A 60,948-nucleotide genomic window follows, 5' to 3' on the forward strand; every position below is an offset into this window, starting at 1 on the left:
GGCTTCCCCACACATACTTAGTATGTATGTTATGCATTCAAGTCATGAAATTGCTATTAACTTAAAAACAAATTCAAAGTAATAAGTACAACATGGATATGTTTTCTGCACATCATGTTTTCCTTTCTCCCACACTTCTGCAGCACCTGCATTGTCATTCCATCCAACACATGCTAGAAAGTACAGCTGCAAAAACAAAACCTAAGATATACACGATAAAAGATGATTGTGACCTCAAAAATTTCTTACATTGTGAACAGAACTGTAGTGGTATTTATAATCAATCTCTCTCCTTCTTGTAAAACCTTCAGCTGACTGAAGATTAATGCCGCTTTGGACTACGTTTATTCATATCAAAGCTGCAATCTCTGATGTGGGCGTGCACTTAATGTATTTCACAGCATGACTCATAAGAGGAAAAGAAGGAGAGTTCAAGCTGCCGGAATTCACTCTCAAGGTGAAACAAAAACACACTTCAGATGATTAATGGGTACAAACCTGTTGTACTAGGGTGTATGTGGGCCCCAGTACAGTGAGTAAACAGTAGGTGATTAGTGTTATGCTGGGAAATACACCTGTTGTTTTTTTTCCCATTTTGAACCAGCGCTTTACAGTGAAAAACCCCAATTACAAGTTCTGATAATCCTCTGGTAAGACTCATATTCTAGCTACTTAGGAAAGCTTAAAGAGTTCAGGAGGTTGTTTGTTTTACCTCGAGGCATGAAAAGCAGACAGACGGGATGCGGTTCAGTTGCTGTGACATTTTATGGGCGTCAAATTGTGACCTTTCAAGGTTACACATCCCCCCGGCTGAGAGGTGGGCTGTCATAAAGCCACTGTAACCAAAATAGTTCAAACAGCTTCTTGAAGCTGTTCATTTTGTTTTTAGGAACCTTTTATATTCCCTTTTAATCAGTTGAACGTTGACAAATCTTTTGCATAGCAACGTTTGTTCTAAGTTTGTTCTTTTCAAAGATGGGTACAGTGATAAGAATTGACCTCAAACCTCACATCTCCCCCAGAGGAGTGTGCTATGAATCACAAAGTGCTGTAAAACAGACAGTCTGCACTGCTACCAGTATGCTGAAATTATAGGCTATGCTACTGTAGCGGTTGTTAGTCATACATGGAACATAAGGTACGGTGATTGACTTGATACTTATTCTTCATGTGTAATATAAACACACACACACAAAAATCACAGGAAAATATGAGACCAGAATCAATTTAAGAAAATGTTTAAATGAAATTATTCTCTTATTATTCTCAGAAAAATAAGAGAATAATTTACAGTGCCAAAAGAATGATCCCGTTACGCATCATTGCTAATAATTGAGACCTGGCTTAATCTTAACAAATGGCCTTTAGAAAGGGTAACAAGAAAAGAACCTTAAAACCTTCATAACCGTACTGTTGCAAAAATTACTGATAACGTACTTAACAAAATAACATAAATAAATCATAAACCAACCATATTCAGAAGTTTGTTGCAATGAGAGACTTCTCTTTTAGAGACATTGTGAGGAACATCTGATTTTCAAGAAGAAAATAAAAAACATGTTTTAAAAAAATAAAAAATAAACAACCAGTCCACCTAACTGCAATGGCCTTTAAGTGTGCTCGGTGCAAATAAATGCACCGTTGAAGAAAATGCATTGTTGAAGCATTAATGCAGAACATTTGTAAGAATCTGTGAAATGCTTGGTAAATAAAATTAGGTTTGATGAGATCCAAGTTTTTTTTGTTGGGTTCTTTTTATGTTCTAAGGAGGAATATCACTGAACATCATCTCAAAACAGTCTCCAGAGCCTTTAAAATTTGAAAAATTTGTGTGGAGAAAAAAAAATGGGTCAACATCGCTTCCACTACATGCAAGTACAATAAAAACTATTTACTTTCTCAAAGATTTATTTTGATTTTACTTTTTAACACTTGCACGCGACTGATCATCATATCATTTTAAAAATCACACAACATAAGTAGCAGGTAAAATGCAGCTCTAAATTAAACTAAGGTAATGTCTGAATTAATTCAGGACAAAGAAACTATAAGCCATATGTGAAACATGATTTCTGCCTGAACTTAATAACTAGCCACGCTACCTTTAGCGCAACATCAAAAGTGTTTGCCATAACTGCTAATGAGTACGTAACATCATTGTGGGGAATTCGGACCCACTTTTCTGTACAGAATTGTTCTACTGCAGCCACCCTAGAAGACATTAAAACAACGGCCTGTTTAAGGTCATACCACAACCTCCAAATTGGGTTTAAGTTCAGACTTTGACTAGCCCACTCCACGTCAATACCTCCATTAGAAATATAGTTGCCGAGAAAATTACTGACCTGTCTAATACTTATTTTCCCTACGAAGGGAGTAAACATGCTGGAGTTACGTTGCCATTGTAGAGGGGAATCTGAAATCGTGTCTTATTTGTTCTCCATGACACAGAGTATTTCTGCCTTTTGGCTCTCCCCCACTGGGACTTCCTACCATGCTTTACAGAGCCAAACCCAAATGATTCATGACAACAGTCTGAGCCATGGGGGGAATGAGTTGTGCTTTTTTTATGAGAACCTCAAAAGCAGACCCGGGGAAATGTCTCATCTTTTCAGAAGCTTATTAAACCCCATTGAAAACATATCAAACCTTCCCAAATATTTCCATCCCTCCGTCTGTTTAGGTCCTTCCTTACAAACTTGATCTGAATTCACAGCACCTCCCCTAAAAACACACACAGAAAAACACACTGACGCATCTTCTCATCCGTCACTACGGTAATCAGACGCTCCATGGGTAAAACATCTCCCCCCTTTCAAACCAATGCATACGTTTGCTCACAAACCACTGTTTCTCTACACGTTGCTTTCCGTTTCTCTTCAGGAAGCGTTTGCTTTGTTCAACAACCCTCAGCTCTCTTTGTTATGCAAATGACTGTCGTGCCGTTGCCGAGTACCTCTGCTTTCCAGACCAGTGGAAAAATATGTGTAATTGTAAATGTCATCTGTCTATATCTCTCAGTGTGGGGTCACAATCAAACCATTTTCAGTTGGAGATTACAGAGGTTCAGAAGCTGAGAGGAGAATTTTAATGTTTGCTGCAATGACAAGGGGTTCAAATCTCACACTGGTAACCACAAGGACAGGTATGTACCCCACTCATCGAGAACTATTTTACTGGAACACAATGTGAGCTTTACAGTGAAATTTGATTCATTTTCTTCAGGGATTGAGAGGAGCTGCTGCGCACTGTGTCGACAACAGAAAGCCAAATCTGAAAATATTTGCTACTTTTCGCATTCAAGACAGAAGGAGGAATATCAGACGAAGACTCCCTGCATTAAGACACGTGTGAAGTTTTGTTTCAAGGTAAGAAATAAACCCGTCACTCGCAGCTTAAAGTTCATTTATGATTTAGCTATTTTAACCCGCCTGCAAAGTATATATTACATCAGTTGTTGTGAAAGGGTGACATAGGTCAGGCCTTTTCTATTTTTTGGATATTTAACTACGGGTTTGTTAATGCTAATAAATTCTATATATAAACAGTAAACAAATTGTGTACTATAATAGACAGGATGGGTTTATTTTTTCCCCCTGTGCCGTAATCATAAAAAAATAACATACAACAAGAACATTGTGCTGCCTTCAGGCTTTGAGTGACGCCTCCTGGAAAATAAGCAAATTAGATTGTTAAAATACCGACCTGTTCTGGGCAGTGGGGAATAAATCCTGCTTGTGCTCACTGGACTCGCCTGTGTTACTTTGAACAGGACAAAGTGAGGATGGAGCAAAGGGAGCCGACTGTGGATCCTGCTGCTGAAGTTGCGGAGGGGAGGTTTAGAGAGTTGGCCACCAAGTGGTTCATAGATTCTCAACTGCCTTTTATTGTCAACAACGGCCTCTTCCCCAGCTGGTTCCTGGGCTTCATTAGCAGAAAGTAAGTACTCACAGAAGATGTCCTGTTATTTTGCACATTTAACACTCATGTGTAATGTAAACTTATTTTTAACACAAAAAAAAAATCCTTGATACTGCTATTAGTTTTCTGTTTGCATGCATGTTTAATTCTTTGATAGATTTTAAATTGTAAAAAAAAAAAAAAAAAAAAAATCAGAAACCTCGAGAAGCAGTTATGTCCATACAAGCCACAGACATGTTATCTGTGATGGAAAGTGTCCACTCTACAGAGTACGCCCACATCCACTTTTTGCCCTTTCCTCTGGCAGACACCACACTCCTACATAAAAAAGTATGTGGGACAGTTACTTAAGTACAATCAATGTCAGCTATTTCGAAAGGGCATGTTGTGAAATGGGTTTTTCCTTTAAGACAATGATACTTCCAAAGTGGAAATTTTTTTTTTAAAAGTGCTTTACTCTCCCACAAAAAAAAATAGATTTTTTAAAATGAGTTACAAATAGGCTTAAAATTTATATTTGAAGATGGTCTGATTTTCACACTGTTGTTGGTCTGTCTACAGAGATGCCGAGGACATGCTTAGAGAAAAAGAGCTTGGCAGTTTCCTGATTCGTCTCAGTGATAAAGCTATTGGATATATTCTGTCGTACAAGTGAGTACTGGTTTACTTCTATAAACCTGGTTTATTTATTTTTAATTGCTATTTTAAGCAGATTTTTCATATGAACAGATTTTTCATATGAACAGATTGTTCATAACTTCCTCATTAATTAACTCTGCTTCTTGGAATATTAAATAATAAAAATAAGCAGCACCATCAAATATGCCTTTATTTTTAGCACTCTATCCAAACTTTAGACTTTTGGAGCTTTGGAGACTCAAAAATGTCCAATGTAATTTTTTTTTTTTTGGCCAATTTTACCATTAATTTAAAAGTTTGAGTTTTACATATAAAATAATTGCAACAGCTTTCTAAAAATATCCTGTTTTTCTTTTGCAGAGGCAGAGATCGATGTCGCCACTTTGTGATAAGCCAGAGCGAGACGGGACGGTTTATAGTGTGCGGAGACACAGAGGGACACAACACTTTGTTCGACCTAATAGAACACTATAAAACAAACCCAGTTGAGCCCTTTGGAGAATATCTGACATTTCCATGCTATGGGGTGAGTTTTCACTCATTTTACTTTTCTTTGTTTTGTTTTTTAACAGGTTTTGAGCAGTCTCCTAACTGTTGTTTTTGTTCTTATAGGATGTCAATGAGGACCTCTATGATATCATCCAGGTCAACCCCAGAGAAAAACCGGCTGCTCCTCTCAGAGCAGCAAAGAAAGTACATAAGCAGCAGATGAACTCAGCCACAGAGCAGCAACCAGTGCGGGCACCAAGGATTAACAGGACTCAAGAGGTGAGTCCAAAAATAAAAAAATAATAGAAACATAAATATATATTTTCTACACTGTTATACTCTACCAATATTTTCTGTACGAAACATAAGACACGTAAATATATAATTTTGACTTCTATTTATTTACATACTTGTTCAACTTTATTGTGTTTTGGCATTGTCTTTAATTGTGAATTTATGTCATAGTAGACACAACAATTTCATTGTTGTGTCTACTATGACAAGTCTATCTTGATCTAATTATTTACTAACTTGTTTATCTGGAAATACAACAAAATTTTACATGATGGCCGGGTTTTCAAATAAATGTTTTTGTTTTCTTAAAAATAGGAAGTACCACCTTTGCCACGGAGGACCAGGCACGTTGAGAGCGCCCCAGTCAGTGACAACGATGGGGTTCTGTATGCTCAGCTTAGGAAGCAAACGCCTAGAACCCATCACACCTCCAGGGACAAGTCCCCTGGATCAAATCAAGGCAAAGCCGAGAGGCTGAACACTAAGGAGCAAAAGAACGGCAGGTGTAGTCCTTCATCTGACCCTGAATCTCTCTACTCTGAGCTCAACACGCTTGACAGCAAGAGCATGTCCCTGCCTCTGCTGGACAACATCTCTGATGGCGAACAATGCTACAGACTGACCGTACCTCCGGACACGCCACCGCGACTTTCCCCGAGGCCAGTCCGGCAGGCCTCCGGCGGCATCTCACAGTCAAACAGCAGTCACAGCCTGGACGCCCTGAGTGACCACTCGGTCTATCACCTGGCTGGCAGCCACAGCCCAACAGCATCTGAAACGGCATCATCCACAGAGCAGCTCGAAGACTCCCTGTACGCCGAGGTCTCCATCGAAGCCCCCGTCGTTGATAACGACAACACTTATGAGATCCTCCCCAACCACAAGGAACCCGTCAAGCCCAAAGCCAACAGCAACACTCAAGAGCCTGGGGAGGAGACCAAACGCAAGTGTAGCCCCGGGTCCTGGGGGATAAAGGTGAGTTGCAAGCTTTTCTTACAGTGCTGCTTCATTTATTATTTATTTTTGCGTTATTTTCTAATATTGACAGGTTATATATTTACTTTTTGCAGAATGATAAATGGAAATGGCTTTTCCCTGAGACCAAGAGGAAGTGACAAACCAACTAACGAAGAAAAGGCTCACCTAATTTCACTTATCTAACACTATTTTGCTACTTCTGTTGTATATTTGCTTTCAATGTACATATTTATTTAAAACCGATCAAAGTTACCCTTGTACATCTGATTGAATTTATTAAAGTTGTTGAAAATGTCTAAAATTGCTTCATTAAGCCCATTTCAGTACATTAGACATATTCAAATCACTTTTTTTTTTTAGAACTACAACTAAACTACTGTGAGAGATAATAAGCACTAAATGCGTGTTCATATATGGGCATGTAACCATGGAGGAAAAACAAACATTTAACGGAAACTTTTATGTAAATTATTGTCATCTGGAAGGGAAGAACAAGCTGTAGGGGAGAATGTCAAATGTATTGCCTCACATGAGTTGCTGAAGATGTTTTACTTTTAGTCCAGATTAATGAGCCTGTTTGGCCACTTGGAAATAAGAAAATAAGCAAGGTTAATGATAGATGACCTCTGCTTCCTAATAAGGAAACACTAATGCAAAATGCTGGGCTGTTGTGGAACGGCAGAGGCATTTCTATGTGCAGATATCAAAATGCAAATAACTGCTGAATTAAAACGTAGGAGAAATACCTCCCAGTGTTATCAAAATTCTTGCTGTGTACGGGTCGCTCTTACTGCTTTAGCTCTCCATAGCTGCCTGGAGAAGCATTCCTGTAATGCAGGGCCTCGTGTGGGCACGTTCAGAGAAATACAGTGCGCTCACTGGGGAAAATTTGCTGAAAGGCGTGCAGCTGATATTTAAAAATGTTTTTTTGCTGCCATCAGAGCTTCACTTATTTTCACAGAAAGCTAATTTGCATAAAGATTTTCAAAAGTCCGCATTCAACAGCAATGGGGAAATAAGCAGAAGGTTCTAAAATCCCTTTTAGTATCTTTTATCATGTGCCTTTCTTTTTTCTTTACTTTTCTGGTTACTGCTTTACTGGGGCCTATAAACGATGATAAAGCTCATATTCATGCTCGTGTGCCTACATGAATTTGTGCAGACACACGACGCAGTGTATCTGTACTAAAACAGAAATACATCAGTTGCAGCATTGCGTGTGAAACAGAAATTTTAGAAATTAGACTATAAGGTGTTTCCCCCTATAAGTCCTCTAAGGGAAAAAAGGGTATGTTAAACTGCCGAAATGTTAATCATCCAGTTTTTGTGACCTTTCTGCTACCAACTCTTTCACAACCAAGAACTGCATAATAAAATGTCGCTATTAAGAAAATTAATAACAGTGTAAAGTTGTAGCAGATCATTATGTAATAAGTGTGTGGTTGTGCAACAGTGGAAAACAAACTACAAGTGGTGTAAAGCTACAATGGATAATTATTGCATAAGTTCCTCATTGAGCAATACTATCTCTGTATGTTATGAAATACACTTCATCTACATCAAATTCACATAACATGAAACACTTCACATAGAAATGCTTATTGACTTATTCTTAGTCATTGCAGCACATAAATACACTCAGACTCATGTTATCCCACTGGAGCTGCGGCTTCATGTTTAAGGAGTGAATCTCCCCTCCATCAGCTCTAACTGTGTCCCCTATGGCTTATGTGTAAAATGTCTTATGGCTTCAGTGGGTTAGCGATCTTCCTAGTCTTCTATGCAGTGTGTGAGTGTTTTCACTTTTGGTGTTAGAAACGTTTACTCATCGTCCCATTATCACGTTGCATTGTAGCTTTTTTGCTGATGATCCCAGTAATTATCGAGGCTCCTGAATATTTTATTAAAAAAATAAAGAAAAAATTGGGAGAGAAGAGTAATCTATTTACTGCCCTCTCAAAAGAGTTTAAGTCAGTCAGACGAATACAGCCGTTTGGACAAAAGATTTATAGAACTACCTAAATATCCAGAAACAAAGTGGGCTTGGTACAGAGTGCAGAGAATCAACACAGAACACTGTGCTCAATACATGCATAATGCAAATCCTTAGCACCAAAACCAACACCTGGTAATCATCAACCATCCTGGGCAAGACCATTTCCTCTTGTTTTCCAATGAGATCGCCTCTGTGTGCAGGATTCAAGAATGTGTTTGAATACGGGGACAGATTATTCCTGACTACATCTTCCTGAAGTAAAATGATTATGTTAATTCCTAACGGAAAGCAGCTGTCCAAACCAACTTGGCACAAGATGAAAATATTCATTTGAGTTCAAATTCAAATGGATAACTTGATGTCACTGATGGAATCATGACCACTGCTTTCTAGCAGAAAAGGAAAATGTCCAGGGATAAGTTTGTGAACATATGACTTTGGAGATGGTGCTTAACTTAGCGTCAATTTAAAAAAAAAAAAAAGCACCAAATACATTTGGATAGTCAGCAATAGAGTAACGCAACACAACGTTCCATTAGAAGCAAAGGAAAAACCACACGCATATCTACACAAATTGCTCAAGTGAATCTTGCATTTGTAAGCCACGCCCTTTGGTTCCCCAGCTGCATGTTCAGAAAGCACACAAGGCCTGTGACCTTTCCAGATTGACTAGTATGAAGTGAAAGGCAAAAGGGATTGATGACCATCTATGGGGAGCTAACATTCTGTATTAAAATTTATTTTAATTGGTGACATGTAATGTTGAAAATTTCAGATAGCCAGAATTTTTTTTATAATCAGCTATAAGTCATAATCATCAAAATCATTAGAAAATACTTGAAATACATTGTTTATTTCAGCAACTCAATTTACTAAGTGAAACACATTATTTAGATTCATTACACACAGACTGACATTTTCAAGCCTTTATTTCTGTTAATTTCCACATACAGCTAATGAAAACATTTTCAATTAGACTACACCATCAGACCAATAAAAAATAATTTTAATACATAAATATATCCATCCATCCATCCACCCATTTTTCTGTACACCCTTGTCCCTTAGTGGGGTCAGGAGGGTTGCTGGTGCCTATCTCCAGCTAACATTCCAGGTGAGAGGCGGGGTACACCCTGGACAGGTCGCCAGTTCGTCGCAGGGCACATACATATATGCTTTATGAAAAATAACTTTAATCTGAATAAAGTTTTTATTTTCAAAAGTTTTGTTTAACATCGCTTCTGTCAGACTGTCAGATGTAGCTCCACTCCAGCAGCTTGCCATCATCAGCATACGAATGTGTGAGTGAAGAGAAATGGCTCATTTTATTGTAAAACATCTTTACGTGTCCAATTTAAGCCCTATTTAAGGCACATGTCATTTCATTTAATTCTATTTTTAATCTGACAAAAGAGACTCATGAGAACACAGATTCTTATTTACTAAACATGACTAGATTGGATTTTGAGGCAACTGTACACTTTTACCCTAAATTTGGGCTTGCAGGTTTTCTTTAGATAAGATCACATTCAGAAGAGTTTACTGTCTAACTGAAGGTCAGAGTGGTGATGTGGCAGGGATAGCTCTGGTTCAGTCCCCAGGTTTATGAAACTGCTGACATCCGAACGGTCAAACCATCCATCTCAGATACGGATATGAAAGGTGCTGGAAGAGTATAGAAAACAGCAGTGTTGATTTCAATTAATAGGAATGTTTTTTTGAGAAACAACTCTACAACATAGGGTAAAAACATTATTTAAGTTAGCATTACCTTAGAAAATCTGGAGCCCTGGATATCATGTTTTCAAAGTCAGCGTAGGAGAGTTTATTGTCTCCATCCAAATCTGCCTCCTCGATGGCTTTCTCACACACCAATTCAACCTCCTCTGGAGTCAACTCCTCCTTTGTCAGCTTATTTAAAGTCTTCTCAAGATCCTCCTTGCACAGGTAATTATCCACATTGTAATCTAAGATGGAAATAAATCTGAGCGAATTACTTTGAAACATAATTTCATAAAATTAAATGTTATAAAAAGGCATAAATGCCTTTTTACATGTTATTACCATATATCTTAAAGGCATAAATGGCCTTAAGTTCTCTTGGAGCCATTTCACTGAGGACTGAGAACATGTCTACAAATTCATTGAAACTGAGGTTCCCCATCCCATCCTCGGAGAATGACTCCACAATCCGATTGCGGAATGGGTTTTCCTGCACATCAGGCAAAAATATTCAGAGTGATACAAATGACGTTAAGCAAAGATATTCTGAAAATTTTCTCATTTCACATGAGAATCACTTATGGTTTTAGTGGCTGAGTAGTTTGGCAAGACATTAACTTAATTAAAAAGAGTTTTAGAAATAGGCATATGATTTTGCATACTGCATTTATTGGCCAAAAACTTCAGAAGATGCTATTCAAACCAATCTGGCCCAAAATGAAAAGGTAATTTAATTCAAATGTTTGACTTAGGGCTGGTTTCTTTAAGCTTTATACAATAAGATTAGGCTGATAAATGTGTGTGTGTATATATATATATATTTGTGGCTAAAAATAAATGATGACCTCTAATCAAGAAATAGATGTAGGTTAACAGTTCAGAATGCAGGTGAAATTTTAAGAAAGACCAAAATGACAAATTATCAGATGTTTTGAAAAAGCTTTGAAAAATGATTATCTTTGTTATACCTTTAATTCTGGCATGTCAACAATCAGCGCTAAAGGCAGTTTGCAATCCGGTTCATTGGTGTAGTCCATTGGTACAAGATGTGGAGCCAACTCATGATATCTGCTGTGCAACCTAAGGTTAAATACAAAGCAGATGGGAACAAATACAATTTATAATTTGCAAAATATACCATCCATGTAGCGTTAAAAGTGACATCAGCCAAACCACTAAAACTACAACAGCTTTGACCTTCCTTGCAAGACTGCCTCTTGAGTTTAGGAGTGTGAGTAGGTATTTTTTATCCTTCATTCAGAAGCATATTTGGTAGACAAGAAGGCATGGCTCTCTGCATACGAAGGAGGTAATTCGGCAATTAGTTTCAGGTCTGTTAGACCAGGGACACGTCTAAAAGCTGCAGGACACGGGTCTTTGAGGAATGGATTTGAATATCCCTGCTAGCATGTTTTCTGCTAGCTGTGAATTTCTGGAAATGTATGCCACACCTTTTAACCACTGCAATTGATGGAACATTCTTTTTAAGGGAAAGTTGGCTATGCAAATTTAGTCTGTGTTGCCTCTGTGCTAAAAAGAAACTTGCAGAAACCCGCTGAGTAATATTTACACAAGTTACCATGTGGATGTTAAACAGATATCTGAAAAGCTCACATTTAACTAAAACTTTTGCTTTACCCAACTTATTGTTTCCCCTTAGGACAAAATATACCTTCAAATTCATTTCGTAGAAAGTCATAAAGAGCCAGTCTAAACACTATTTACTGTCACCTTTACTTTTCACAATCTTCTTTGTGAACCTTTTTTTTATTTTTAAGATTTTTTTATGGCTCAGGCAGCCTTTATTTGAGAGTGGTTAGACAGGAAAGTAGGTAAAAGTGGGGGGGGACATGTGGCAAAAGTCACCAGGTTTGGAACTTGAACCTGTAACCTCTACACTGATGACAAGGGCCTCCATATGAGGGTTGTGCTTTACCCCTGTGCCACCACAGTATCCCCTTCTTTGTGAATCTTAACATAATAGCTTAATTTTTCAACTTCTATTAACTAAACACTGAAACATGAGCAACACTACTCAGCTCCATGAAGAAAAATATAGGTCGTTTTTGCATGTCAGTCTCCTGGTGAGTGATATGAAAGGAGAGGTGATGTTACCCATCAATTTATAATTTTTCAAGATTTTGAAGTGTCCTCATACTCCAGTGCAGCAAACTTCTCTTGAGCTCCATGAACAACAACCTCTAGCCTTCATATTTTAGTCAAGAGCAAGTTCTGAGATACTGAATGAGCCTTATTCAGTGTCATTCTTGACCCCAGTTTTCTGTTTGTTTTCCTGACTGCATAATGCTTACTGGTGCTGATCAGCTCATTTGCCTGTAATCACTTAGGAAACACTTTATGCAAAGCAGATTACAAGTGAGAGACAACATTCAACCTTCATATGGTTAACAAACCTTTACATGAGTTTTGGGTGATAAATCTGGTTAAATTGCAGACTAAAAGGCAACAGAAGAAGAGGGCAAAGTAAATCCGGCTTAAGTTTGTCAATGTTTTGGGCAACAGGAAAGGAGGAGTACTTGGAAGACATCAATGAATCAACTTAAGAGGAACCTTATCTCAGAACTACTCAAAATGTATCTGTTTCAACACAAATAAGACTATTCAACAAACTCATATTTCATAAGGCACCTTAATCAAAAAGGTACCAAGATTCTCACACTATTCTGCTAACGCCATTATTTTCCATCTGGAAACTATCATCTTAGACTTTGAAATGTATTTCTCATAAATCTGTAGAACATCGGTAGAACATCTAAGATAACAGGAAGTCTGGAGAGGTTATTGTTTATTGTAGAACCTTGTTTAACGAGGAAACTTTAACATGCATTTAACATGCAGGCTAACAAAATCACTGATTTCATGGTCAAAACATGTGGTCAAATGTTTAGTCTGGTGATCATCAGAACAAGCACATTGTCAATTAATCCAAATCAAACAATACAAAGAAAAATATCTTACCGCAAAATTTCTTTGCGAGTGAAAAATGTGCAGTCCTGCAATAAGAGTAGACAGAAGATCAAAGCTCTAGTTCAAAAGAAATACAGCATATATGTCAATCAGACACAACACGACTACTAACAGGTGAAAATAATTAAATGCTCATCTCCTTGTCACGTCACCTGTTAGATTGCCTGCAGTAGAGGAACAAACTGTCCTCAGAGTTAACATGTTAGAAGCAGAAAAAATGGGACAAATTGTGATAGGTAGACAAATGGTCAGAGCATTTCCAAAAATGCAGCTCTTGTGTTGCATTGATGTTGCAGCGTTTAGTGTCTATAAAAAGTGCTCCAAGAAAGAAACAGTGATAAACTGAGTCACTGCTGCGCACAGGAGGCAAAGAGGCGTGCTCATGCTGGTTATATTATTATGCCTCATTAAATGATATGTATTTTTTTAATGACTTATTGTTTGAAGTATAGCATCAGTCACTCAGTGACCCATCTATCAAATCATATTAAATAATGCTACAGATTTTCTAAATGTAGCACTGGTCTCACACTCGGTGCTACATGGTTCTGCAACTTTTAAATGACTCTCTGCTTCAGGACACCTGGTTCGAATATTAGCTCATTAGCAGAGCTCTGTAGACATTGACTGCATGTTAGTGAGGCATTTAGTTCAAGTGTATAGGACAAGGAACACATCTTAAAGTTACAGAACTCGGATCCTTGAGAGCTGCAGTTTGAGACCGCCGATAAAAAGCTTGACCGGGTGTCTGGTTTCTCTAAAGCGCTGATGGCTGTGAGAGTACACACAGCAACATGATCTGCTGTTGCCTAACATGCATGTGTTGGCACATGTAATATCCAATAGCCCAACAGAAGAACGCCTTGGTTTACGTCAGCCTTTTGTACTGTCTGACCGGTGTTCGTAGGTGTAAGAAACAGTATACAGCTGTGGATTTCTAGAACAGAGTGTACTGTAAATGTCTGGAGTATAACAGCGATTGTGTCTTACACCATATGCTTTAGTTTAGTACGTATCCTATGTTTGTGTAAATGCCTCTGAAGCTCAGAAAGACGCTCGAGCTGTAGGGGTCAGAGCCTGAGAATCTGAATAGCGAAAAATACCAACAGGACAAAACAAAGAGCAATGGGATTCTAAGAGGAACTTTTAAAGAGCCACTATAGTAACCAGAGCGACTCTTGAGCAGCATATCACTGGCTTGGCATCAATTATTAATCCCACAGCAAATCACAAGGTGAACTGTTGCACACGGAGTGGTGCATTATCAGACTGATACTTGGATTACCAGTTAAACTGGACAAATTTGTTTTTTTCATACAATGAGTTTGTGTCCATTCTTCAATGTCAAGTCTAATGTGATTGTTAAGTCAATCAGATCATTTTAAATCATTCCTTCATTGAACAAGGAGCTTAGAATACAATGCAATTAATTGTAGATACCAACTTCCTATTCTAAGTTTTCAATATGAAAAACAAAAGAACAATAATGCAAACAAGTATAGATAATGCCTAACATTAAAATAAATTACAACAAATAAAATGGAGTACAAAACTTCACTTTTGCAACATTATTTTTCTCTCATTGTCATCTTGTTCTGAAAAGACTAGAGCAGGGACAATTGCATTGATAAACCTTAAAAGTCCTACATGCTCTGTTAAGTAACCTAACAGAAACTGAACAGAAACTTGATACACTTTTTTACTCTTCTATAGTCCTTAGAGTAATAATAATAATTAAAAAAAAAACTCAGTCAGACCTCGAAGGAAAAAAGCCTGAATGGTTCATCTCTAACTTTATCTAAATATCTTTCAATTCAAAATGCTTATAATATGTTTTGTATAAAAAATATGTTTTTCTTGTAAGGAAGCTATGCATCACTTTCCTCCATCCTCCATCATAATACAAACAAAGCATGCATTCATCTTACCTGATAAGCATCAAGTTGCTCGTCTGTGAATATTGTTTGCTTATTACCCATCTTTATCAAGTAATTTGTTGCTTGTACACATTCAAAGCAAAGAACGTCCACCACCTTTTCTCAGAGAAAGGCATTTAGGGGGTCGGTGGAGTCAAAGTCTCCACACAAGTTGAGCCGAGTATTGTTGCAAGAACTTAAAAAAGATTGTTGTTGATGTCCATTCAGGAGATTCCTGCCATGAGAGCAAACATTCGCTGGAAAATAAAATTAAAGACCGTGGAGCTGGTGTCTTGTCACAGTTGAGCCAGAGAAGTGGATTTTTCTGTAAGCCCTGTTCAGCGCAAACTGATCTGCTTCTCCTTAAGAACCCAGGTGGTGTTTCCAACAGGGTGCAGACAAACCAATCAGACAACCCACAGGTAGATAAATAAGTAAACTTGAACTAGAACCTGCTGGCAACAAGGTTGATATAACAGCAAAGAAGCTCCTAGAACTTCTATTGTGAACTATCACTTTATTTGATAAATATTGAAAAAAAAAATATTCTAAGGAGATCGTTTAATGAGAGGCCTAATTTATATTAAATCCTGTTAATTATAAAGACCTATATAGTACCTTACTTCTAGTATTGAGAGCCTACATTGATTATAAAAGTCCAGGTAGTAATTTGATTAACTAACTAAAGTTAGACGTTTAATAATAATAATAATAATAATAATAATAATTATTATTATTATTATTATTATTATTATTATTATTATTATTATTATTATTATTATTATTATTATTATTTAGTTTTTATCAAATAACCTGTTGCACCTGAAGTAAAATAAACTAGTTTATCTTCAGCTCCAGAGATGATCGCTTCCCTGCAAACTCTGCCCCCCTTTGAGCTGCAGAGGCTGGTGTGATGTCCGTCTCTAATCCACCTGCCTGTTATTACAGCACCAATGAGCGTGTCCTTATCCCACCTCTGGACAAATGATAATTTCACGCTCCGTAAATAATTCCTGTCTTGATTTGCGCTGGTTTAATTGTCACCCTTTGTGACATTTGTTTGATTTCTAACTGTCAAAGTTGCCCAGCATGGACTGTAAGCGAGAAAAGGAGCAGGGTAAGTTTCACTGATAGCTTGTTGCTACGTTACTGTGTTAGCCTCTAGCAGCCTGTGCTAACTGTAGCTAACTGTGTCCAGAGAGAAAATGAAGCTAACAACGCGTCTGTGCTTGTAATTCTTCCTGCTGCTTCGTCATCTCTACAGAAAAAAAATAAATAAACATGAGCTCTACTACTATTTTATTTTACACACCCGCTCTCTTTTTAAATGTTAAATGATTATCATAATTTCTTCTAGCTGCTGCCATAGGAACGACGCTCACTGTTAGCACAAATTTAGCTAACATTATTTAACGCTATTGCTAGCTGACCGTAAAGAAAGTTCACATTTCTCATGTATTTCTTCTCAAAGATAAGACACAATTGGTGCTCCTATTTTTTCATCAATAATGTTTTTCTACTTTGATTTCCTCTTGTTTACAATTCAGTAAGCTAAATAAAAAAAAAAAAAAACATTAAATAAAATAACGGACTGGTATTTTCATATAAAAAGACACCATCCTCATTATCTATGGTTCAGTGAGTGAGGAGAATTCATGTGTAGGACTCATAGTGCCTTAAGCACAGTAAAGCAAACATACCTCCCTCTGCTGTTACTCATGCATGCTAGTGGGATTATAACATTACACAACAGTGAGCACATCAGCACATCTGTCTGTTGTGACCCTCTCCTTTGTAAAAATGCTCTGTGTGCTGTCAGGAAGAAAATAAATAATAATATGCTGCTTCTATTTAAAGTTTCTTTTCCCTTCGCTGTTAACAGAACAAACAGTGCTTCCAGCGTTATCTTTTGCATCGCTGAGTCACAAATTATAGGATCTGTAGTTGTACTGCATATTTAAGAATAGAAAGTGAATGTGCTTTGTTTTGTGCGGTCTTATCATTCTGGTTCCCTCAGATGCAGAGTGTGAGAAGGTAACTGCTTTGCTGCTGAAGTCACGGACTGGAGAATTTGATTTGGAATCCATTCTGTTTCTGAAACTCAGAGTCCTTGGTAAGGATTAGTGCACATTTTTAATGTTCATGTTCATTAAGTTACTATTTATAAGAAAAATAACTTTTTGTCTTTAAGGTATACATGACCTTGGATGTATTGGGGAATGTGTAAATTTGGAGAGGCTGGACCTATTTGGGAACAATGTCACAAATCTAGGACCTCTATCATCTCTTCGTCTTCTTTCTGTGCTTAATTTGTCTTCTAACAGAATCTCTAATATAGGTAAGGTAAACGGGCTTTATTTCATTTTTTTTTTCAGAATGACATTGTGCAATATTTATTTGTGTTCTCTGTTTTTGGTTGTTTTCCCAGAGCCACTTCGTAGTTGTGAAAATTTACAAACTTTAAATTTAGCTGGTAATGTCATATCCAGGTATGTTACAAGTTTACATGCTAACACCATTGCAAAACAATATTTTAAACATCTATGAAAATGAATCAGAACTGATCATTTTGAATTGCTGGTTAATGTCACTGATTATGAATTTGATAAAGTTTTTCTGCCATTATTCTAGTTTTACAATGTATACAAATGCACTAGATTTTACTTCAACTCATTCGATGAATGCTGAAATGCATCATAATATTTAGATTTTGTCACTTATTAACTAAGGTCTATGCTGAATGAGATATATATTTTTTAAAAAAAACTTACGTCTAATGTGCTGTTTTTCAACAGCACTGAGAGCCTACATTGCCTTGTTTCTCTGAAAAAGCTAGAAAACATACGTCTGAGAGACAACACCTACAATTACAGTAACCCAGGTAATTTATGAGAAATTTATCTCTAATTCCAGTAAATGGAAGATGGTGATTAATGTTCGTTATGTTGCTGCTTTGGTTTTGTCAGTGTGCAGGAGCGCATCATACAGAGCTGTTGTACTCGAGATGTTCCCGAACATCAAGGTTCTGGATGGTAAGATTTATTTTTCTGTGATTCTTTATCTTGGCAATATTATTAGTCCTGAAGACATTGCTCTGTTTTGGCTGAATATGCTTATATTATCTGTTTTAAATTACAGGAGAGAGAGTTGTTGGACGAGGAAGTGAATTGTACCAGTTATGCAAAGACATTGATGATACCATAAAAGGTATTATTTTTTCTTTGCTGCAAATATATGTCTATTCAATAATGAACAACAGTCTTACATGGATGTGTGTTTAATGTTTTTTATTTTGTAAAATATCGTTGAACTGTTCATTTTTCTCTACATGATCAGCTGGTTCATACAAGAATGGGCAGCTCATTGAACATCCCGATTGCAAGCCATGGGTAGAAGACGGTTACTGGGAGATAAAGCGATCAAACAATGCCATTATTGAAGAAGCCTACAAACAGTTCAATGGTGAGGTTCGCTGTGTTGTTTTTTTTTTTGTTTTTTTTTACCATTTGTCAACTCTTTTGATATTATGTATACTGATATTACAAGTGCGCCTCAATACATTAGATGAGCATCAAAAGTTTATCCAAAAAGATTTGCAATTGTGTATATAATGATTCTCCTTCTGAGTTTCACTTTTAAAAATAAATAACAGTATTGAACTAACTTCACAGTGTCATTCTAATGAATTAATGTCACCTGTTCATGTAATTCTTTTTTTTTTTCTCCAGATGTTCTTCACGAATGCAGACTCTTGAACAACAGAGCCACTCATGTGATTTCCCAGACTGAGAGATCAATGAGCTTGAAGAAGCAGCCAAAGCAATACGCCATCTGAATTGGGCTATTTTGTACAAACCTTTTATGTAACTTTCAGCCGCCTTTTTTTGCTTTGTAATGATGTACTATGACAGATGTACTGTAGCTTTTTTCAAACAACCATGCTATATCCAAATGCTTTTTAAATATCATTGCCTGACACACGTGCTCCGTGCCGCAGTGTGTGAACTTCGCTGTTACTGTATTCATCCTATGCATTGGTTGACAGAATAAATACGGAGGCGGTTTGAAAACCTTGACCCATACTGATGCCCCTCAGTTTGGCTCATCGATGTCTTAACTTGCACAATGTGCATTTTGTACAATGCTGTAGCCTGAAATAATGCTGATAGCTATGCTGCTCATTAGAATTTGTATTGGTCTTTGCTTACAGGGTGTCCTTAATTTTACGTTGCTGGTTAATTTAAAGAGCAAATGTGTCCTCTGTTGTATGTTCTTGTTGTGCTTATGCAAAGATTGACTGATTGATTGTTGGCTCTTTCTACTTTTTTTTTTTTTTTTTTTTTAATCAGGGTTTCTCTGTGTAACCAACTTGCTGAAAATACATTATTTGTAAGCCTGTAAATGTGTATTTAATTCTGACTTTGATTATTTAGAATAAATTCAGATAAGATGCATACCTATATCACCCACTTTACGATCAGAGCAAAATATGTATATTGTGATGAATTTGTTAAAACAAATGTGATCCTTATAAGTTATAAGGCAGTCCAACAAATAATGCCATGCTGCCACCTGCTGGTGATTGTCCAATACACTTATAAATAACCTAACGCAGACATTAGACACGCATTGGAAATGTTTGATATTTATCTGTAATAGAAACGTTGACATTTAGTTTACTGCGTTTCCTTGTTGAAGAAAGTAATTATTTAACCACTATAAACAGGTACAGTCATCGGTTTGTATTTTAGCTGATTTTGTTTATTTTGAAAGCCGGAAGTTTGCGTTACGTCTTTTCGAGCTTGACAAGTGCCGCCGCCGCCGCTCCTCTGAGCTCGAGCTCGTCTACCTCAAGATCGCAGGAAACATGTGGAGGTCAACGGTATGCATCCATAAAATTTACCTCACTTTGTTTTATGCAATTCACTAAATCTTTTATTCTTTGTGTCAGATTTTTGTAAATTGCTTTCAAGCTGAAAAAGGAAGATGAAGCTATTTATCTTCCTTATTATGCTTATTAAAAATGAGCTACAGCTTTATGGTTACTATAGTAACTAGAATCTTGCTAATTTAGTAGCTCACTGGCTAAACTGCAAGGTTTATCCGCTCTTCTGCAGATCATTTTGGGAGCTGTTTCTGTTGAAGATAATTTTCTTGTTAGACCTAACAAATAGCAACACATGTCTACTGTCTACAGATTATTCATCTGCTAACAAAGTTTGGTTTCTATATCAATGGCAAGGACAAAATCAAACCACAGCAAGTTTAGTCTGCTTGACTATGCTAACAGTCCTTGCTGTTGCAGCTACATCACAACAATCGGAGGTTTTTGCAGTTGTCACATGTCACTTATAGTGTGGTCTGGGGTCTAAAGCCCATTTTTATCGTGGCCAAAACAAATTGCTAAATGTTATCTCTTCCTCAACAGAACTGTAAACATGCAATATTTCAAGCCAAAACAAAGAGTGCAGTGTTTCATTGTGATGTTGAAAATGAGTCGATACCAACAAATTGCCAGCAATATGGACAGCAATTAAATCATAACATAGTCATAATGTCATGAACCCTACTGTCAAGTAAATTCTCTTCTTGTTGGCCAGAAGACTAAAAATAAGCACTTAAACTCACATTGAATTGGAAGTAATTTACACTCACTGGGGAACTCATTAGATACACCTGTTTGATTGTGTGTGAATACAAATTTCAAATAAACCAGTTATGTGTCAGCATTTGCAACAAACAAAACCTTGAAGAAGCCTGGGCTACAGGCTCAGGGTTCCGCTCAGAGGCTCCACTTATCACAGGCTCACCAGAATGGGAAATTAATGTCTCAAAGCTCAATTTATCTCAAATTGCCTTCTGAACATGTCGATAAGATCACTGTTCTCCAACGGCGTTCACAGTAACCACATCCCACTTAAATAACACCGTTACGGATGGGATGAAACTTGAAATTTTCAGCCAATATTTGATGCTATCAGGTCAATATGGACTAAAAAACCAGAGGAATGTTCCTGTCCACTTGTATTTTTACCGTGAAGGATTGAAGGAGTTCTGATGGCAAATATAACCCAACGGAGTTTGAAAAAAGTTGTCTAATAAAGAGGACAGTGAGTTTCTACGCCAATAAACAAATGAGGAGCATGGCACACTTAAATTGGAGGGTGGTTTGATTAACATCCTTGTCTTGCACAAGTCTTTGGTGGAGTTTGATCCTCGAGTTGTTTAACCATAGTCTGTCATCACAGCAAAAGAGATGCACCGATTCTGCAGTACTGTGGAAGTCTTTTGGGGGATGTTAATGGTATTCTTTCCCATAATACTTCTGCTTGTCTGCTTGATTCGACTTCTGTTTTTGTTTTTTCTTTTGATGATGCTGATGAGGGTTGCTTTTTTTGGTGGTGCAAAGGCCATTCCTGAAGATTAACCATGAATTGTTGAAGGGGGTTGCTTGTTAAGTGTTTGGAATTTTTTTGCTTAAAGTCCTCTTTGCAGAACTTCAAGGAAAAAGTTTTGCAAATTGAACTTTTGAGTGTCATCTATTGAGCTTCACAATGGATGAAGCTCAATACTAAAGTGGTGTTTCTGAAATTGCAGGCATCGCGTGTAGTTGCTTCTTTGAAAAATGAGCTTCTACAATCCAGGAGTTTCATCCGTGGGGTATGTACATTTTATTTATTTTTTTCAAATTTACTTTAGATTACTACAATATTTTTTTAAAATCTGTTTTAATGTTTAAGACATATGGGTGAACACAATCTTTATTTGGGTCTTTGTCTCTCTTTTTCCACACAGATGCAAACTGTTACATTAATCCCCGGTGACGGCATCGGTCCAGAGATCTCCGCGGCTGTCGTGAAGATATTTGTAGCAGCTGAAGTCGGTTATTTATTTATTTATTTATATACTGTCAGTTTTTTCTACTGATTTTTGACAGACAGGATAATTGAGAAATATAGCTTTTTTTAAAATGCTTCTCAATCTATAAGATATGCATCATCTGAGAAGATAGTGTTGCGCTTGTTGTTTGCGTATGTTTTAAACTAGGTTCCCATTGAGTGGGAAGAAAGAAACGTCACAGCTATACAGGGACCAGGTGGAAAGTGGATGATCCCTCATGACGCTAAAGAATCAATGGATAAAACAAAAATCGGCCTGAAAGGTAACCTAAACCCTTTATTCTGCAAAGCCGAGTTTTCTACATATTTTCCCACATAAAAAAGATTGCTCTACTTTATTCAATTTCACACTTTTGTTGAAAGTGAATTTTAAATAAGTTTATTTTGGCGGATATTTTTCCACTATTTCTCTCTGCAGGCCCTTTGAAAACACCAGTAGGAGCAGGTCATCCCTCCATGAACCTGCTTCTGAGAAAGACGTTTGACCTCTACGCTAATGTGCGCCCCTGCATGTCCATTGAGGGTTATGACACACCTTATACTGATGTGAACCTGGTTACCATCAGGGAAAACACTGAGGGAGAGTACAGTGGGATTGAGCACGTGGTAAAACTCTTTATCCACTCTTTTGATTAGAGCTACTTTATTTTATTGCTTTTAATGTTAAAACATCCCAACTCACTATTATCTTCACTTACAATAATTTACTATTGAGTTTCATTGGGCTTTAGTCATGTTCATTTTTAATGATGCACCTCTACTTTCAGATTGTTGACGGAGTTGTGCAGAGTATCAAGCTCATCACGGAACAAGCCAGCCAGCGCATTGCAGAGTATGCTTTTGAATACGCAAAAAACAATCAGAGGTCCAGTGTTATTGCTGTTCACAAGGCTAATATCATGTATGTTACATTCCTCTACAGATGCCATCAAAGCTTGTCCTGCTAAAGATGCTAAATGACTGTCCGATGTTTGCTCGTCTTTTCAGGCGAATGTCGGATGGACTTTTCCTGCGAAAGTGCAGAGAGGCCGCAGAGAAGCACAAAGATATCAAATTCACAGAGATGTACTTGGATACTGTGTGCCTTAATGTAAGTTCCAGCAACTTCTATTAGGAATCAAATTAGTTTTCTTGTTTTATTTAGGCCTTAGCTGGTATGAGATACTCAGTGTGTAGAGTGTTACAGTATTGTGACATTTACATTATCTAATTGATTTTATTTAAAACATAGAAGCAATAGATATTTTTAACATTGATGACATTAAAAGTGTTAAATGAATACCAGTAGCTATCCTTTAAATATGCTTATTGTGGAGAATATTAGTCTTTTTACTGTAGTTTTAAAAGGTACAACGACAGGTGGCATTCTTTAATTCCTTTTAAATAAATTATAAAGTAGTAGTCTTTCAACCAGCTGACCTGCAGTGCCTAGCAGCATGATGAGGGGAGGATGTTCCATCCAGACTGCAAAAATCCCAGTCACTCCAGCAGTGTCTCTTGTATCTTACTAAAAGTTCTTAAAACTGTAGAAACAGCATGATGAAGACATTTTTGTGGTTCTGAAATTATAACTTTTTAGGATGTTGATACTGGTAACCAGCCTATGTAGGCCATACATATTGCAACTTATTACCACAAGAGGGAGTAGTAACTCTATGTGTCACATAAATATAATGGAATACAAACTTCAAATAGAGACAAAGACTGCATGGACTTTGTTGAAATAAGATAAATAAGTGATACATTGTTTTACTATGAGGAAATGGTAATAGGATACTTACTTTGCATGTGTCAGAACAGCTGCCAACTCATCACCGGTCTTGGATGAGCTTCGATTGGCAACATTTGATTCCCATACAATCCATTTGTATTTCTGTGGCATTCTTGACATTTGCAATTAAAGGCAACATTGTCAAAATACTCCTACAGATGGTCCAGGATCCCTCGCAGTTTGATGTCCTGGTGATGCCAAATTTGTATGGAGACATCTTGAGGTAATTACATAGTAAATACATAATAAGTTCTTCCTTTTAAAGTTTTCCAAATCAGGAAAAATTTAAACTTAAAAATCCGGTCAGAAAATGTGGTGATATTTGTCGACTGAACCAGAAATAATAAGTAGAAAATAATTACAAGTGGCAAAAAGTAAACCTTATTAGAATATAACAGAAACAAATCTACATTTGTTTTTTTATTATTCATTGCAGTGATCTCTGTGCTGGATTAATTGGAGGTTTGGGAGTGACGCCAAGTGGAAACATTGGTGCCCATGGGGTGGCCATATTTGAGTCGGTATGTTGTTTTATATTTTACCACACATATTTTTAATTAACATAATTAAAATCAGATAATTATGGGGGGGGGAAAAATCCAACTGTTGAACTAAATTTAGCTCTAGACAGAAAGATTTGCTTCAATTTTTTCTGGGAAAAATAACATCAACCATGGTGGTTGACTGTTGTTTTTTCTTTCCTCCTGCCAGGTTCATGGGACTGCTCCAGATATCGCAGGGAAAGATCTTGCGAACCCCACTGCCCTGCTGCTCAGTGCCATCATGATGCTGCGCCACATGGGCTTACGTAGCCACGCCCAGAAAATTGAAACTGCCTGCTTTGACACCATTCAGGACAAAAAGGTAATTCCCTTTTAAAGACAACTCGCTGTGGGTGTATTGGCAATGTGATGCTCCTTCTAAAGTTTTTCATAATTTTCTTCAAGGTTCTAACCAAAGACTTGGGAGGAAACGCCAAGTGCTCAGAGTTCACAGAAGCAATTTGTCAAAGAGTTCGGGACATGAAGTAAAAGGAGCGTGTGAGGCTTCTCATAATCTGTCAGTATAGTATCACGTGGCACTGTGTGACTCCGTGTTAAAACTTTTACCCAGAGCATGTATTTAAAATTCTGGTGCTTATGAACTTGATTGTTTAGATTGGAGCACCTTTAACAAAGAATTGTCTTAACCACATCATCAAGAACATCTGTATATATGACATGCTAAATAAGATTTTTGAAGACGGTTGTACATTAATCTTTAATGTGTTTAAAACTCACTTTAAAATAAGTGAGACAGTCCTCATAAACATGCCATAAGTCTTCCATTATGGTGCCCAGAGATTGTGCACTTGATACTGGTGGGGGAAAAAAAACATGCTTCTTTATGCACAAAACCTTATCATTTTGCACTTGGCATGTTTTAAACCACCAGGTGTTGTTCTTCCAAATTGTATGAATGTATGCAGAACAATTCCAATAGAAATATGAAACTATAATCTGATTTTTTTTTTTTTTCAATCTAGCTTGCTATTAAAGTTCATGACAAAATGTTCATATATCCAATCTTGGTCTGAGACTATTTTTTAAAGACAGTTTCTTATGTTTAGAGGTATTCATTGTGACAGGTAAACTTTTCTAATGTTTAAAGGCATTATAAAGTGTATGTACAAAAAAGGGGAAAAAATTAAAAGTTCTACTTTTAGGGTAATATTCTTTGAGATTGAGAGTTTGATTAAATTCAGATTTCACTGAAATCACACAATTTGTAATCGCTTTAGAAACATAACACGATGTAAAAGTGGAATAGTTGTGTAATAGCTTGCTGTCTAAATTTCATTACAAATATTGACAAATTATACAGACTAGTCATATTCTACAAACATTTTTCACATTGTCAATTTTTATCTTTTGTGTCCCTTGCTTTGTTCAGCTCTTTTAGTTATGTTCTTGTTTGAAAAATGAAATTGAAATAAAGTTGAATTAGTTATATGTTGAACTACAACATTAGTTCTTGAATGTTACAGGTCTTAAACAAACGGTTCAAAATTACACCTGTTTGAAAACGTCTTATGAAAGTACAAAGGTCGGAAGTTCAAGACCATTTTGACAGACTTGAAGAAAATTTGTCTCTTTAGAATAAAAAAAATAAAACATATTTGAATGATTAAGGCCTCAAATACTAACTAGCAGAAGAGTGGATTTTTTTTTTTATCAGATTTTCTAAGACATTCCGAATACTGGGTTCTAAGTTCTTATATTGTCTTACAATGTTAAGAAACAAGATTTGTATTAAGATAGACTTCTTTGATTATAGCTGTCTCCAAAATTTGCTTTCTATTCGCCCTAAACTATTTTGCACGTTGCTCTTTACCCACTGCCCTTTTGATGCAGACGGGAATCATGTGAAGACATTTGAGAAGCTAACTTAAAATAACCCCCAAGGAGTGCTAACAGCTAAAGTTCGCGTTATGTTCAGAGTCATGAAGAGCTCCATGCATAAGCTTGATGCAAACAAGACTATTTCAGTGAAATCTGGACCTCTACTTTGTCATAATGCATCCAATTGAGAAGAAACTCTCTGTGGCTGCATTGAAAAGCTTTTGCACTTCTGCAAAAACACATTTCCACTTTCCCCATTCATTTTTGCCAGCAGTGCATGCTGGTTCCTATACTTCTGCAACGTTGATATAAATTATTACATGCTTGAAGCACTGCTAGTTTTATGTCCTATATAGAGAACACAGGTTAAATCTGATAAATGCAGTCCTTTCCACATCAGGAAAATTATGCAGACGTCTACAAAAAGCGTAGTCTGGTCTTGTTTGTAATTTCAGCACTGGTCCTAGCATCCTAGTTAACCTTTGCTTCAGCTGATTTGTAGCAAGGTTTGCCAACATACAGTCAACTCATGAGCTGCAAGGATCAAGCTGATTCTTTAAGGTTTGCACATCAAACAGAAAATAGTTTTTATTGTTTTCATTTAAACAGTCAAGAGTTGAAAATAATCTTGCAGTAGCTCCAACAGCTGTCTTTGCTCTTTGCAGTTTTTCCAAGGACATCAGTACTTCGCGCAACTGTAAGCTAACCAGCCAAGTCACTTTAGTTACACACGCATATCTCAGATACTATCTGTCTGAGTGGCAGCAGTCATTAGTTAACAGTATTCGGAGGACATCTTGTACCTTGTGGTGTTCCAGCAGGACTCCCAATGTAACAGAGCAAATAAACATATCCTCACAATTGCATTACTATTTTGAAGCAGTGACTATCCCACTTGTTCAGTTGTTTGTTTTAATGACAAAGCATTTTTAACCGAAGCGTAATTTTTATTGGTTTTCCATCTATTGTGTATATCCATTTACTCTTGCAGGGCTACAGATGCCTATCTCCAGAAATCACTGGGCAATAGACAGAGTACATTCTGGAAAGGTCACCAGTCCATCACAGGGCAACTCAAAAGACATTGGACAAACAGCCATGCTCACACACTCATACCTGGGAGCTATTTAGAGAGACCAGTTAACCTAACAGTGATATTTTTAGACTGTAGGTGGAAGCCAGAGTGTCTGAAGAGAACCCACACATACTCAGAGAGAACATGCAAACTCCATGCAAAAAGACCCCAGACCAGGATTCAAACCCAGGACCTTTTAGCTGCAAGGCAAAAATGTGTTATCAACTGTGCCACTGACTGTACAGCCTTTATTTTGTAAAAATAAATGGGTGCTAGTAAAATTCCTTCTTTTAATACACCGATGCCCTGTCTCCATCCAATCTGCATACTTTTTGGAATTTTAGTGTCCATCTAATCTTTGCTATCATTTCAGCATATCCATCTAATTTTCAATGTTTCCACTGAGTGCAGATAATCAGAGAGGTAGTAAAGCCTCCTTGCCATCATAATCTTTAGCTCCTTCCACATATTCTCTGTCAGCCAGATTTAAGTAAAGACTGGGCCTCTCCAAAACATAATAATTCCAGCAATAAAAACATGTGGGTATATCTAACAGATTTCTTGGAATCTTAATCTGGCAGATTTTGGGAAACATTTCCAATGCACTCAGTGAAATAAATTCAGGGATTTTTTTTCTTCAGCTTTTGATTATATACAGCGTGAGGCAAATACTTTTAAAATACCCTTGAAGTTTTTGTACTTTTCCTAAGAAAAGAATGACAGAAGGTTCCAGAAAGAAAAAAAAAGTATAAAAGAAAACTTGAATACTTTTACACTGATGTGAAAAGAAATGTTTCCTCTTAAGAAGCAAGAAATATTTTTGGAGTAAATGACAGCAGGAATATGTCTGACTATTTTGATTAGATTACTGAGAAAATCAATATTGTCTGTGTTACAATGATGAGTTTGCAAGATCGGTTCGAAACATGAACCGCACAGACTTTTCTAAAACAGTTGTGTTTAACTGTTGTTTCTGAATTTGCTCTTTATGCAACAGCAACACTATCCCCCTATTCCCCTCTCTCCGAGCGGTGTTGCATAATATTCTTTGAAAGACCTTCACCTATTGCCCCATATATGAAGACAGGAATTAGGTCAAGTCATTCAAGAAGCAGGTTTGGGAGCGCCACCTCCACCCCTCTCCCTCGCGCCATTTTTTTCCGCTCTGGTATTTTCTAGACTCTCTGCGTCAGTCTACGACACATCCGGGTGGCGCTGCTCCGAGCTCTCCAGAAACTTCTGCACAGCGGTACGGCTATAAGAAGGAGCCGTGTCCTCCTCGTCCAGTGTCAGTTAACAGCTCTTCGACAGGGTGAGACAGAGGAAATACAACAAGTAAGTGGGATATTTTTAATTGTTATACTGATCTTTATAAAGCTATGTAGCGGCTGCATTGGTAAGAGTAAGCTGCTGCTGTTTTTAATATCATTCAACCACCCTTTAACGTCAAGTTTAATATGCAGTCTGCTTAGTTAATTTTTGTGTATTAAAACTGAAAGAGGAATTCCATTATTATCTTTATAAGAGTACGTTCACAATTTGTTCTAATTTCTTTTGACATTTTTTATTCCAAGCCTGCAATTCGGGTAATACAACGGGATTAAATAGAATATATTTTTATTTATTTATCTATTTTTTTTTTTTTTACAGTAGAGTCACCATGGTGCACGAAACTGGTTACTACGATCTCTTGGGGGTCAGCCCAAAAGCCTCGACGGACGAAATTAAAAAAGCCTACAGAAAACTAGCACTGAAATATCACCCGGACAAGAACCCAAATGAAGGCGAGAAGGTAAGAGAGAAATGCAGAGATTACTCTAATGTGTGAAAATGTTCAGTTAGTGGGCCGTTGCTTTCCGTTTTTAAATCTCCTTGTTGAGAGACGAGACAGGAGGAACTTTCTGGAAACATCCACCGCGCTGCTTCTGAGTTAACACTGGGGGAGATTAGACCGGAGTGGAAGAGCTAACCGTTTCTGAAATGTATTATTATTTAAGGTCACACATTGTAGCACATGACCTTTTAATCCATTTATTGGTTTGTGTGTTTATTATTATTATTATTATGTATTTTAATTAGGTCTCAAGAATTTGCATTTTAAACAGCTGCAGTTTTTTTTAAAAGCTAAAATCCTGGGGCAATTTATGTTCCCCAGTCTAAACAGAAATCTTAAAAAAAAACAAAAAAACCTTGTGACCTGAAATCACAAATTACTTAATTTAAAGAAGTTAAGGGTGGATTTCCCTCAATCTCCAGATGATATTTAATAATTGGTGAAGGTTAAAATTGATGCATGTCAGTGGGACAGGCTATAAGTGCTAGAAGATTTAAAATAACAGAACACTGTGGTGGATCTAGAGAAACCTCTTGTATAAGGCAAATCAAGCACAATGTTGTCATATCAAAACTACTTTGTTCAACTACTGATATTTTAAGTATAAATAAAGAGCTGTTTTTGAGGGGAAGGCTGATCAGGTAGCACACTAATCTATCAAAACCATCTACATAGTTTAGCTGATAGAAATATAAATGCCGTTTTAAAATCTGGTATGAAAGAAGAATCAGCCATTTTCCTCTAGTAGAGAATAAAGTGTGTCTAACATGTATAACTGCAAGTTTAAAGCCACTTAAAACTTTCTCTCTGTTTTTAACAGTTCAAGCTCATCTCTCATGCCTACGAGGTGCTGTCTGATCCAAAGAAGAGGGACCTATATGACCAAGGAGGGGAACAAGCTATTAAAGAAGGAGGCATGAACTCTGGGGCTTCGCCAATGGATGTGTTTGACATGTTCTTTGGAGGTGGAGGTCGAATGCAGAGAGAGAGAAGAGGTGGGATATAATTACAAAGTCTACGAACTCCAGCTTGGATGTGATGCGCTTTGAATATTTAGGTTTTAGATTGCATTTTTTTTTTCCTGAAGGAAAAAATGTTGTTCACCAGCTTGGTGTCACACTAGAAGAAATGTACAACGGTTCTACTAGGAAGCTTGGACTTCAGAAGAATGTCATTTGTGAAAAGTGTGACGGTAAGTGCTATACCTTTCGTAGGACACTTTTTAAAAAGTCCCTAAAACTGTTTCTCAAGACAGAAAATAAATGTATCTTGGTTTCATTTTAAAGGTTACGGTGGTAAAAAAGGGGCTTTGGAGAAGTGTTCGACTTGCAAAGGCAGAGGAGTACAAATCAGAGTGCAACAGATCGGGCCGGGCATGATTCAGCAGACCCAGAGCATGTGTCACGACTGCCAGGGGCAGGGGGAGAAGTTTAACGCAAAGGACCGCTGTAAAAACTGCAACGGACACAAACTGGAGCGCAAGAAGAAAATTCTTGAAGTTCACATTGACAAAGGTAAGACTTGAAATATGCAAAAGTAAAGTAATCCGATATAATTTTGATGAGGACCTTGGATAAAATGTTTTTTAATTGTTTCAGGTATGAAAGATGGCCAGAAGATTACATTTCACGGAGAGGGTGACCAGGAACCGGGACTAGAACCTGGAGACGTTGTCATTGTCCTGGATCAGAAGGAGCACCCGGTTTTCCAGAGGCAAGGAGACGATCTGGTAATGAAGATGGACATCAAACTTGCAGAGGCCCTGTGTGGCTTCAGAAAGACCATCCGGACATTAGACAACAGATCGCTCATCATCAGCACAATGCCAGGTACAGCAATTCTTTGGTTGACCAGCTGTCTTTACCTGTGTTTTTGCTGTTAGGTTTATAGACATATTAACTTTTTGTTCTCTTTCAGGAGAAGTCATCAAGCACAATGACATCAAATGTGTTCAAAATGAGGGCATGCCTATCCACCGGGATCCCTATGAAAGAGGAATGCTCATCATTCAGTTCCAGGTGAGTTTCTTAACGTGTTTTACAAAACCGACACAGATTTTAAGTAGAACTTTTGTGGTGTATCCGGCAACTTTCTGATCATGTTTTCTGCTTCCAGGTGGAGTTCCCAGAAAACCACTGGCTCCCAGAGCATCTCATGTTCCAGCTGGAAAGACTGCTTCCTCCCAGAGAGGATGTGATGATCACGGAGGACATGGAGGAGGTGGACCTCTGTGAGGTTGATCTCAATTCACAACAGAAACGCTACCACAGAGAAGCCTATGAGGAGGAAGAAGAGGGTCCCAGAGGCGGAGTGCAATGTCAGACACAGTGATTGTATTCTAGGTTCCAGTTCTTGGTTTTGAATAGGTTTGATTCACTGCAGTTTCAAAGTATGGACTTAAAGAAAAGAATGACTCAAACAACACAGCTGCCAATTTTTGATTTTTTTTTTTTTTTTTAATGTGTGCTTGACACAAACATGTCACTGAAGAAGTGGTCTTTTGTTTTACAAACTGTATTTTCATGTCACTGTTTCTGTATTTTAAGAATTCTTTTCTTATTTGTTTGTATGTATTCATTATCAATTCTACACTCATTCTTTGTTTTCAGAGCCTGTAAGGACGATTCATATGCTTTCTGTGAAGGTAACGTCAACTATGACACATTTGGGGTCATTTAATAAAGTATAGGGATCTTCATCTGGATTTTGTTTTTTATTTCTTGTATTTTACATGCACGTTTCAGCATGTATGTCATCACACCACTAGTTTGCACGTTGAATTCTTGCCTAATTTGTTTCTGATAAGCAGATGGCCTGAAGGAGAAACCTTTCAAGACAAAAAAAATCAGTGAAGGAAATCTTAATCTAAGTCCAGTCTAAAATATAATTACCAATGAATTGTTTTACAGCCTATTTTAATGAATGTTACTAATGGAAGATGTGTTTTTTTGTTGTTGTTTTTTTTGTAATCAGGCTAAAATATTTAAAACCCAATGTCTCCCTAAAGGTCAGAATTCTGAGCAAAGCAGCTACGGCACAAGACCAAAGTGAATTTCTATTAAAACAACTCCAGACTCAAAAACAAAATAAAGATTTAACTTATTGTTATATGTGCAGCTCTTCACATAAAAAAAATTAAGGTTGGGAAAGTCGGGGTACACTACTTATGTGCAAAATGATTAGAATGTAAACAGCCATAGTAACTGCCAGAAAGAAGGTCTCACTTAACCGAATATAATTATTATTTTTTATTCTGTGCTTTACTTTAATATTAAATAGATAATATCAATTATTAATTCGTTTGAACAGGTTTCATTCAAAAACTTGTTTCACACAAGAAGACTATTGGTGGCGAACCCACCTCCTGACTTAGTTTCTCATGTAAATAATAATGGACCTCTCTGTAAATAGGTGCCTAATACAAACATGGTTTTAATTTAAAGCTCAATAATACAGTATTTGCACTAATTGTTATGTTTTTGAGATGGTAGAAGTATTTGGTGTTGGCTCCTCTTGGACCAGTCAGTTTTAGTCTCTTGGGATGTCTAACAGGAATTCGTATTAAGACATCATCATTCTGAGAGTCATTCACAACAGCTAAAATTTTAATTGCTTATAGCTTTTTAAAATCCAGAAATATTACGTGTTCTGATTGTACTTGCAAAGTCAGAGCTCTCAAAGGAACCCTAAGGTCAGTTTCCAATATAACTAGACAGAATGTAGAGAAGTATCAATGAGATGTAGTGCCAGCATAAACCAATCACCTCTGGTGTGTGGGTTATTATACCAATGACACTTTGCACTGTAACGTATCTATTTGTGAAAATGTTTATTTTGCTTTTTAATAAACAAAAAGGAGATAAATACGTGTTATATTGTAATAAGCAACAAAGCATATAGTAAATCTACTGCCCCCTCTCAGGTGCGACTATTTCCGGCCTCATATCCCTTTAAGTCGCCGTTTTATTTAAAACTACATATCCCACAAAGCAAAGCGAAAACAATGACGTCAACACCTCCGGCACCGGTTTTGCTGTGCAGCCAGTCTGCCCCGATTCGGCAGCCGACAGCTGAGGATATCCACCCAGGCGGACTCCGCCTGCTCCTAACGGCATTTTGTAAAGACCTAAACACTGGACTCTATTATTTTTTAAAATGGCGAAAACGTACGACTACCTCTTCAAACTGTTGCTTATCGGAGACAGCGGCGTCGGCAAGACATGTCTGCTGTTCAGGTTCAGCGAGGACTCCTTCAATACCACCTTCATATCTACAATAGGTGAGTATCCCGAAGACGCCTCAAGGGAAAAAAAATACTCATCTTAAACTTAAAAATGGTTTACTGAACCTTCGACAAGACTCTGTTGATAGTAACGTTCGTAAAATAGCAGCTTTAATGCATATCACGGAGACCTGCTTTGTGTTAATGATCTGTGAGGGTTTTAAAGCCAGACAATGGACGTGAGAGGCAAATGGTAATGATCCTTTCCTGTAAGCTTACGTCCATCAATTAGGTTCAGTACAGGATACTACACTGATTAATGGCTGATACCACTGATATGATACCGATGTAGTCTCCATAACCTCATGAGGCTTTTGTGGTCAACAATGATTATCCCTCTGTACCAATATTCTTCAGTTGTTTTTAGCTTTTACAAAATTATCATTACTGTTTTAATATGTGGAGAAGTGTTTGATAATGTAGTGATCAATGGCAAGATTAATCTAATGCTCAGAGATCATACACGCTTGGAAACCTCTGGAAAACTATGGAATTTGATTTTAGTATCTTTCAAGTCTGAATATATGAAAAAACACATTTGAGAAAAAATATTTTTGTTCTCAGACTTTATTCTATGTTAATTGACTAAACCTGGAATGGATTCTAGCTGTTAGACCATCAATTCACCACTCTTTCAAGAGGGAGAACATAAAATTGGAAGTCTGCATTTGATTTAATTTAGTCAGTTCTTTAAGCAAGCCCATCACTAGCTACAAATCATAAACTAACTTCACGTTACATAGACAAATCATGGTATTCCCTCTTGAAACTCTTTACAAACTATAATTAAGAAACTCTGAGGTGAAAAAGTTAAATGTGAATGCATCATTACAGAAACTCATGTCTTACTGCCAATCACGTTTTGATAAACAGTAAACAAGGTTTGAAGATATGCTCCATTTTAGGGGAGAGTTGGTTATTACAAGAGTATTTTAAGCTTATTTCAACACACTTAATGTAATTGTATAATAATACAAGTAGCATGGAATCGCTAAGTGTTTTATACTCTCCAACCTTTTATTTTTAACCTTATTTAGGGAGGTCAAAGACTTAATTAAGAGGGTCACGCTCCCCTCACCCATAGTAATTTGCACCATCCAACATCCATCCATTACCCAATTATTTAACCATCCATTCATCCAACTGTGCATTTAGGTATCTGTCTCGTCAAAACGTAATGTTTGTCACTGGTTTCTCAATTATTGCCTGTATGTTGCTTTTATGACTTCTTATTCTTGTGTTTGTATTGCGTAAAGCACTTTGAACTGCCTTTTTGCTCAAATGTGCTATGCCAATATACTTGATTGACTGAAAAATACAGCATTTTGACATGAAATGCATGTAGGAACCCTGAATTCCTTTTCTAAGCCCATTTGTTTGCTCCAACACAGGGATCGACTTCAAGATCAGAACCATAGAGCTGGATGGGAAACGAGTTAAACTCCAGATTTGGTAACTGAACCTTTAGAGAGTTTAATCCTGAAGGGGGAAAAAAACAAACTGTACGAACATAGCCAAATCGTGTTTCTTTTTAATTGATGTTCTCAGGGACACTGCGGGACAGGAGAGGTTTCGCACCATTACCACAGCTTACTACAGAGGAGCAATGGTAAGTCCCTGCCTTTTCAATCTGTTCACTGTAAATCTACCATGCATTTCCATTACAGGGTTCAGAAACTTCAGAAGGTTTTCTCCTCTGTAGGGTATTATGTTAGTCTACGATATCAGCAACGAGAAGTCCTTTGACAACATAAAAAACTGGATTAGAAACATTGAAGAGGTAACCTCACCTTACATAACAATGTAAAATACTTTTTTTTATTTTTTCTAAAAGCTGATTAAGAATTGTCAAAATTATTGTGCTTTACCTTTGTTTTTACTCTCAACAATCTATTTCTTTAAATGATCCTTTCCAATATTTTTAGCATGCCTCATCTGATGTGGAGAAAATGATCCTGGGTAACAAATGTGACATGACTGACAGGAGACAGGTGTCGAAAGACCGGGGTGAAAAAGTAAGTCTTCAGTTAGTCACCAACACTAAAAACAAATCTAGAAAGCAAATGCAGTTTTGAAATAAATACTTTTATTTAATCTCCCTCAGCTGGCTATTGATTATGGAGTGAAGTTCTTAGAAACTAGCGCAAAGTCTGGCTTAAATGTAGAAGAGGTAAGTGAAACATTTTCACCTCGATAAAAGCAATGGTACCCCTTGTATTTACGCATTTTGTCACATTACAAACACAAACCACAGTGTATGGGAATTCTTTGCAAAATAATTAGCCTGGACTTAGTTAGATTGAATGTCTCTGAACACCAAATTTTATATCTTGTTACAGAATCTGAATTGGATTTAGATCCAGTGTATATGCTCAAATTGAAACCATTCGGTTTTAGCTCTGGTTGTATGTTTAAGGTCGTTATTCTGCTGGAAGGTGAATCGGTCACCTTTAGAGTATTTACCTCTAACACTTAAAAAAAATTACAGTATTTAGTAATTAGGTTTTTTGTGAGGGCAATTGGTTGCACTGTATTTTACTTAGGACTACCAGAGAAAAGGGGACTGAATGCAAATCCATACCACACTTTTCAGATTGTTGTTTTTTAGAAATACCCGTTTACATTTCATATTTATGCTCTACTTTATAATGGTTCAGTCACATGAAATTGAAATTGTTCTGAAATTTGTAATGTGAAAAAATTTGTATTAACACACATAAAATTAATTATTTACATAATTAACATTTTTTATTCTCTTTTTTTTCCTCTCAGGCCTTTTATACTATTGCAAGAGACATATTGAACAATCTGTGCTCAAAGACGGTAGGTAGTGAAGACACTCTTAAAAGAAAGATGCTGCTGTTTTTCTTGATAATGCTCAGTTTGTTGTTTCTTTGACTGGTAGACTGACAGCAGCGGCGGAGGAACCGGAAGACCGGTGAAGATTACCGATAAGAAGTCAAAGAGAATTAAATTCTTCAAGTGTTCACTTCTCTAAGCAGCAGGCAGACGGTCGTCACATTTCTATCGTGACCTTGCTTGTTTTAGAGGACTCCTTCCTCTCGGGCTTCCTCGCTGCAGCAGCACTGCTCTTGCACACACGGTCTTACTGCCACCTGAGGTCTTGGGCAGTCGAGACGCTGCCCTGATTTGCTGATCAGAAGGGTATCGGTGGAGACTGAAGGCCTGATACTTTGTGTCTGCTCATACAAAAGACTCGTGCAGGGGTTTGTAGCTTTCCCTGCAGTGCCTGCTTGCAGCGGGCAATAATTCTGCTGCCGTTTATAATATAAAAATACATAGGTTGCACATTGTTGTCTTATTATTTTACATACTGTAGCACCATTTTTATAATATATATATACTACCTATTATCAGAATTCCTATGAAGATGCTTTAAGATATCAGGTTTAAGCATTGATTGTATGTGTCTGTATGAAGTTCATGTATATTACTAAGCTTTTGGCCTTTTTGTTGCACTGACATTAGCTCTGCTGCTGCGGAGAATTGTGATAGAAATTAGAATAGCTAAAAATAAGCATACTAATACAACTTATGTATTCTAATATTTTTTTTTATTTTTTATTTTTTCATAGAACCCACATTTATAGATGTTTCAATGTTAAAATGAAACTGGAAGGAGTGTTTTTTTTTTCTTTTTTTTTCTCAGAAGCAGGACTGAATTCACAGTGTTATACAAGTGTATTGTTTTTGCATGAAAGCAGTAGGGAGATCCCAGTGGGGGCTCAGTACTAAGCACAGAGTATCTGACAAAAGAAATGTTTACAGATAGTATTTGAAAATGTCAAACATATATAGAATGTTGGTGTGTTTTGCTGTTCACGTTGTATATGCATGCAGTTTTCTTATGTTTTTTTACAGAAACCGACTATTTAGTAGATTTTCATTCACATTTCCTTTCCATGAAAACACATAATTGGAGAAAAAAACTGTAATGTGACTGGTAGTCTTTGTAAGTTCTCATATGTTACACCTACAGAAAAGAGCAAGAGTAAAGGAAAAAAAAATCTTCAGAATTTTCTTGTGATTTTGCTTTAACCCCTTAACATTTAACAAATAATTTTACCATCACTATCTAAGGATGATTTTCTTTCTTGTCTTGGTTTTATAATCCATGTTTTTTTTGTGTGTTTTTTTTTTGATTGCTTTTATTTCTTGTCTTGCAAACCCTCATGTGTTTTTCCCGCCTTCATCATCATCTCTTCTTCCCATCCAAGGTCTGACACTCTGCTTGCTTCGGCGAGGTCTCTCTCACTGCTGGAGGCTCTCGGCTCTTTTAAGAACACCATGGGCTTTACTTTTCTGTCGCTGGCGTTGCAGCTCTTTGACCTGTGAGACCGCATATACCTTTCATCGGCTACGGTCAGGTAGTCGGTACCATCCGAGGGGTTTCTTTTGGGCTTTGTTGTCTTGCGGTCTTTGTCTTGCTCCGTTTCTGTTTGACCTGTGTTACTATCTGAAGGAACTACATCTGTGTGATTAATTTCTAACTCTTCAGGTGAAGCAACAGTTTGAAACTGCTGAGCGAGGGTTTTGACTGATGATGCTTTTCCACTAGAATGGACCTGATGTTTTAAATCTGCTGGCGTTTGAGTTGTATCACCTGCTTCAACTGGATCATAGATGATGCTGCTGATAGCCCTCTTCCTAGTGATGGGAGATGTTTGGCTTTCAAGTGGAAGATCTCTTAGAGATTTTGCCCGCCTTGGAGAAGAGGACGGTGCTACCAGAGGTTTTGCCTCGGTTGTAGGCTCAGCAGATCTCTCTGGTTTATCAGGGGGGTGGACAGTGATGGTGCTCCTAGATCTTCTCTTTGTCATAGGAGATGAGGGCTGGTCTTCAGCAGGAAAGTATTTCAGGGACTTGGCCCTTTTGGCAGGCGATAAAGGTTTTAGCCTGTTTTGGTCTGACAGTTTGTCCAGAAACGTTGTGCTGCCTTGCTTTATGTTGGTTATGGTCTCTTGGCTTGAAGCCCCAGATGAAAGCCTCTGTTCACATGGAGATATGAGAATGTCCACACCTGAGCTAGGTCGCGATCTCTCCAAACCACCAACCTCTAGCGTCTGTGCTGCATTGAGAGCACAAGTGCTCGAGGCATGACGCACACTCCGCTCTCTCTCTAGGCCTACTTTCTCGTCCGTGTCCTTCTGCCTGGTCGCAAACTCTTCCATGTCCATGTGGAAGCGGTAGAGGCTGTAACCATCTGCACTGTTAATGCTGCCCTGCCGGAGGAGAGTGGAATGATCACACACAGACGAGTTTCTAGAGAAGGTTCTGGTTAGCTCCAGTTTGTCCAGCCCTGCAAGCTTTTCCAGTGCGGAAGCCATACGTCCATGGAGCTCTTCCAGCTGGGCCAGACGCAGGTCTACTGTCTGCAAAGATGCTTTCATGGTGTTCTCCCTTTCATTGACCTCCTCCAGACGCATTGACATGTTCTCAACTCTGCAGATAAGATGAGAGAGGGAGCATGAAACAGCTGTGATTGGAAGTACAAAAAGTACAACTGAGAATGCATTTTACCTCTCTGAAGTAACCTTGATGCGTTCATCACTTGAAGACTGTTGCTCGTCTTCCTTTTCCCGGAAATATTCCTCCACGCACTGTTCCTCAAACTCATACAGATTCTTTAGCTCCTCTGGATTTAGTCTGAGCTCTGCAAGAAAGATTAGAACACAAAGTTAGTCAGAACTTTAGCTTAATCAACAGAACCGTTTTCTGGTAAAACAAGATTTTCGTAATTTTGTTCAACTGAATGAGACTAACTGAGGCCCCGATCCTTCTCATCAAGCTCTCCTTCCTTATTTTTCCTGATGCAGCGGCGGAAAAGCCTGTTGAAGAGGATGTAGAGGTGACTCAGGATGATGAGAGGTGGAGGCAGGATTGGGCGGTCGTGGAAAGTCATGATTAGCTGGTATCTTTGAAACTTCCACACCTGGTTGGAGATGGACTTGACTTCAAAGAAGGTGTTGCTATAAGATAGAAAAGATTAAAAAAAAAAAGACTGTCATTTTAACTCTGAAGATGTTTCAATTAGTCAGTCATCCTTTTTTTTCTTTTCTTTTTTTTTTTTACTTGAAGACGGCAATGAGCAAGTTAACCAGAAGGATGTTTGCCACGAGAAGATAACAAGCCATAATTGCAGGTGTGAGCCATGCACCGGGGATGCATGGAGGAAGCTTTTTCCCATCTTCATCATATAGATGTTCTCCACACGGAGCTGTGAGGAGAGAGGTGATAAAATTAGCTTTGCTATTAAGAACAGTTAAGTAGCAAACAGATTAGAGTTGAGAATCCATAATTTAAAGACTACTTACGATTAATTTCCATTGCATAGACTTATGAAAATACAAAGAAACAATTGCAGAAGGACAAAAGGAAAAGGTTAAAATCAATGGAAAAAGAAATCATGTTTTCGATTTCTGTCAAGGTGAAGATGGTATATGAAAAAAAGGAAAAGATCATACTAGAGCACTTCCATCAAATTGGGTGCTTATGAATGTTTTTGTCCCTGTATTGCGATTTGCTGTCATTTTTGAGTTAAATCACATAACTAGTTTACAGTTTAAGTTAGCCATATACAACAACAATGTAATATTTTTTAAATTTTATAAACCAAGGATTAATTGAAAGCATGTGCATCAGTAGAGTTTTAAAAGTCAAAGTCCTCATTTACTGAATTTCTAAATGGTGTTTATTCCATGTGATAAACATTTCTACAGCCTTATGTTGTACAGTGTGTGCAAATATTTGACCTTAATGATTTTGAGATCAATGTCATAGGCTGAGGAGACCAAAGGATATGAATTGGGAATAGAAATTCCAGAAATCAAGACCAACTTTTTTCTTGGAAAAGAAAAGGAAAGCATTATATAGAAAAAAAAACAGTTGCTCACTGCAATTCTTAAACAGTTACAAAATACTGCAAAGTTATTTATTGTAAGAAAATGTTTGAGCAAATGTGCAAACCAAATGATTCTTGTTTGACATTCATGTCATACACATTTCTTTTGTCATTGATGGGTTTAAATAATTTAAAAACATTACATGTTGTTTGCTGATTGCTACTTTTGACTACGTGTTGATGTCTTCAACTTGACAGAAGCGGCTTTCACAGAAAAACAAATCTTAATGGCTGATGATTGTTAGTGAGAAGACATATATTGTCTGTTCTGTTCCTGTTCCATGCAGCATTATTGCCATGAATGCCATAAATGCAACAAGAATTGTCACAAATCTGCCAGCAGAGGGAGCCAAAGTATGGAGTGTACCATTTTGTACACAACAGAGTGTCAACTTTACTGAAATTTTAAGACACTGATCATCTGCCCAGAATCAGGAAACAGAATCTTACTATGAATTCTAGTCTTACGGTCTATCGAGTCCGCAAAAACCTCCCCATAGATCATCCAGTAGGGCATGTAGAAGATGTTCCTGGCCAGGCGCCACGTCGGCTCTTCGTCCGGATGAAGGATGGCTTGCCGAGCCACGCCGAAGCTCATCAGTACCACCAGCATGATCACGACAAAGTACATCATGTCAATCATCTGAAGGAAAAAGAAGCAAACACACTTGAGCTCAGTTTGCTCTTTTTATACCGGCAAAGATTCTGTATGATGTCATTGTGTTTACCATTTTCCCTATCATCATCACGTATGGTCCCAGGTACTTGTTGACTCCAAAGATGTCCAGCACACGAATGTACCAGAAGATGATGTCTATGCAGTAGATGACTCTGCCGTAGCCCATGTATGGCTCTGGCTGTAGCCGCAGCATCAGTGCCAGAAGGAAGGTAGAGATGGCAGCAAGGTCTGTGATGTTCCAGTAGTCCTCCATCCAAACACTTATCTTCTGCTTCAGCTTTCCTGGTTCTGACATCAGTATCTAGACACCAGGATTTATAAGTTAACTTTGTACCAATTGAAGTTTAAATATTATTCCAATTTTTAGTAGGACCATTTTAGTATCTGTTACCTGTCTAACTTTTTCTGTGCCAAGAGTGAGGATGTATGCAATGACCGTCCACTCTTGTATAGAGGGCCATCGCTCCATTTTCACAAGAATGATGTAATTATACAACATCAAATAACCCAGATAGGAAATCTAATGGGGAAACAATGTAAGAATAGATATTCAAGATAATCTTTACTCAGAAGATTTTAAAATGCTTGATCTTTGAGTAAGTTTTAGTTGAACTTACTGTGTTGAACCAGAATTTGGTAAAAGGGGCATCATAAAATTCAAAGAACCTTTTTGCAATGGGAATTTTGCGCACATTAGCATTTCCCTCCTCCTCATCTCCTTTGCGGGAAGTCCCATCATTGTTGGGGTCCTACAATATAAACGCAAAGTCTTGTCATCTTTCATCATGACGATAAGAGAATGTGAAACTAATCATCAGCATGAACTCTGACCTTGCTGGATTTTGCATCATCGTCCTTGTCCTTTCCCTCTTCTTTTTCTCCAGGTCTTTGATAAGAAGTGTCCTCTCCAATTCGGAAGTCCAGGAGCATAATCAGTGGGGGGAATATAATTCCCAGAATAACCTAGGCGGGACATCATCAGTCTGATTACATCATTATTTTTAAACAGGTTTCCAAAACTGCTTAGCAAAAAACTATTTAAGGATCCACCTTAAGGCCAGGATTTTTTCCAATCCTCAAACAGCCCATCCACATGTCAGTGAGCAGCATTTGGCTGCAGGTGTGAGCGATAAAATCCCGCTGTTTTGCAGCCACTGCCAGCTTCAGACAGGTCGAGTTACTCCAGTTGACTAGCTCGTATGTTAGGAGTTTCATGGCTACTTGTTCGTCGCGCTTGTAGGACTGATCCAACAGCTCATACGCTAGTTGCCCAAATTCTCTGAAAAAAGGTGACAGCTATAAGCATTACGTAAAAGACCTAAACAAGCAAAAACCAAAAAAAAAAAAAAAAAAAAAAAAACATTTTAAATGTGTGTTTTTATTTCAATGTTTCACTCTGCAGCACTGACTTGGAATTGTTCTCCAGGTCTTGGGATATGTCGTCCACCAGTTCACTTTCGGAGCACTCGTGGGCCATGGCCTTATACAGCTTACAAGCTACCAGGGCCTTCGCCATAGCCTCCTCCCCACGCTGCCAAAGAAACAGCGCCATCTTCTGGCGCTTTAAAAGAACTGCCCACAGCATCAGCTCGTGGAACGGGTACTTGAATCGGCAGACCTCTGGGTCATCCACATCTATTTCCACCTCTTCTTCCTTCTTCTTTTTGGCCTTTTTCTTGCCTTTTGGTCTTGGTTCATCATCCTAAAAAAAAAAAAAAAAAAAAAATCAGACTTGAATTCAAGCATTTTGTTGCACCTGGTAAATAAATGAACTAAAAGGAGTTTTCAACCTCACCTCCATTCCCAGGAGCTTCAAAGCTTTTGGCTGCACAAGAAGGAAAGTTAATTAAAATGCTATTACTCTGAGTGGTTCATTTATCTATTCTCTTCCATCTATACATACCCTTTTTAGGCCATATAGATTATTGTAGAGGTTGCGGAAAGCCTTTCTTGTATAGTTGCTTCTGTAAGCTCCACCCATGAGGTATTCCAACACCAGACCAATATCAATCAAAGTGATCTGATAATCTGGAGGAAGATTTCCCTGAAGAATCAAAAGTTATGTTTAAGATATTTAGGACTTTCAAAATATTTAGTATAGCCTGAAATATTAATGAAATTTTGATTCTAGACTATTGAATTTGTGAAATATAATTTACCTTTTTAACATCTCTAACAACAGCATGCAGTGTATTTGCGGGGCCAAGTTTCTGAGAAAATTAATGATGGGAAGAAGGTTAGTAATAATGTTTCTACACATTTTAGTTATATTTTCACCTCAGTTTATGTCTTTGTGTCTTAGACCCACAGTGTTGTACAGCTCCTCCAGTCTAGGGATGGTGAGGAAATGATGAATGTTGACCCCGTTCTCAAGCAGTAGTTTGACGAAGTCCACTCTGTCCAACACCAGAGCATCCATCATTGCCTGCTCCAAAGAGTTCACCTAGTACACGGTAAGATATGGAACATAGCCACTCATTTAGCCTTAGTCATGTTTCCTCATTTTCCATGAAATGTTTCCTACAATCTTCATCCTCACCCAGCGAATTAGCTCCAGCTTTCTGGGGTCTGTCTCCTCAGGAGGTTCAGGTTTGGTCTTTCCTTTTCCCTTCCCCTTTTTGGCCCGAACCTTGCTGCGTGGAGCGCTGGCTGGACTCTTTGGCTTTTCCTGAGTTGTGGCAGCACTAGTTGTTGTCATGGCAATGGCTCCAGCAGGCTGATAGGAAGTAAAATTAAAGAAGAAAACTGTTGTCTCTCTTTTGAGCAGTAAAAAACATCAATAATTTTTTGTGGTCTTCCTCTAATTTGATTTGACTATTTAGCTTTTTTTTTACATTGGAAATTAAAAAAAAAAAAAAAAAATTTATATCACCGGTCTATCTTTAACAGAAAAAAAGCTCTCTTCACTGAGCTTTCATCTACCCTGCTTAAGGCTGTTTCCCTTTTCATCCACATCCTATCCATATTTCATGTCTTAAATGCCATGTATAATAATCAGCATCGCTGCTGTGGAACATTTTGTATTGATTGGTTAATATACACAGACCACTCACTGGTAAGTTGTGCCCGTAAACGAAAATGTGATTGCGGGCAATATCCACTCGGTTCCAGGCCAGGGCCAGACTGAGCTGGTCTGCTGCGGATGCATTAGTGCCTGATGCAAACAAACAATCAAAAGCAAAGAGAACCTGTAAGAAACAGGTCAATGCTGCCTGCAGTAATAAAAAAATATTGCTGTGAAGTTATTCTGCAATTGCAGCACATGTCAACATGATTCAGGACTGCTAATTTTAAAACTTGAAACCATTCATATTTTTTTTTAATATGGCCAAATTGCCAAACAGCAATTTTATGTGACCAAATACTGAATCTTAATGTAAAATATCCACTGGTTACATTTGATCCCAATTGTGAGTTAAAGCTGGAAGTATTTGGCAAGTCTCAAGTGTTTCTGAGGATATTGTAACCCTAACTAAATATTTTCAGCTCAGACGATACTCGGTTGGTGCATCATTTGAATGAAGGATTAAGTAGTCTAAAATGTCTGGGAAGATGGCTGCTCTGACTTTGGATTTGTAGAAAAGTAATTGGCCAACGCTAGAATACCTTTTAACAAGGCAGTCAGAATAGCCATTTCAATATCCTGCTGCCCCTCAGAACCCATTCGAAAAACAGTGATCTACATGCAGGAAAAGAGAAAAAGAGAGTAGTTTAATAATGGTTTAATGGTTCAACAGAAAACAGAACTAAATTACCTTAGAGTTTATAATTTTTCTGGAAAGTATTTTCCCACCCACTTCTGGTTTTAACCAGAACTCCAGACTTCTACATTCTTTGTCCATCGCTATGAAAACAAGGAGCCACTTTTCTCAGCAAGGAGGAATAGCCCTCGCTTTGTTAAAGATTCAGCTGTGTCCAACAATATTAAGCAGACTATTCTGTCACATGCATTCATAGCAGATTGAATTAGACTTGCCTGAACGCTGACACTGCACACCAGGCCACGAGATAGGTTAACAATAAGCATCACACAAAAGTTTAAACACTGCAAACATTTTTCTTGTCCATTCAATTGCCAGTTCTTTTGTCTGCATTTGCTTATTCGATAAAAGTGTCTCACTATTTTTGCTTTTTCATCAGTTTAATCCAGCTGCTTGAAGTGGTGCACTTATCATAGAATGGAAGGATTGTATCAGGTCAACACACTTTCACCTGCGCTTAAAACATTGCAGCATCAGATTGTGGATATTCTACAGTGATATGATCCTGGGAAAAGCTGTTAAAGTTGCTTATCCTGGTCTGTCGGAGAATTATGCAGCCTAAAACATCAGAGTGTGTCGGAGGAGTGATAGCACTCTGAAAGCCAAGGGAGGATTAGCGACATAGAACCTCTCCTGTATCTGTGTGCAACATGCTTTCTATGAAAACATAAACTAAGCGCTTCCACCAAGCAAGATGGAGTGTGCACTGATCTTCCTCATCTAGATCTATATGGTTTATCAAGGCTTTATATGCTGGGTAATCCTCATCGCATCACTTGTGAGGATTCTGCTCCAGATGCTATTTTTGAAAAATGTGTTTTGCGAACATTTTTATAATTATGATTAATCTAGTGCATATTCCAAGCCTGGTCAATGCTACATTCAGGGTCCTGGAAAAGTGTTCATATATCCTTTGAACTTTTTCCCACATTTGATAAGGTACAATCACATACTTAATTGTATTTTATTTTTTGGAGGGTATGGGTGCTCATGTAAGACTGATTACAGCTGCAAGTATTTTGAGTGTCTCTAACAGAATTGCACATCTAGAACCTAAAAGCTTTCTTTATTCTTCTTTGCAAAAGAGCTTAATCTCAGAGGAAGGAAAATGCTTGAAACTAACAAATTTCAAGCCTTGCCACAAATTCTTGATTGGGTTTAAGTCTTAATTTTGACTTGGCCATTGTATAACTTAAATAGGCTCTGTGTTAAAGGTCAATTCTCTGGTGGAAGGTGAACCTTCACCCCTGCTTAAGACTTTTGCAACCTCCAACATATTTTCTGCCCAGCTTTCATTTCCCTGCTGCATAGCTTTGTAAGTTGGGCACAAAGTTGAGTTTTGGTCTTGGCACAATCTTCTACGATTGTTCAATAACATTCTCTATCAAAACCCATGAGGCTTTTACATCGCAGCAGTTTTTGAATTGTGTCTAAGTGGAGTCTGTTTACTAATTAAGTGACCTCTGATGTCATTTGGTTGCACTGGATTTTATTTAGGCTGAATGCAAATTCATGATATGCTTTTCAGATCTTTAGTTGTAAAAAGCTTGGAAAACCATGTCTCATTTTTTGCCTCAATTTCAAAGTACTGCATAACATTGAATGTATCGCAAATGTTGTCTTAAATATGGTGAAGATTTTAGTTGTAAAGTCATAAAATGTGAAGAAGTTAAAGGGATATAAATATATTTGCAAATGAATTTAGAAAAAGGATTTAATTGCCGACATGATCCAAAAAGCTAAAAACAAAATTTGTTTATTCACACTGTTAATGGAGATATACACAGATGAGTGAAATGGATACATGAATGACAATGGACACTGGATGATTTCAGAAATGTTTATTATGTGACAAACACACAACATTCCCACATGAAAGATGATTTCAAACATGAATAATACCTCCGCTGTTACTCACCAACTCCCTTTTTTTCATGCACTCCATTACCATGAGCAGGATCTGCTGAGACTGGCTTTTGCTATAATTAAACGTCTTCTGGATTGTGACTAAGAGCTGGTCTCGGACATCATCGTTAACCAGGCTTCAGGAGAGGATTGATAAATCATATTTAAAACTTCTTTGACCCGAGAATACCATCAAGGCGTTGCGAGAGACGAATTATCTGAGACCTCACCCTCCATCCTCTGAGAACTTGTGTGCGAAGGATATGATGTCTGAGGCGCGGCCGCTGCCATCGCAGACCACCACGGGGATGGGAGGCTCATCCCTTAGGCTCTCTAAGGTGATGGAAATGACATTGGGACCTCCCTCCACTATCAAGCACACAAGAGGAACACCCTGACCCAAACCTGGAACACATGAAGACAAAGAGTTTGTCCAACCAGTCAACTCAGACACTAAAGAAAAAGAAACAGAATTTCATGTGATGGAGGAAGAAGGGAGTGAAGTCAGTGGTGACAGCTGAGCATCCCTTTGCTGTCCCTGCCTTATCGAAGTTCCAGGCATAGGATGACAAAGGGAAGCCCACGGGTCACAGGGGAGCTCTCCAACAACTTGTCCTTTAAGAAACTTGCTCACACTTGCAAGTTCTGCACATAAGCCCACATTTGTGTGACCTCTATAAGTCTGTTGGGTTTTTATCTAAATCCTCAAACTCATCCCCAAGCAAACCAGCTGTGAGAACAGAGCGTTGATGTATGCACCACGCCCTCTTCTATTATCTCTGTGTATTTTAATAACAGTGTTACATTCAGGATTTGTAAAGTTACAATATTCTAGGTCAATGTTTTTGCATGGATGACATTTCTAGACAGAACACAGGTGTTTAGAATTTCATTTTATGTGAACAAAGGCTAAAGACATTAAAAAATAATAGTTAACTACCAATCTAAGATCATTTGGATGCACCACTGGGACATGTACATAATCTCTGGCCAAGAGGCCCACGATCTCCTGAATCCACCCCTGCTTACGAGTGTTGATCTTCTGCAAGGAGATGTGCTTCTCCAACAGTCGACGGAGTTTGACCTCAGAGCCATACTTCCCACAGGTTCCGTTGTCGGTGAGGATGAAATGAGAATGGCTGCTGTTGAGCACTGCCAGCTTACTCAGTGGGTTTGCCATCGATTGATAGGGTCTGGTCACCTAGAAAAGCAACGGAGAGAAAATTGTCAAACAGAGCTATCAAAGAAACAAAGAAAGAAAGAAATTCTGCTCTTACATCTTTTCCAATGAGATCCTCTTTGTTCTCCAAGATGCCCCAAGGAGCAATCCCTATTGCACACACCTTCCCTCGCGACTTGGATGAATGGTCCTTTAAGGCATCCCCAACGTGACGGATCACGCCTAAAGTAAGATTAGCAAAACAGATTACGATGAATAAAATCTTTTTCCAGAAACCTCACGGTGCTTCATCATGGGACATACTTTGGCGAAATCCACACGAATTGCAATTTGTGCTAAATTTCCAAGCAATGGTTCTAATTATAGAGCTTAAATCTGTGACAGTGTGCTTGATAAACCTCTTCCCTCAGGAAATTGCAGTAGAGGTGTTATGCAATGACATTTTAGAGTCAAGGTAATCTTCTAATGTCGCAATCTGGTATTTATTTAGCAAACAGTAAAAGCATTAGAATAACCTGTGTTCACTCCGCCCGTGAAGATCCAAGCTCCCGTGGTGACGGCCGCTTTTATCAGGCCTTTGCCAAAGACTTGCTTGAGTTTGGGTTGGAGATCAAAGTTCTGGAGACCCCCATGCACCGAAATGAGCAGCGTGGGCAGCTCCAGCTGCCAGTCCTTCACCATCAGATGCAGGAGGTTGTCAGGCTTGGTGTCATAAGAGACGCGAATGTACTGTGGAAGAAAATAATTTCAGCTGGTTGTGTTTGATTTAAGCTGCGTGACAAATGGGGGAAATCTCAACTCACTCACCATTGCCTTGTTGATGAATCCTCCTCCCTGAAACTCAATGATCCCATAGGAGTCTGTAGGGTAGGTCCTGGTGTGCTTCACTACACTCCACTTATCATTCGGTGTCTCGATTTGCACCAGTGGGGTCGCCTCTGCTATGGAATTGGCACCAGGAGGGATGGCCACGTGCTGCGTCACCAGCTGACCACAGGCACATCTGCAACAGATGCATTCCTTGTGAATTAAGAAATGCTTTGACTTTTTTTTCCCTCAAAGACTTGTGAGAGAAATGACCTGTTTAAAAGGGGCTTTTCCTGAACGTGTCTTTTTTCATTTTCTTTGAAAAATGTGCACTGCTCGTCAGCAGCACACCAGGCAATAAGTAAGTTTGTAAAATCTCCAATAACGGTACTTTGAGCTTAATGAGCACTAAATAATTTAGAAAAACAATACAGAGAACATATTTCTAACAAAAAATAGAAGTATGTAGAATTAGATAAATATGAATTCCTTATTATTATTACAGGTGAGGTTTTGGGTTCATTGTCTTTTATTAATGTCTTTTATTACATATCAGCTTCTGACCAACAAAGTTACAATGGACAAGATTTCTTATTTTATTCTATTCAACTCTTCTGAACAAGATCAACAGGCAATAATTTTGATTGTATTCATTCTTAAGAACTGTTTTTTACAGCATAAACATTGTTTGATATCATTGAATTTATGTGAAGAATTATAACACCACACTCTTCCTTTTCCATGACACCAAATTTAAGAATTACTGATCTAAACATTTCAAATCCTTGTTGAAAATCTGACTTGTCACATAATTATTTTTTATTATTATTATTTTTTTCTTACCTGGTTGGGTCCTTGCTGGGAAATATGTGAACACATTCCCTTTTCAGGAATGTCCTCTCAATCCAAGCTTTCTGTGCCTACGAAGACAAAACGTGACAGAACCTAAGTGAGCATTACGAGCTTTATCATTGCTTCCCCAGGAGATCAGCCTCAGCGATCTGTCTGAATTTAAGTTGCACTTTCCAAATCCTCTTAGTTGTAATCCCTGGCTAAAAGATGCTGATAGTTTGAAATGTGCAAAGAACGCATAAATCACTGACAGGAGAAAATATTTCAGCCTGAAATAGAGTGAATATAGTTAGTGGTGGATTTCGGTCCAGTGGCTCCAGCTTAGAAGAAAACCAGTCCGTTTTCTTTTAATAGCGCAGAGTGTTGCAGAGTGAGAACTTGATACAAGTTAAAAAAGAAGTATCCCACACATTTCTTGTTCTCCAGGGTGGATCAAAGTTTCCCAGAACACAATGCATGTTTTCTTTCCATCTTTCTTCAACCCTCCCATCCCCTCCCCAAGAGGTTTTTATAACAGTTGCATTCCAGTCAAATCTGCTGAATAATCTGCTGCCATACCTTCCAATCAATTAGAAATAAAAATTCAGGCAGAACAGAAGGTATTAAATTATGTTAAAGCATCTCCAACTGAGTCGCATGAGAATGAATTAGAGGCCATGCACAAACTCTGCTGGTGTCTTGTGACTTGTCACAAGTTCTGCAGACACAAACCGCTCTCACCTCAAACTCACATGTATTAAAAATTTAAAAGGTTGAGCCTTTTAGTTTAATTCTTCCCACACTTTGTTTAGGTCTTCTAAACCAGTGGAAACATAATGTTTTATTAGTTTTATTTTTGTCATTGAAACAAAAGGTATTCCGCCTGCTTATCAGCAACCCGTTGTATTTTACCGTTGCCTTTTCCATCTTATTTTTCTCTCCCTCTGAATCGCCTTGGCTTGCAGTCTTATCATGCGTCATTAAACAACCAGAGCTCCTGCTGTGCTGCCTGCTCATATTTAACTCGTCTGAATTCACTCTTCAGGGTCTGCAGAGCAAATTACCTCCCAGTCTATTAGGTATTTCTGAAATATTGTTATAAATTAGGTTTGTAAATACACTTACATGCAGCCCTCTGTTGTAGCCTTACAGTCCCCCTCTCCGGTACTACAACACGTTAGGGTTTGAGACGTGAAGAGAAGTCTGCTGCTCCTTTGGTTGAGCCTTCCTCTCGTGCTGCATACCCTGCCAAGCTCTCCTATTGAATCCCACTGGACATGAAACTTCTTCACTTTATGAGGGCAGCCTAATATGATGAGCATGTGAGCAAGGTCTTTGTTCGCCCAAGTCCCATGACTCCAGTTCAAGGTAATCCTTTTGGGAGTCCCATGACCCCCTTCTGCATGCCCACGGGGTATTTTCATCCTTGGCTTGAAACAAGGCACAATAAATCTACTTTGATAACCAGCCCCTAATCTCCCAATTTGTTTAAACCTCATTTCTTTGTTTTCCCCCTGCACTTCTGTGGATGATCTTGTGCATGTGTCTGGGGAAGACGGCACAGAACGCCTAAACTAGTTGGTCAGAGACTCTTCAAGTTTTCATCTGAAAATCTTCAACCCCCCTCATTACCAGCCCTTCCCCCCTCCCCCCAAAAATCCCTTGATTTCAACTTAATTTGCATAATTGGGAGAATTGGATGCAGACATACTTTTGTGGGACACCTTGTTAAAGAATGACTGGTTTCCAGATGGGGGCAAGGTCAGTCAATGCTAATTGCAGTTAATCTCTATTTCCACACACCACATTTTTATGGAGAGAAGTGAAAAAAAATAGCAAATCTATTCACACCCCTTGAGTTTGGTCACATTTACTCAACTTACAACCACTCGTCGCCTTGTTCTTTTCCAAACAGAACATGGCCGACTAAACACAGATCCACACCAGCCTTTTCCGATTGTTAACTTGTTATAAAAACAATCAGGCTTTTTAATTATCCTGTTCACTTTGTGTTACAAAGAATGTGCTTTAAACCATGCCAAAGAAGGTGAAATGAGGTTAAAAACCTCGAGCAATCCTGCATTAAATGTATTCTGTCAACACTCTCATACGAGCCCCTTTTATGGCATGAGAGCAGTTCGAGCCCGACCGAGCTGACGATAGAAAATACAGCGTGGGAGAACCCCAACATCCACAGAGTTCACCTGTTTTTTGTCCTGCTCAAGTTTAAGCCGTTAGGTATATTAGGCTGCCCTCATAAAGTTCAGCACAGCAAAAGTAAAGCGCATTTTCAGAAGGGGATATTTGACGAGTAATGACGCATTTATTTCAGCTTATTTAAACTCATTAACCACAGAAACTAAAGCCAGAATCCAGTCGGCCAGCAAAACTGCTGCCCTCGTTAGGAGCTTGCCTTTAGCGCTTAACCAGCAAAGACCCTGGAGAATTTAGACGTCGCAGGAACAGATTGTGTCACACCAAGCAAGTAGTCGAGACTTAACGCTAGCGTCGAAACAAAAACCCAACATTCATTCTGGAGCGCACGCTTTTCTGGGAAGATATTTGCCTAAAAGAAAAGGAAAGTTGTGCAAGTTGAACATGGTAAGTTCATGTTTGTTGAAAGAGATGAATATTAACAACTATAAAACTAGAGTTTTATAGATTGTACGGATAATTATTTTGTTCTCTTGAAACTGTGACCCCTGACCCCATTAATAGCCCTCACATGTTTCTCCATAACTTTTTTCCTCACTCACTTACAAATTGTAGATTTTCTGTACATTTTCAAACACATACAGGCCACATAGGCAGCATGCCATCTATTCTCTTCTTCTTTTTTTTTTATTGAAATCACATGGTGTTGGTCTCCTGACCCACAGCTTAGCAGCAAATTTGTTTCAGTGAAGCTACAATTGCACCATTGAACCCCTAAAAGCCATTTGAACAAGTTGTACTGATTCATTTCAAGTTGCTATCGGGATCCCACTGAAGTGGAAGATTAAAGTAACTAATTGCTCAGCTTTGATTGGCAATGGGGTTAGAGCTTAATGAGCTGTGGCACAAAGAAAAAAACAGTTGTAATAAATGTGCTGGACACATAAAAAGCTTTCTTTTACAAGGATTGACTTAAGGGTAGAAGATTTTTGTAATGATTTTTACATTTCTCCAGTTTTGAAACTTCGGTTTGGCAAATTGGTTCTCGCTGTGAGGCAGGCTGATTTTAGACGGCCCTGCTTGTAAATGAACTCTTTGTCCTCCAGAGTATGAAAATCCATTTAGGCGTCACGAGTCCGACATGTCACTGATTATCCCCAAGAGTCAGAGGAGTCATAAGACATGTTTTAGAGGTGCTGTTTTTCCACCAAAGATGGAAAGGCAGAAATAAATGAAATCATAAAAACAGAAAATAACTGAATTTTGAGATATTCTCTAAGTACGCAATCTGTAAGTACTGATGTGTTGATAAAGGCGTATTTATGACCTATGAAAAAAGCTTTTAAGTGGAAAATGATGAAAATATGGAATGTAAGGGGGGAAGGATGCACAACAGTTTTCAGTTGTTATTTTGCTTTTATGTAAACATTTAGGAAAATTACAGCCAATCTCAGATAAACTATATAGAGGTTTGTATTTTTGGAGTAAAGATAGATAAAAAAACCCCCAAAAACTAATTTAAGCAGTGTAATTACATTTTTTACATTAAAGTTTATTTTTAGATCTGCTGCTAGCTACTACTTGTTAAACTTACAGCTTGTCAGCACAAAATGCTCTGTTCTCCTTTCTTTCCTATTTTGAAGAATATTTATAACTAGTCCTTTTCTTATGTCATTCATGACAAAGATAATTTATAAAACTGTAATTTGTTGAAAATATCCAGTTACATTATATTCTTTGACGAAATTGTGTTAAAAACTCAAGACTGGACATTTTTCAGTCCAATCTTGCAGAGATAGATATTCTCCAAATTCTGACGCTTTAATACATTTTCTTTGAATTTTCTGTGTAACTTGAGTTAAATGTTCTGGGTTTCCTTCCTTAAGCTTCTTTCAGTAGGTTTCTGGGGTTTCCTCTCAATCCTTCTGGCAAAATTGGTGGAATAGAGTCACACACACACTTTTCAGACCTGTCTAGAAATCTTCTGTAACGGAGATCAGGACCTTGCAATGAACACTTCAAAAACATTCCCTTTGTTGTCTTTGAATCACTTTGTAGCTAATTTGATTGCATGGTTATGGTCATTGTCCATTGGTAAAATTAACTCGGGGCCAAGTTTTTACTTCCTGGCTCCTGTTTCTACAGTATCTCTACATAATATCCTTTCTATGGCACCATTATTTTGTGAAGTGTACCATTGACCTCAATTAAAAGACCACCACAACATGGCATGATGCTGCCACCTGTTTGCTCCCCAGTACAGATGCTGTTCTCAGGTTTACAACCTTCCAATTTTTTTCCACCAAATGTAAAGAGGATCATTATGCCCTAACACTTTGAGTTGTTTCTTTAGACATTTTCTCTTTTGTTCCTTAGTCCATCCATAGACCGTAATCTTCTTCTTGTTAGCCCAGTGATTAGTTCACTGTTACTAATGAGACTTTTACCAGCTGCAGCCAACATCTTCACCAGGTATTTACTTTTGTTTTCAAGGTTCATTTACACTTTCCCCACCAAAACACTTTAACCTCTGGAACACAAAACCCGTCTCCTTTCCTGAAGGATGTGATGTCTAGATATTTCGAGAAGCTGTGGCTGTGCAACACCATTGCAGTTAAAGTGTGTGTGATGGAGCATCAGTTTACCTTCCTCTTCAGTATTCATTCAGCTTTCAGATAAATACCACAGGGGCATGTTTGTGTGATAACATACAAGTAGTTTCCCACAATATACATAAATGTAATGCATCTTACACCTGTATATATAAAGTTTGACTAGGCTGAAAATGCTTATTTCTATTCAATGAATATTGAGTTTATATCAATATTTTTCTGCGTGCTTTATTGGGTCATCCAAATTTGTCATGTGCTCCAGATAATGTAATCTGATTTTCATTTAATGATTAGTTGAATTGTTTAATCCTATTGCAAACCTTCAAATTTCATCTAAAAGTTCCTTTTTTATTATTATTTTTCAATAGAACAAAATAATTTTAGTTTATAAAAGTTGAGTACAACAACCATATTGCTTTTGTTTAGCATTAAGGAACCTTTCTGTAAGGCTGCCACTTTTAAAGATTGTTTTAATTTACATGAGCTTTCTTCACACAAAGAGCCTGCTGTGCCTCGGCCTGAAACAGTGAAACCTCATTCTCAAGATGTGAGCCCTTAAGCTTTTTAACGCTCTTTGGCCCTCACCTGACCTGAGCCTGACTCTTACATCACACACAGTCATATGAGGCTGAAAATCACTGGGTTTGTTAATCAAATTTCCACTGACTGTCCTGCCCTTGTGTATTTGAACAATGGAAACGATTAATTTGTTCATAAAAATTTATCTCACAATTTCGCCGCCCGTCAGGCTAGAGGCTTTGTGGATGTACTTCTTTCTTTCTTTCATACTGCAAGCTGCACCTTTTTCTCAGAATAGGATGAATAGAGATGAACGCTCTCCTAATTTCATTAATGGCAACAGGGTAATATAGTCTGAGCACGCTTAGATGAATGTGCTTGGTGATGCAGAACCTGTGGCTAATGCTCCCAACAAGCACGACATCTGCCCTCATTGTTTTAATTTGTGACTTTTTTTAAACCTAATTTCTAAATGACAAGGATGAAAAATAATTTGTGGTCCATACCGCGAAGCACCATAAATTACGATTATTTTGGAATAGAAAATTAAATCTACAATGAAAGCAACCAAACTATTATATGTGACCAGAAAAAAACGTTGAACATGGTACTTTGTTGATTTTTGATACTATTAATATCACAGAACTGTTCACTTTGGAGCATAGTTTAAGTTTGCCCAGTGCAAAAACCTCATATAAAAAGTTTGAGGAATGTATTCTAATTTGGTTGCACCAGAACATTTAAAGGTTGCTAAAATATTCACAAAAAGAGCATAGTTTATCATAGTCTGTTCTCATTAATGTCTAATAAACACATCTACCCTTTGATGTTTAACTTTTCGACATCGACTGAATGATCCAAAAAGCTTGAAATGAACCATAGTTCTAAACCACATGAGGGGTCTTTGTGGCATTCTGGCACGACTGTGTTCTTCCACAAAATCAGTAAAAAAAAAAAAAGGGCTTATTTGTTGATTTGCTCTCTGTTAGTCCATGAAAAATATACAAGCTAGATCCTTCATGCTTTCAATGATGTGAACTGAAGCGTATTAATCACATGAAAGCAGAGTTTAGAAAGAGGCTGCAATCTGTCATGACTCCACAGACAGACCATTTTAAAGGATTAAAGTTGTGTTCAGGGGAAACTAGATGCTCAGTTTAAAACACCACTTAATGGTGACTTTAGAGGGTTTTGGATGAAAATACTGACCTTATAGTCATACTTCTGCCCACGTAACCTGAACAAACCTGCATTTCTGTGAAAGAGTCAAGGTTTTTTATTTTTGTTTTCTTGGTGTGATAACAAGTGTGATCATATCTGGATTCCAGTGTTTTGTGCTGCAGTCTGCCTTTTTTAAAAATTCAGCCCTATTTATTCAAAAAACCTCATATGAAACCCAGATCAACAAACTCCCATTCAGCTGTCGCCTGGTTAGTAAATTGAGTAAATATGTGCGACATGATCTCAGTATAAATACATCTGTTTTGTGAAGCCCTCTGAGGTTTGTCAGAGAACATTAGTGAACAAACAGAATCATGGAGAAGTAGGAACACAGCAGGCAGGTCAGGGAGAAATCTCTGAGGGATTTTTTTTTTAAGCAAGATTGGGTTGGAAATCAGTATCCCAAGCTTTGAGCATTTCATGGAACACTGTTCAACCTATTATCTGAAAAATCATAAGAAAAAGTTCCTTTCTTTAGACTACATGGAAAATTCTGTTTTTTGAGGAAAACTAACACTGAATGTTACCTTGATCCAAACATGGCGGTGGCAACATCATGCTGTAGGGAGACATTACATCTGATGTGCAAAATGTAATGTTGTTGACTGTGTGTTTGTATTTTTATGATCTAAAGCACTTTGAAATACTTTGTTGCTGAAATGTGCTATACAAATGAAATTTGACTGATTAATGTTTTCAGGAGAAACATGAAATGTGGTCAGAGTTGATTAGCACTTTACAATTTTTTAGCTTCTGTGTTTTTGTCTATTGCATGGAATCCTAATAAGATAAACTTTTGACTGCAACATGAGAATATGTGAAAAAGTTCAAGAGGTAAAAGTAATTTTCCAAATGACTGCAGGTTACTAAAACCAGACGACGTCAATTCCAGATGACAACTTTAAAAACACTGAAAATAACCTGTTTTCTGCAGGCTTCCTCTTACCTTTTGCGAGCCCGATGTGCTGCGTTTGAGGGAGGATCTTTTAAAAGTGCCAGCCTGGCCCTTAGTGTCCATCTTGAATGCTTTAGCACAGAAAAGGGATCCTCAATGAGCTTCAGCCACAAAGCTGAGGCATGACTGCCTCCTCTAAATTCAAACTTCGAAATAATTAGGCCTACGATTCTCCATCAGTGCAGGTCTGAGTGCTTCTCTCCCCTCTCTGCAGCTTTCACTCAACTGACAAGACAGATATTCCAGCCAGGGATATAAATCACTTGATGACACACTTGACACATAGACCCTTTTCCTCCCATCCCATAATCAGGCTTAATGCAGCCAGCTCTTGAGGCCTCAGAGTCTAATGGATAGAGATTTAATAAATGGTTATTGAAGGTAAATCTGCTTTGGTACACCACAATGCTGAAAAGGGCTGAGAGGGGCCGTGAAAGCTGTGATGCCAGTGTTAACTGGCCGGGAGCAGACAGTTGTTTCACCAGATGAGGCGCCCAGCTCCATGTGTCTGGAAGAGGAGACAGGAAGGACTCAGCAGGGTGCAGGTGAACAGACAGGGAACAGTAGATCCCTTGCATATACTCAAAAGCAGTTACACTGCAGTAGCCGTACTGAGTTATTTGTGCAGGTTTTCATGCAAAAATGCTAAAATGTTCTGAACTGATGTGCTGTGTTAAATTATGTTGCAATGTGTATGTTCAAATTCCACTGCTTTTGAGTAAGATGGACAGAGAGAAGCTCATTACTGAGTATGTGTTCAAAGTTCGTCTTGCTCCAAGTGAACAAAAAAAAGTAGGTGTTCAACAGCTCCCTCTGCTGGACACACATTGTAATGATCTTTTGAGTGAAAATGAAAGCGTTCAGTTGATGCGACAGTGATCATCACACCACATCACTTTTGCCCATTTTGTCATCTTACAACAACAAATTTTGAAGTGGAAGGAAAAAGTCACGTGTTTTTCAAACACCAATCATATACAACAATCAGAAAACGGTTGCCTGTTTTAGTATTATGATGTTTGTTAGAGAACAGCAGTGAATAAAGAAGCTTATGACCAAAGAACAGAGTTGACCGGTCAGATATTGACCTGTGGACATTTTTTTGAGGGTTAGGTTGGAAAACCATGGCCCAGGTTTTTAATATTTTAAGGAGCACTGTTCCGTCTGTTACTTAAAAAAAAACAAAAAAACAAACAAAAAAAAAAAAACATGGGAGTAGTATGGCATAACTTAAACCTTTCCAAGACATGGTCATAGGAATTCACCTCTACAGTGAGACATAAAGGTGTTCTGATCAGATGAGACAAACATGAATCGTTTTACCCTAAATGTAAAATGGTAAATGTGGAGGAAAACCTTAATAGACATTCCCACAATGCAGCATGCTGGTGAAAGCATAATATTGTGTTGAGGCCTTTTTTTTTTCCTCAGCTGGAATCGGGAAGCTGAGCAGAGAAAGATGGAGCGAAATACAGAGCAATACTGGAAGAAAACATGGCAGAGTGGAGGTTCACCTGCCAGAAAGACACTAATCAAAAATATTTTAGATCAAAACCTGTTTGTTAGAATGACCCAGTCAAAGTTCTGTCCATAATCTAATTGAGTATTTTGGGCAAGGCTCTACATCCATTCGAGTGAGCTTTAATTTAAGAAAGAATGTCAGCCTCTTGACGTATGTAGCTGGTCGAGACATTCTTCACTTGCAGCTGGTGAAAGATGGTTCTACAAAGTGTAAACTAAAGAGGGACTGAATACAAATGCATATGCCACTCTTTCAATTTGTTTTATTCGTAACAACAATGTCTTATTTTCCTTCCACTTTACAATTATGCAATATTTTTGCACTGGCTTGCCATATAATCCCATTGAAGTAAAATAAAATGACAATCTGAGCTTTACAATGTTATGATAGCTATCAACAGCTATCCTGAAGAAGAGGTGTGCAGTATTTAAAAACGAACAGGAGACGGTTAACTGTCAGTCACTTTGAGGCATGAGAAACAACTCTACCTGCTGTAGTCAGATCCCCTTTGGTAATGATCACAATCACTGCATGCAAACCACTGGCAGAGGACTTCCTTGTTTTGGTGTGTCGAATGCATCGGAGAGAGTCCCGCTGAATGCGTCTCATAATGGATAATGCGCAATTTCTCCTTGTAAGCAGGCACAGATGAGCTTTATTATCTGTCAGTGGCTTTGCATAGGTCAGTGGAGGAGATTAGTTAGCCCCAGTGAAGAGTGGGACACACAGGGGGGAGGAACATTCACTGAAACATGTGGCAACATAAATATAACTGGGGATGATGCAGGCCACTCCCGTAAACACATAAACAAAGTTTGTTAAACAGAAGTGAACTTTTGCATTTAGCCTGGCATTTTGTGGTTATGTGAAATAAAGGGCATGAATAAAAATTTTCAAGACTGCATTTCGTTGCTGTATAAACTGCCACCATTGACTTAAATATTGATGGAATCAATTACAAAGGTTTTACTTTTCCTTGAATCAAATTGTCTGTGGTTTGAGTTCTTCTGTTGCCTAACAGTTGACTTTGATGATCACAAAACCCACAGTCAGTAAACTGATACTTCATAAAGTTAATAAGTTAGAGTCAAAAACTTAATATTAAAACTTTTTTAAGCAACACAAAACTGACATAAATTTAGCACTGAAGAAACCTCCTACCAAATGCAAAAAATTGAAAGTTTATCCACAATAATTTGTTTTCTGTTAACCCTTAACCTCTTACCTAGCTTTATGTTAATGAATGATACGCCTGCCTCATATTAATTATTAGCAGATGCACCCTGTATCACGTCCTGCTTATTGCAACATTCAGACTCGACTAATCCTTCGATTATTTGTTCTTTTTCCAAATTCTTTTGTCTTGTAACTATTTCTGATGTTTTTGTGCTACTTCAGTCTTTAGTTATTGATTGGTTCCACTCTATCAAGCAACAAATGGCTTGGATATCTTCTAATTCCTGAATAATTTACCATAGCAATTAGGGTTGTAAAAACAGTTTTTTTATTTTATTTTTATTTTTTATTTTTTATATCTGAAACCTTTATTCTTGAAAACCAAAAAGAGGCTCACCCATGAGACTATTCATGCAAGAACTGCCACTGTGTGAACCGATTCAGTGAGATTCGATAATTCAGCAACACCCACATTTTCTTAGATTTATTCTAAGATGTATGCTTTTCTAATGCTTCTGCAAATTTTAATTTCTCATCAGCTGCTTCTGCATCTTTTCTGCTAATCCGTTTCACTTGAAGCATTAAGAGAACATTAATGCAATGAGCGCTACCTGTTTCAAGCTGAAAAGAAACACTAGAGACAAGGACAGTTCTCAACTGGAGCCACTAGAGGGCACCGCGTTCAAAGGGAAGGAGTGAGTTTGTTCACAGTGGGCCCCTGCTTGTTATGATCAGCTGTCTCAAAAGTTGTACTGTTTCAAAGGTTAGACACATAAAAAAAAGAAATCTGCATGCTTACGCAGAAAAATTGGGTCTGGATTTACACATTTGACGTTTACAACGGTGTCCCTGCTTGCTCCCTATAATGCGAGGCTCAGTTTACCTTCTCATGTTTAATTTGATGATTTGTAAATACGTGCTTGACTCATCTCATCATTTAAACCAGATGGCATAAGGCCAGCAGCTGGAAAGGTTGTTTTTTTTTTTCTTTTAAACTGCTTCCACATGTGATTCCAAGAGGGAATATTACTCGTTTCAGGAAGGGGAGATGATCCTTGTTGTAGAAGTTGTTCTTTGTTTTGGTGAAAAGTCTATTGGTACAGCCTCAAGCAAGGAAACCCAAATATTGCAGAGTACAGAGCAGTATCACAAAAACCTGTTTTTTGGGGAGGTGGAGGGCTCACCACACCAAACAAAGCTATGTGTGCACTCTGGCTTTTATCAAGGTGATCAACACTGACCTGCAGGAACAAATCAGCAAAAGTTGTTTGTTTCTGACCTGGTGATCAGCCAATGTTTGTCCTGGTTACTAAGGAAACAGACAACACCCTCACCGGAGACTTTGGTGCTTCAGGTGTGTTCAGTCCCCTCGTGCTGCCCAGGAGGAAAACACGCTCATCTGATAATACAGAGCACAATGTTGGGAATATAGATAAGGTACACAAAACATTCAGAGGAAAATAATGCATCACATAGATGATGACCTTTAAGACTATTGACTTTTTTTTTTATCTGTCTT

The 60,948-nt window shown here is 37.9% G+C and overlaps 7 protein-coding genes across 10 annotated transcripts; 5 read left to right on the forward strand and 2 right to left on the reverse strand.

Annotated features, from left to right (window-relative positions):
* The first annotated feature begins 2,665 nt into the window (after positions 1-2,665).
* Positions 2,666-6,622, forward strand: LOC106926790 (uncharacterized). Its single transcript, XM_015001918.2, has 8 exons — positions 2,666-3,145; positions 3,226-3,368; positions 3,773-3,939; positions 4,483-4,572; positions 4,921-5,086; positions 5,173-5,328; positions 5,659-6,318; positions 6,414-6,622. The coding sequence occupies exons 1-8, from the start codon at positions 2,998-3,000 to the stop codon at positions 6,456-6,458; spliced, it is 1,575 nt and encodes a 524-aa protein (XP_014857404.2). The 5' UTR covers positions 2,666-2,997; the 3' UTR covers positions 6,459-6,622.
* Positions 6,623-9,162: 2,540 nt separating this feature from the next.
* Positions 9,163-13,100, reverse strand: cib2 (calcium and integrin binding family member 2). The gene is made up of 5 exons (XM_088006775.1): positions 13,019-13,100; positions 11,008-11,119; positions 10,382-10,529; positions 10,089-10,284; positions 9,163-9,982 (listed from the first exon to the last, which is right to left on the reverse strand). The coding sequence occupies exons 2-5, from the start codon at positions 11,074-11,076 to the stop codon at positions 9,961-9,963; spliced, it is 435 nt and encodes a 144-aa protein (XP_087862901.1). The 5' UTR covers positions 11,077-11,119; positions 13,019-13,100; the 3' UTR covers positions 9,163-9,960.
* A 2,729-nt stretch (positions 13,101-15,829) lies between these two features.
* Positions 15,830-19,397, forward strand: lrrc61 (leucine rich repeat containing 61). 2 transcript variants are annotated; one of them, XM_015001928.2, is made up of 9 exons: positions 15,832-16,060; positions 16,961-17,056; positions 17,135-17,281; positions 17,372-17,432; positions 17,739-17,824; positions 17,910-17,975; positions 18,082-18,150; positions 18,280-18,405; positions 18,672-19,397. In XM_015001928.2, the coding sequence occupies exons 1-9, from the start codon at positions 16,033-16,035 to the stop codon at positions 18,776-18,778; spliced, it is 786 nt and encodes a 261-aa protein (XP_014857414.2). In that variant the 5' UTR covers positions 15,832-16,032; the 3' UTR covers positions 18,779-19,397. The 2 variants fall into 2 exon arrangements, with proteins under 2 accessions (XP_087862381.1, XP_014857414.2); XM_088006255.1 differs by lacking the exon at positions 18,672-19,397 and having other exon boundaries at positions 15,830-16,060; positions 18,280-18,654.
* Positions 19,398-19,536: 139 nt separating this feature from the next.
* idh3a (isocitrate dehydrogenase (NAD(+)) 3 catalytic subunit alpha) lies at positions 19,537-25,178 on the forward strand. 3 transcript variants are annotated; one of them, XM_088006253.1, is made up of 12 exons: positions 19,537-19,825; positions 20,141-20,206; positions 21,541-21,603; positions 21,739-21,822; positions 21,991-22,105; positions 22,261-22,448; positions 22,610-22,743; positions 22,830-22,932; positions 23,772-23,836; positions 24,050-24,134; positions 24,325-24,477; positions 24,561-25,178. In XM_088006253.1, the coding sequence occupies exons 1-12, from the start codon at positions 19,811-19,813 to the stop codon at positions 24,642-24,644; spliced, it is 1,155 nt and encodes a 384-aa protein (XP_087862379.1). In that variant the 5' UTR covers positions 19,537-19,810; the 3' UTR covers positions 24,645-25,178. The 3 variants fall into 3 exon arrangements, with proteins under 3 accessions (XP_087862379.1, XP_014857413.2, XP_087862380.1); XM_015001927.2 differs by lacking the exon at positions 20,141-20,206; XM_088006254.1 differs by lacking the exons at positions 19,537-19,825; positions 20,141-20,206 and adding an exon at positions 21,066-21,247.
* A 3,081-nt stretch (positions 25,179-28,259) lies between these two features.
* Positions 28,260-31,607, forward strand: dnaja (DnaJ heat shock protein family (Hsp40) member A). Its single transcript, XM_015001925.2, has 8 exons — positions 28,260-28,404; positions 28,720-28,861; positions 29,724-29,898; positions 29,991-30,095; positions 30,190-30,417; positions 30,502-30,732; positions 30,821-30,921; positions 31,019-31,607. Exons 2-8 carry the CDS (start codon positions 28,730-28,732, stop codon positions 31,232-31,234), a joined length of 1,188 nt encoding a protein of 395 aa, XP_014857411.1. The 5' UTR covers positions 28,260-28,404; positions 28,720-28,729; the 3' UTR covers positions 31,235-31,607.
* Positions 31,608-31,747: 140 nt separating this feature from the next.
* LOC106926797 (ras-related protein Rab-8B) lies at positions 31,748-37,222 on the forward strand. Its single transcript, XM_015001929.2, has 8 exons — positions 31,748-33,182; positions 34,577-34,637; positions 34,734-34,794; positions 34,888-34,965; positions 35,111-35,200; positions 35,290-35,355; positions 35,958-36,008; positions 36,091-37,222. Exons 1-8 carry the CDS (start codon positions 33,059-33,061, stop codon positions 36,181-36,183), a joined length of 624 nt encoding a protein of 207 aa, XP_014857415.1. The 5' UTR covers positions 31,748-33,058; the 3' UTR covers positions 36,184-37,222.
* A 94-nt stretch (positions 37,223-37,316) lies between these two features.
* On the reverse strand, positions 37,317-56,922 carry trpm1b (transient receptor potential cation channel, subfamily M, member 1b). Its single transcript, XM_015001920.2, has 27 exons — positions 56,723-56,922; positions 49,283-49,359; positions 48,440-48,635; positions 48,148-48,361; positions 47,730-47,854; positions 47,482-47,653; positions 46,683-46,857; positions 46,466-46,589; positions 44,393-44,465; positions 43,840-43,940; positions 43,326-43,502; positions 43,095-43,229; positions 42,946-42,996; positions 42,690-42,830; positions 42,582-42,611; positions 42,196-42,488; positions 41,837-42,065; positions 41,618-41,749; positions 41,404-41,535; positions 41,178-41,306; positions 40,836-41,087; positions 40,576-40,750; positions 39,521-39,541; positions 39,279-39,423; positions 38,970-39,175; positions 38,727-38,859; positions 37,317-38,648 (listed from the first exon to the last, which is right to left on the reverse strand). The coding sequence occupies exons 1-27, from the start codon at positions 56,792-56,794 to the stop codon at positions 37,355-37,357; spliced, it is 5,004 nt and encodes a 1,667-aa protein (XP_014857406.2). The 5' UTR covers positions 56,795-56,922; the 3' UTR covers positions 37,317-37,354.
* Between the last annotated feature and the right edge of the window lie 4,026 nt (positions 56,923-60,948).

The sequence above is a fragment of the Poecilia mexicana genome, unplaced genomic scaffold (assembly GCF_051168715.1).
Source record: "Poecilia mexicana isolate PSO_F unplaced genomic scaffold, ASM5116871v1 scaffold_6, whole genome shotgun sequence".
NCBI lineage: Eukaryota > Metazoa > Chordata > Actinopteri > Cyprinodontiformes > Poeciliidae > Poecilia > Poecilia mexicana.

What these genes read in the sequence shown, in the direction of transcription:
- dnaja (XM_015001925.2), top strand. Translation starts at nt 28,730, where the DNA reads ATGGTGCACGAAACTGGTTACTACGATCTCTTGGGGGTCAGCCCAAAA. An exon ending in ACCCAAATGAAGGCGAGAAG is followed by an intron (nt 28,862 to 29,723) that starts GTAAGAGAGAAA and finishes TGTTTTTAACAG; the next exon opens with TTCAAGCTCATCTCTCATGC. An exon ending in AATGCAGAGAGAGAGAAGAG is followed by an intron (nt 29,899 to 29,990) that starts GTGGGATATAAT and finishes TTTTTCCTGAAG; the next exon opens with GAAAAAATGTTGTTCACCAG.
- trpm1b (XM_015001920.2), bottom strand. Translation starts at nt 56,794, where the DNA reads ATGGACACTAAGGGCCAGGCTGGCACTTTTAAAAGATCCTCCCTCAAA. An exon ending in CTTGCAGAAGATCAACACTC is followed by an intron (nt 46,858 to 47,481) that starts GTAAGCAGGGGT and finishes CATGTGTTCCAG; the next exon opens with GTTTGGGTCAGGGTGTTCCT. An exon ending in TTGTTAGAGATGTTAAAAAG is followed by an intron (nt 42,831 to 42,945) that starts GTAAATTATATT and finishes TTGATTCTTCAG; the next exon opens with GGAAATCTTCCTCCAGATTA.
- LOC106926790 (XM_015001918.2), top strand. Translation starts at nt 2,998, where the DNA reads ATGTCATCTGTCTATATCTCTCAGTGTGGGGTCACAATCAAACCATTT. An exon ending in GTGTGAAGTTTTGTTTCAAG is followed by an intron (nt 3,369 to 3,772) that starts GTAAGAAATAAA and finishes TACTTTGAACAG; the next exon opens with GACAAAGTGAGGATGGAGCA. An exon ending in CCGGGTCCTGGGGGATAAAG is followed by an intron (nt 6,319 to 6,413) that starts GTGAGTTGCAAG and finishes TACTTTTTGCAG; the next exon opens with AATGATAAATGGAAATGGCT.
- LOC106926797 (XM_015001929.2), top strand. Translation starts at nt 33,059, where the DNA reads ATGGCGAAAACGTACGACTACCTCTTCAAACTGTTGCTTATCGGAGAC. An exon ending in CGAAAGACCGGGGTGAAAAA is followed by an intron (nt 35,201 to 35,289) that starts GTAAGTCTTCAG and finishes AATCTCCCTCAG; the next exon opens with CTGGCTATTGATTATGGAGT. An exon ending in CTGGCTTAAATGTAGAAGAG is followed by an intron (nt 35,356 to 35,957) that starts GTAAGTGAAACA and finishes TTTTCCTCTCAG; the next exon opens with GCCTTTTATACTATTGCAAG.
- lrrc61 (XM_088006255.1), top strand. Translation starts at nt 16,033, where the DNA reads ATGGACTGTAAGCGAGAAAAGGAGCAGG. An exon ending in TAACAGAATCTCTAATATAG is followed by an intron (nt 17,282 to 17,371) that starts GTAAGGTAAACG and finishes TTGTTTTCCCAG; the next exon opens with AGCCACTTCGTAGTTGTGAA. An exon ending in GAACATCAAGGTTCTGGATG is followed by an intron (nt 17,976 to 18,081) that starts GTAAGATTTATT and finishes TTTAAATTACAG; the next exon opens with GAGAGAGAGTTGTTGGACGA.
- idh3a (XM_088006253.1), top strand. An exon ending in CCAGGAGTTTCATCCGTGGG is followed by an intron (nt 21,604 to 21,738) that starts GTATGTACATTT and finishes TTTTCCACACAG; the next exon opens with ATGCAAACTGTTACATTAAT. An exon ending in TGGATACTGTGTGCCTTAAT is followed by an intron (nt 22,933 to 23,771) that starts GTAAGTTCCAGC and finishes ATACTCCTACAG; the next exon opens with ATGGTCCAGGATCCCTCGCA.
- cib2 (XM_088006775.1), bottom strand. Translation starts at nt 11,076, where the DNA reads ATGGACTACACCAATGAACCGGATTGCAAACTGCCTTTAGCGCTGATT. An exon ending in TTGACATGCCAGAATTAAAG is followed by an intron (nt 10,530 to 11,007) that starts GTATAACAAAGA and finishes CCTGATGTGCAG; the next exon opens with GAAAACCCATTCCGCAATCG. An exon ending in AGGGCTCCAGATTTTCTAAG is followed by an intron (nt 9,983 to 10,088) that starts GTAATGCTAACT and finishes ATACTCTTCCAG; the next exon opens with CACCTTTCATATCCGTATCT.